Source organism: Armigeres subalbatus, unplaced genomic scaffold (genome assembly GCF_024139115.2).
Source record: "Armigeres subalbatus isolate Guangzhou_Male unplaced genomic scaffold, GZ_Asu_2 Contig316, whole genome shotgun sequence".
NCBI lineage: Eukaryota > Metazoa > Arthropoda > Insecta > Diptera > Culicidae > Armigeres > Armigeres subalbatus.
The window spans coordinates 185,934-251,185 of record NW_026943060.1 but is presented as its reverse complement, the minus strand read 5'-3'; the positions used below and the strand labels follow the sequence as shown (position 1 = coordinate 251,185).

Below are 65,252 nucleotides of genomic sequence, written 5' to 3'. Positions count from 1 at the left end.
CACTTTCAAACTTGGATTCCATCAGGAGTGACCTTAAAATATCTCTCTCTGCCATTAATATTTAAAATTGTTTTAGGGAGGTGTTGGCACATAAGGCTGTGCATAAACTTCTATCCCATCGAGTTAAGCATATATAGTAGATTATGCTCAATTGTTTGCACCGGAAAATCCAAGTGAATATATCGACCATTTCAATTACGGTCAAAAGTAACATAATTTATACCGTCAATAGTGATTTTATGACACATTGACCCTTAATAACGTACTTGTCGTTCCATTTCGTTGGAAAAGGTAATGAACGTTTCCCTGCGTACAATAATTGGCACTAAAAAAAAATTGAAATATGATTATTTTAACTTGTTTTGGATCAGCTGATCGCATGTAAATGGGTCTGAGTTTTACGTTTTCTTTTATTTTTTGCTTAAAGATTCCTACGATATATCCCGTGAACTGATGCAAGATCTCAAGGCCGTTCACAACCAAGAAAAAAAAATTACGAATGTTTTGCAACTAAGGAAAAAATCAAACCATTGTAATTAGGTGCTAAGGTGGTATTACTATATTGATTAAATGCCGGTTGACACTAATTACATGACCACGAAGCGCACAATTTCAGTGTCCCTGTCGCATAACATGTTTGTAACTTAATGTATCTACTTGAAAGGCTCGTTACAAATCATCGGTTGTTTCGATATAAAACTGACCCCAGGTTTGGTCAGTGAATAAAACACGTAGTTAAAGTTCAAAAACTCTAACCCTGACTTTTTTTTAAAGGTAAATAAAAACCAGGAAAATTTTACAAAATTTATCGGGAAAAGCGGGAAAAACCGGGAATTTGAAAATCGAATTTCAGTTCGGTACTTTGGACTGAACTGCAGAACTCGTAATCCTCTATCTCTCCTAAGTCACCTAAGAATCACTTGTATCAATTAACGTCTGAATAGAACTTCTAAAGGTTTGGAAGCCCGATCGTCCGAGCAACTGAATTTCAATTTTAAGGTAAATCGTAAATGTGAGTTTATAAACGTATTTTGCGTATAAACATTTATTTTAAACATAGACTTTGAATCCACAGACGGATCTAGCTAATAGGAAACAAACATACGGAGTTCCTTGCTGCATGCAAACTAATCAGTGGAGGATAAGTGTCTGAAAAATGGATGACACTTTCGTACGCGTTACTTGTTTCAAAAAAGTGTATTTTGGTCAACATTTCTGAGCCCGTAGTCCGATCTGACCAATTTTCAATAGGAAACAATGGGACAGGACTCCGCATCGAATGCAATCTGTTGCAAGCCAATCAGTCGAGGTCAAGTGCCAAAAATCTTGTTTTGGTAAAATATCACATATGCAGTTTCTCAAACAAACGGTTCATTTAAGCTGCGAACTTCTAAATCTTGATTCTCATTTTGCTGCAAACTTAATGAATCTGTTTGGCCCATACTCTAGGAATAAGTTTCCTACTTCATACCATACCATGGGCCAGCAAAACACCAACTCAATAACTCAATTTGCTTCTTCGAAACAGTTTCATGGTTTTTGCGGTTTTCACGTTTGCTTCACTTTCTGCTGACCGTCGTGAAAATTTGCAGCACAACTATAAAGCAATACAGCTTGCACCTTGGGTGAGAAGAAAATGCGGCGGAAAAAAACTGTCTACAGCATAGACCGAACTTCGGCATCTGACACCAGACTTTGACCGCTTGGTTTGTGTAGCTACCAAACGTAAAAAAAATGAAAACACGCAATCCGTCTCGAATAGACGAAGCAAAATGTTCACCTTGTTTGACGCCCCTTTTTCCGTCTTCTGTTTTTCTTGCAGGTCCATTGCCAGTCTCAACAAGACCTCCCGAGCGGTTCGGGCGTGGTCCGACTGCACCGGCGAACGGGATCACCTCATATTCTACGACGGAAGCACAACCAACGACCCGGTTCTGGCCAAGTACTGCGGAGGTGATTGGCTACCGAAGGTCGTGTCCAGGTGAGTACGATCCGGCACTGTGATGGACGCGGGGCTTAACTCGGTGAACGATTAGTTAATACACACATGTGCTTTTTTTTTATCACGGCGAAATTTTGCATCAACTGACGCTTGACAATCTTTCCCCGGACTAGTCGGGTTGATTGAAGAGGATGCTGGGTGCTAGAAAAAAAAACTTTTCCAATTTGGTCTGTAATGAGATAACTTTATCACATTCATCCATGGAGGGAACATACTCAAACTGAACCGTGTGTTCAAGTTTTCTGGGCTTGTTATCACAACAACAACGGGAGCTTGAGACTTCTTTCTAGTTAGAAACTTTCGTAGAGTGCTGTAATTGCAGGATGCTAACAAGGCGGGATTATTGGGTTAGCGTAGACCCGAATTTACAACGGCGTCCAATGACAAGGGAAGGCATTCTACCAAAAAGCCAGACTTTCAAACAAAAAAAAAGCATATTGAAATAACTACTCAACATAATTCAGCTAATAGTTATTTGGTCTTCCTCGCATTTAATGGAGACACCCATCTTGAATGGTTTGATATCAGGTTGAGTCATTACTATGATTTTCATGCATACCATAAAATAGCATCCTAACAAAAAAATGTGTTATAATAATAAAATTTGTTATTTATATGTTATTGTAAGGAAGAGCAAAACAACAAATGAATAACAGATTATGCAATCATAACAAAAATTGTTATAATAACTAATTTTAATATGTATTTCCTTTTCTGCAAAAAAATTGCTACTGGTTTGCTCTTATAATGGCAAAATAAATTATTTTGAGCTATTCGCTCGAACTAACATCAGATTTTGCTATTCTGTTATTCATAATTTATGGTAAAATTTATTATTCTTTTACTATTTTCTTCTACCTGGCAGGCAGACACTTGCTCAGTTCGTTGAGCTAAGTGGAATGTTATATGAAACACTTTGGGCCTATCAGTCATCTATAAAAGTTCGTTTTGGAGTAAAATGATAGTCTTCCGGTACAACTTTGATAAAGGCTAAAATACAAAGCTTTATAAACAGAAGTCAGAAATCTCGGATACTTTTTTTAATTTTTATTTTTATTTTTACTCAATAACGAGATATATACAGTGAGTTAAAAAATCAAAAAATCGTAGCACGCCATCGAATCAATGATGCTTTAAATGAGTCAAAGGGCCACACATTTAATAACTCAACTTCCCAGCGTACCCTCAAATAATTTATTTCATATTCGAACATTCTTCCCCAGACCACATCCGCCAATCGGAGGGTGGGAGGCGCTTGGTTAAAAGAAGGGGCGACCAACGACACAAGTTGTTATCACATAATTTTCCGCGTTCCATCCCGCCCGGTTCCGGTCTTTGCTGCGTCTAGCTTCGGAAAAACTTCCCGACAATAGCATTTCCAGCCGGCTGGCTTCGCTAGACAGTAGTTACCATCAAGCTGCACATTATGAAATTTCTTCACCGCAGTATTTCTCCGCCTCCCTCCGCCGCGGCACGGTTCGTTCCATTCTGGATTGTTGCCGGTGGTGTGAAAATCATAATTAATTTAATTTGTATTCCATTGCTATGGAATTTGCGGGAACGCAGAGTGCGGCCAAACTTTTTACTGTTCTATTGTTTGACAGAGTATGGAAGCAAGCGGGATGGCATTCTGAACCGATGAAACGGGGCAAGTTTTGCTGAAGTTCCAGTCGTTCCGGATTATGGTTCCTTGGCTCGGGAGAGAAATGGAAGTTTGTAAAATATTTTCTATGCAATGTTAATTTGAACACATATCCCAAAAAGGTTACTATCAGAAGAAAAGTTAAACCAAAACTTTGATCCAATAAACTGAAAGAAAATTTAGTACTGAAGAAAACCCAGGCCAGAAAACTAAAAGAGTTTCTGCGTCCGCATCCGCAAAATCAAATTATTTTATCCAAAGTTATGCTAATTTAAGAAATTCGACAAAATGTTGCCTATCTCAACCATTTTGTCTGAATTTGTAACAAAAGGTCGAAAAGTCAAAAGGTCGTAAGACAAAAGGTCGAAAGAACAAAAGGACAAAAGGTCGAAAGATCAGAAGGTTGAAATGGACAATACGTCCAAAAGGATAAAAGTGAAAGTCAAAGAAGAAGAAAGAAGGAAGCAGGAAGATTAAATATGGAAGAAGAAAAAAGGAAGATGGAAGAAAGAATTAGAACTGGTTATTGGGTCAGGCATTGGTGTGTCCGAAAAGGAGAAATGGCCGAACTGGTCAATTGACCGAAATGGTCGTATTTTCGACCTCGTACTTGGTTACTAGAGAAGTGAGACCGGACCTTGAAGAAATCGTTCAATGACCTATAGTTTATAAGAAGCATTGTTGGCGAGAACCCTCGTCTTTTTCGAACATGAGAAGTGAGTCCCGAGTACGCCCTTTATCGAAACCATCTATCATACTTTGACGGCTACGAACCGTCATCTGAATAAGTAGATGTCAACTGATTTAACACATGCAGTGAGGAAAGAGCAGAAGTTATTATCATCCCTATAATTAAATAAAGTTCTAAAATCTACTTAAATTAATAGTCTTAAAAGGTAATATTATATTCTATGCTTAAAATATGTTTATATTGGCTTATTATCTATATTATTATACCGTGTTAAATCTAGGAAAGGGAGAGTAAAAAACGAAAGCATAGCTTAACCTAAACGGACAAAACACAAAGAACACCAAATGTAAGTGCTAACAGTTATTAAAAAAGGATTTAATAATGAACTAAATAAACTAAATTTCAGCTTTGAAGCTGTGTCGAAAAGACCTGCTTGCAAGAGGTGTTTGCTCTTCGTCCGGAACGAAATTCCTCCCAACAAAATCTTCAAAGATTTGTTACAATCGATGTCCGCGTGGTTGATCATCGCACAATGAATACAACATGTAGCCATTGTCTACTGTGCGAACGATCGGACAAAGCCGATAATCTGGTTCAATGCGACCAATGTGATGGGTACGTGCACTATTCATGTGCCGGTGTGGATGATTCGATTGCCGATCCCGAACGGAGTTTCACCTGTAAGAGGTGCGTCGAGAGAGATGATATCCTGAGTGTCTCTTCCCACCACACAAGTCATCGTTCCCAATCATTGTCACAAACCAGCCGTAGCTCTGCTCTAGCAGCATTGCGTCTCCAACAGTTGGAAAAAGAAAAACAAAACCTCCTCAAAGAGTTGCGGAGAAGTTTTAGCGCTTAAGACGTCAGGTCGAAATCGAATTTAAAAGACAGCAGTTGGCCATTCTAGAAGAGCAGCTAGAAGAAGAGAATCGCAGCATCAGGAGCAGAATAAGCGCCACACAAGCTCGCGATAACACTAGGAAATGGGTCGATGCGTCGGGTCGGACAGACGGAGCAAACAACTCAGTAGCTACCACGTCGGCTCACATCGTTCCCACAACGTCTACTAGTTCCCAACAGCATCCAACAACCGCTTCAGAGGAGTATATCGAGGCTGCAACGGTCACCTCCGAGTGTGATGTAGCGACACCGTTCGAACCCGTCGAAAACCAGACTACACCAGTGGCGATCGTAACAGGGGCTGGGACCACAGCTGCTCCAGAAATCCTACCGACCTGCCGGCCTGTTGAGGCCGATTTCAACGCGTCGTCGACGGCAGTCCGAGTGCTAGGCGTGGACAATGAGAGACGATTTACCTCTACCACTTCAGGAGTACGACTTGATGCGACCGTATCCAAAACCGAACGAATTGGTCCAGGACAGGGACCACCAACCGGAATTGTTCCTTTAGTACACCAGCAGACGGTGGTACCAGTTTCTATTGAATCGCAGCGAGACCATCAGACACGGAATGATAAGGGAACCGCCCCGAACGACAATCATTTTGCCATGACGTCACGCGCAGGAGGGCAAGGTAAAACCTCCATCAATACAGGTCAACAGCGAATCAGGTGAGAACTAATGTAAGCACATTACACGTTAGATTACAGCCTATAGCCGAGGCTTCTCAGACTAGTACACCTGTAGTAGGAGCAACAAAACGGTCAACAGCGAATCAGGTGAGAACTAATGTAAGCACATTACACGTTAGATTACAGCCTATAGCCGAGGCTGCTCAGACTAGTACACCTGTAGTAGGAGCAACAAAAAAAGCGTAGCTAATCAGATAAGGTCACAAGAAAACCAAAAAAAATCAGGAAGCTTGCTAGGAATAGTTCAGGGTTAATTAGCACACAATTTCTCTGTGGGCACTACCAAGCCATCCGGTGAACCTCCCCGGGGCTGAATGTAGCTGATCAAAGGCATAGGGTCAGTGTAACGAGAAATTTTCTATCTTTGCCACCGTCTGCGCAGTTCAGTGTTTCAAATCCCCAAGGAATTCAAACAACTTCTGAACGTGAGCAGTTTACAGTGTCAAGTGTTCGAAATCAAGCAGTGAGTCAGCCTCCGCCAGGGTACGAGCAGTTTAGGAAAACCAACAGCAGCATCTGTGGCAAATGGTGCCCAACTGCGGCCGGCAGATCTACAGCACACATCAACAACGCGCTTCCAGTCATCACAACGCCAACCGGATTTTTTGCTGAATTCTACCGAGCTTCTGCCGCAAACGGGACTACAGCGATGTAATATCCCAAGCTCCACTATGCTTGGGGATCAACAAGGATATCAAACGTTCCAGGCTTCGGGACGGACGGCGGATGGGATACCGTTGGAACAAAATCACCAGTATAATCCATCAGAGCAATCAGTTCCGGTGCAGTCACGAATCTTGAACCACGCAATTTCTCGCCGTGGACCCACATCCGAACAAATGGCCGCCCGCCAAGTTATTCCGAAGGAGTTGCCCGTGTTTGCTGGAGATCCTCAAGACTGGCCACTTTTCCTGAGCTCCTTCACCAACTCTACCGATGCATGTGGCTACAACGACGCCGAAAACTTGGCGAGACTTCAGCGATGCTTACGCGGACATGCTCTGGAGAGCGTGAGAAGTCGTTTGCTGATTCCAGAATCAGTTCCCTACGTTATGGCAACATTGGAGCGACTGTACGGAAGGCCAGAAGTGATCATCCATGCCCTGTTAGCGGATGCGTGAAATTCCATCTCCACGAGGGGAGATCTGAAAACCCTGATCAAATTTGGAATGGGCGTAGGGAACTTAGTGGAGCACATGATAATCGCACAACAACACCAGCATATTAGCAACCCTATGCTCTTGCAGGAGCTAGTGGATAGACTTCCGCCACATCTCAAACTTCAATGGGCCTCTTTTAAGCGTCATTACTACACTGTCAACCTGGCGACTTTCAACGAGTTCATGAAGGATCTAGTTACGATGGCCAGTGACGTGACTCTATTAAATGATGTGGGGCAACCGGTCGTGTGTAAACATGAAAGGGTAAGAAGGGAGAAACCGGTGAAGGAAAAACTATTCGTCCATCAAGCAACTTCGACTGTATCTGGGACATCTGCAATTGAGTCCAAAAGTATAACACCTAAACCCTGCATATACTGTGAAAAAAACGACCATCGCATCGCTGAGTGCCCACCCTTCAAGCGACTTACGGTGGATGAGAGATGGAAAGTTTTACGACAAAAAGGATTGTGCAGATTATGCCTAGTCCCTCATCGCTCCTGGCCTTGTCGGTCAAAACAAGAATGCGGAGTTGGAGACTGCCGAATGCGCCATAATTCGTTGCTACACCTTAAAAACATAGAATCAAGCGTACCCACATCATCATTACCAGCGGAAAAACGTGTCGAACACCAGAATTATCATTCGACAACTTCCTGTGCATTGCTCCGATATCTTCCGGTAACACTGCACTGCAACGGCAAAAGTGTAGACGTATACGCGTTCCTAGATGACGGGTCTTCGTCAACAATGGTAGAGGCAGACGTTGCTAAACAGCTGGGCGCAAAGGGAATTAGTGATCCATTGCACCTAGGCTGGACTGGAAACATTATGAGGACCGAGAGAGAATCCCAGCACATCAAAATCGCTATATCCGGTTACGGTTTGGAAAGTGAATTTCCACTGCACGCTAGAACGGTCAGCCAGTTGAAACTACCTTGCCAAACGGTAGATTACGAAAGACTCTGCGTGGACTACCCCTACTTAAGAAAGCTGCCGCTGTCGAGTTACACTAATGCTTCACCTCTTGTTATAATCGGAGTTGACCGGAGTCACGAAAGCAAGTCCGGAGAACTGGTTGCAGTTAAAACTCGACTAGGATGGTGTCTATTCGGAAAACGCATGGCAGATAGTTGTACAATAGAGCACATGAACAACCACGTGAAGCTACGCGAGGGAGAAACGGAATTACACGATATGTTCAGGCAGTTTATGGCGGTGGATGAAGCAATTGTCAGTCACAGTCCACAATCTGAGGAGGATAAAAGGGCAATAGAGATCTTACAGAAATATACCCGAAGAGTCGATGGCAGGTTGGAAACTGGGCTATTGTGGCGAACTGATCAGCCTTCTCTGCCAAACAGCTACAACATGGCTTTTCGTCGGATGGAAGCGTTAGAGCGAAAGTTAATGAAAGATGCACACCTACGAGGAAAAGTTAGTGAGTTAATGCAGGAGTACCTTGCCAAAGGATATGCTCACCGGATCACGGCCGAAGAGTTAGAGTCGGCAGAATCCGGACGGGTGTGGTACCTACCACTTGGGGTGGTGAGGAACCCACGAAAACCTGAGAAGGTTCGTCTAATATGGGACGCAGCAGCACGAGTAGAAGGCGTTTCGTTCAATGACATGATGTTAAAGGGACCCGATATGTTGACGTCGCTCCCAGTAGTTTTGTTGCGCTTCCGTCAGAAGAGCGTGGCGTTTAGTGGAGACATAAAGGAAATGTTTCATCAATTCCGAATCCGTCAAGAAGATAGACAGGCTCAACGATTCCTCTATCGTGAACAGCCGGGGCAGCCGGCACAGATATTCGTGATGGACGTTGCAACATTTGGCGCTTCATGCTCGCCTTGCATCGCGCAATATTTGAAAAATAAAAACGCGAGAGACCACGAGGATCGGTATCCAGAAGCAGCCCGTGTCATCATAGAAAATCACTATGTAGATGATTATCTGGATAGTACAGAGACGGCAGAGGAAGGGGTCAAGCTGATAAAAGACGTGAAGCTCGTTCATGCTATGGCAGGAATGGAAATCCGGAATTTTGCATCAAATTCTCCCGAATTGCTAGACCGCATCGGGGAAGTCGGCAAAACCCAACAAAAGTCGATGAACCTGGAAGCGAATGTAGAGCGAGTGCTTGGCATGGTATGGAAACCATCAGAGGATGTCTTTACGTTCGAGTTGAACTTGAAGGAGGAAATGCAGAACATTGTTGTGAACAAGGTGTACCCACCAAGCGCCAAGACTTGCGTACGATCATGTCTTTGTTCGATCCGTTGGGACTGGTTGCGCACTTCGTAGTCCACGGAAAGTTAATTATGCAACAAATCTGGAGAGCCGGTCTGGATTGGGACGAGGAGATCAATGGAGAAATTCTGGTAGATTGGCGTAGGTGGAGCAGACTGCTGATGAAGATAACGGAAGTGAACGTGCCAAGGTGTTTCTATTCGGGTAGCGAAATCAGATACGAGAGTTCCAGATTCACATTTTGTGGACGCCAGCGAGAACGCATACGCCTGCGTAGCGTACCTATGGAGCATTTGCAACGGGGTCCCGCGATGTTCGCTAATAGCAGCCAAAACGAAAGTAGCGCCACTAAAGCCATTGTCGATCCCACGGCTGGAGTTGCAAGCGGCTCTTCTAGGAGCCGTCTCTTGGACACCATCTGCAAGGCGTTGACTATTACAATCTCAGCACGATATCTCTGGACAGATTCATCAACTGTTTTGGCGTGGCTGAAATCTGAGACGCGAAGGTATCACCAATTCGTTGGCTTCCTAGTGGAGAGATCTTAACCACGACTAACATCAACGATTGGCGAAAAGTTCAGTCCAAGCTGAATGTGGCTGATCAAGCGACGAAATGGAAAGAAGAACCCAGCTTCAACCAAGCGGACTGGTGGTATACGGGTCCCCACTTCCTAGCGGATTCGGAGGCGAACTGGATGAAAGATACGCCTGTAGATTTTTCAACAACGGAAGACATGCGAACATCATTTTTATATCATCGCTGCCTATCTCCAACACACACCCTCCTAGAGGTGGAAAGATTCTCCAAATGGACGAGATTACTTCGAAGTACAGCATACGTTGTAAGAGCAGCCAAACGATTTCTCGGCCTGAAGGTAACGGGTACATTAACGCAGCAGGAGTTGCTGAGCGCGGAAGATTTACTGTGGCGACAAGCACAAATGGAAGCATTTCCGGATGAATACGCTACAATCAAATACAACAACCAACACCCAGAGAAAGAATCACGGCTACTGGAAAAGTCAAGCTTGCTTTTCAAGATGTCACCGATGCTAGACAACAACGGAGTACTCAGAATGAATAGTCGTATAGCTGCGGCGCCAATAATATCTACGGATCTAAAATACCCGGTTCTCCTGCCTAAGGAACATCGAATAACAATGCTGCTCGTTGAAAGCTACCATATCCGCTTTCTACATGGAAACAACGAAACAGTTTTCAACGAGCTAAGACAACGTTTCCAGATCCCACATCTTCGTGCGCTTGTAACGAGGGTAGCCAAGCAGTGTCAACATTGTCGTGTGCTGAAGGCAACTCCCCAGGCGCCAATGATGGCACCACTGCCAACCATACGGCTAACACCATTCATCAGGCCGTTCACACACACACCGGACTTGATTATTTCGGACCTGTTCTAGTGAAGCAAGGACGCGGTACAGTCAAGCGATGGATCGCCCTATTCACGTGCTTGTCCATCAGAGCGGTGCACCTCGAAGTTGTGCACAGCCTATCAACCCAGTCTTGTGTGATGGCCATTCGGCGTTTCATTGCACGTAGAGGCTCACCTGCTACATTCTGTTCAGATAACGGGACCAACTTTGTGGGTGCTAGCAATATGTTGAAGGAACAGCTGCGATCTATAAACGAAAGTTGTGCAACGACATTTACGAATTCGGTTAAAAGGTGGCTCTTCAACCTCACACCTCACATGGGAGGACCGTGGAAGCGCATGGTCGGGTCGGTAAAGATGGCAATGTTGGCGATCGCAGACCATCCACGTCACCCTAACGACGAAGTCTTGGAGACGGTGGTACTGGAAGCGGAATCCGTGGTGAATTCAAGACCACTTACATACGTCGCTCTCGACCAATCGAATCAAGAAGCTCTGACTCCAAACCACTTCCTGCTGTATGGAACCCAGGGCATAAATCAACCAACTCAAGATTTGGAGCCGGAACATAGTTCATTGCGAGACAGTTGGAGATTGGCGAAATACCTAGTTGACACTTTCTGGACTCGCTGGGTGCGCGAGTACCTTCCGACGCTAACGCGGCGTACCAAGTGGTTCCAGCCAGTGAGACCGTTGAAGCCCGGGGACTTAGTTATCGTAATCGACGAGGGAAAACGTAACGGATGGATTCGCGGCAGAATTTCGGAAGTTGTGCCAGGGAAAGACGGACAAGTTCGCCGAGCTGTGGAACAAACAGTGCGTGGACTGATGACCCGACCGGCCACCAAGTTGGCGCTGTTGGAGGTACGAGGCACAACGAAGGAGGAACAAAACCCTACGGAACATGGCGTAACGGAACTACACGGGCGGGAGGATGTTGGCGAGAACCCTCGTCTTTTTGAACATGAGAAGTGAGTCCCGAGTACGCCCTTTATCGAAACCATCTATCATACTTTGACGGCTACGAACCGTCATCTGAATAAGTAGATGTCAACTGATTTAACACATGCAGTGAGGAAAGAGCAGAAGTTATTATCATCCCTAAAATTAAATAAAGTTCTAAAATCTACTTAAATTAATAGTCTTAAAAGGTAATATTATATTCTATGCTTAAAATATGTTTATATTGGCTTATTATCTATATTATTATACCGTGTTAAATCTAGGAAAGGGAGAGTAAAAAACGAAAGCATAGCTTAACCTAAACGGACAAATCACAAAAAACACCAAATGTAAGTGCTTACGATTATTAAAAAATGGATTAAATAATGAACTAAATAAACTAAATTTCAGCTTTGAAGCTGTGTCAAAAAGACCTACTTGCAAGAGGTGTTTGCTCTTCGTCCGGAACGAAATTTCTCCCAACAGCATAAATTAAATGCTTATGGGGAAGAGCCGTTTGGCGGAAGGCAAACAGACCATTAAGCCGAAAGTCATTTGGCGGAATAGGACATTTGGTCGAATAGGACATTTGATCGAATATGATATTTGGCCGAAGAGGACATTTGGCCGAATAGAACATTTGGTTGAACAGGACATTTGGCCGAATAGGATATTTGGCTGAAGAGGACATTTGGCCGAATAGAACATTTGGTCGAACAGGACATTTGGCCGTAAAGGAGATTTGGCCGAATAGGACATTCGGCCGAAGAGGAAATTAGGCCAAATAGGACATTTGCCCGAATAGGAAATTTGGCTGTATAGGACATTTGGCCGAATAGGACATTTGGCCGAATAAGATATTTGGCCGAATAGGACATTTGGCCGAATATGACATTTGGTGGAATAGGACATTTGGCCGAATAGGACACTCAGCCGAATTGGACATTTGGCCGAGTATTACATTTTCCCGAATAGGACATTTGACCGAATAGGACATTTGACAGAATAGGACATTTGGCTGAATAGGAGATTTTGCCAAATAGGACATTTAGCCAAATAGGAGAGCAGAGGTGTGCGACGCCGCGCCATGCCGCCGCCGACAGTTTTGGCATGCCGCCGCCGACATTTTTGCATCGGCGTGCCGCCGTTTCAAATTTTTCAAACAAAATTGAAGAAATCCGGTGTAAATTCCGAAGATTCAGTGGAATTTCCTTATAATTAACTGATAAATCTCTACACGTTGGAACTTTAGATAATTTTTCGTGAAGATACCAATGATTTTCATGAAAATTCCATATAATTTTTTGTTAAAATTTAGAAAAGCTCTCCGTAAAAACTAAGCAAAACTTCGTGTGGAAATTGCGAAGGATTTTTCGTTGGAATCCAAAAAAAAATCTCATCGAAATTGAATTTTTGAACGGAAAAAGGTCGTCCTTTGGCCGAAGACTGAAAGTTGTTTGGCCAAATATGTCGTTTAACCAAAAAGACTAGTAGGAGCGTACCCGCGCAAAGCTGGAGAGCAAATCGATAACTTGTTTTAATGTTGTGATTTTCAATATTTAATATTTAATTTGATATCTTTTAACGGTTAAAGTAACAAAACGTATAGCAGAAAAGTCTTACTGTGACATCACAAACTATGCCTGCTGTCGATGAGAACAAATCGTAAACTAATTTTGATATTGGTTTCCGATAACAAAATAAGTACATAGTTTGATATCAGTTGTATAATTCAATTAAGTAATATACAGCAAAATGAAAAAAGAATATCTAATCAATCATGATGATTCATATTTGAAAACAAATTGATGTCAAAGTCAAAATATGTTTCCTATATGTTCTCATATCAAGTCTGAAAACATGACTTTGCTAGGGTATCTAGCTTAAAGTTATTTTGCCATGAATGTCATTTAGTCGAACAGTTCTTTTGGCTGAAAAAATCGGTAGGAAAAATAGCTCGATAGCCGCATATGCCCTTTGGCCGAAATAGTCGTTTGGTTAAAAGGACATTCGGTCGAAAGTTTCGTTTGGCTGAATTGGACATTTTGAATGTTTTCAAAATATTGGCGGGAGAATTTTTTGAATTTCACCTCGAAAATTTGATTAACTTCCCCAGAAAATTCTTCAAGTTTTTACTGAATATTCATTTGGAAATTATTTTCAGATTTTCCACAGGAACTACTTTCAAGTTTCGAGAACTCTTTGGAATTACCAAGAGTAGCTCTTATAGAGTTACCAAGGAAAATTGTTTGGAATTTACATGACATCTCTTCAGAGTTTTCACGGGAAGTTGTTCCAAATTTCTACAGGAATATATTCAGAATATCTACGGAAAGCTCCTATTGAGTTTCTTTTGAGTATTCTTTGAAATTTACACAGAAAAGTGGGACTGGTAAAAGGGATGGTTTAACGTTGACTTCCTCAATCTTGAACGTGAATGTGAACGGAAAAATGCTCGGAGATTTTAGGGATCTTTTTATATTTCTTCAGAGAATTCTTTCTATTTTCGATAAGAACTTCTTGGGAAATTCCACCGAAAAATTTGACCGAAAGCGACAGGCGGCCGAACTGGTAATTTGGCCGAAAAAGCCGTTTGCCTTAACAGGTTATCTGGCTGAAACGATCGTTGGCCGATAATGCCGTTTAGCCAAAATGGATTTTTTTCGGGCCATTTGGCAAAATGTCAATGTCAATGGTAATATGGTCAAGAATGGCCACTCGTTTGGCTAAATGGCCTTTTTGTCAATTGACCATTGAACAAAATTTCGTAGCCTCTACTTTAAAGTCGATACTGGCCTTCAGACCAAAAGGCATCTAGCCAAGTACCATTAACAAAACTAAACGTTTAACGGAAACTGTTATCAGGTCAAAACTGTTTTGACCGAAAATGTAGTTTGGCCGAAAGTGACGTACAGCCAAAAGAGACATTTGACCGGACTTGTAAAAAGTTGTTTGCCCTAACAGGTAGTTTGCCTGCAAATGCCGTTCGGCCGGATAAGTCGTTTGACCGAATAGATCATCTAACCAAAAATGTCTTTCGGTAAGAATTGTCATTTGGCCGAAAGAGCCATTTGTCTAAAAAAATTATGCCATTATGCCAAAATGACGTTTATCCGAATAGATCATTTGGCAGAAAAATGCCGTTTGGTCGAAAGGGTTGTTTTGCAGAAAGGACATTTCTGGGCCAAATGACTATTCCTACCAAAGGGCACTTTCGGTCAAATGTTCTATTCGGTTAAAGTATTTTTTTGGCCAAATAACCAGTTCAGGTGAATATCCATTTCGGCTGTATGTCGCTTTCGGTCAAACTACATTTTTGGACAAACCATTTTCGACATGATAACAGTTTCGTTCAGTTCGACTTAATGGGATTTTGTTAGATGACCAAGTATCGACTTAAAAAGTAAAGAGGATACGAAATTTCGTTCAACGGACGTTTTACAAAAAGTCCTCTTCGCCGTAAATTTCATTAGGCCAAACGGATGAATATTTTTGACTAAATTATCAGTTCAGTTATTAACATTTGGCCGTATGACCTGTTGGTCCAAACGATATTTTCGGCCAAATGGACCATTCTGTCGAACGACCATTTCGACCAAACGGCATTTTCGAACTGATGACCTATTCGGCCAAACGCTAGGGCTAGGGCAAACTGCGACGCATTCTAGACGTCAAACGATTGCCAGACGACATCAGATGAAATGCACCTGATTGTGCAGTGTAATGCAGCTAGTCCGATAACTGCAAAGCTGATGCAACTATCGAATTGCAGTTAAATGCCTTTCAGTTATCATACGTCTACTGTACAAGGAATTTCCTGTAGAAATCCAATGATTCCGAACAATTTTCCGTTGAAATCCAAAGATTTCTTTTATTGAAATCTACATTTTGAACAACCCTTCCCACAAGTTTCCTTTAAAATTCCGGGGAATTTCTCATGAATATTCGAGAGAAATTTCCTTGAAAAATTCTTGGAGTTTCGCGTGAAACCAAACTAGTCGCCTTAATTATTCTACACTAAGAAAGCCAACGTTAAAACAACCATTCTACCAGCCGCCCTTTCCTACAAATATGAAGAAGTGTCTGTGCGAATCTTGAAATATACTCAACTGGATTTTTCCGTGAACTTCCGAAGATTTTCCTGTAGAAGTTAAGAACAATTTCTCGTGGAAACTCTGCTGTTTCTCATGTAAATTGCTACGATATTTTTGCTGAAATTCTAAACACTTTCATTTGTTAATTCTAAAGAGCCTATCTTAGTAATTCCAAAGATTTCTCGAAACTTCAAATTGATTTCCCGTGGAAAATCTGAAAATAATTTTTAATTTTAGGAAAAACTTATAGAATTTTATGAAGAAGTTTTTTCTTTCGAAAATAACAGTCTTGAAAATATCCCGAAACATTTTTTTTAAAGAAGCGTATTTAAAAAATCGCCACGCCGATTCACGCCGCCAGCTTAAATGACTTTCGGCGTGACACCGAAAACCCGTCGCCGCCGACCAAAATTCTGCCAAACGCCGCCGCCGACGAATATCGGAGCGGCGCACACCTCTATAGGAGATTTGGTCGAATAGGAGATTTGGCCAAGTAGGACATTTTTCCGAATAAGACATTTAGGAAGACGTTTGGAAGTTCCATCAGCAGCAGAAGAAACAAATACGGAAGCCAATAAGGTTTTTTCACCTGAGCCAACAGAAATTTCTAGAGATCCTAGGAAAATATTAGGTACTGATGGTGAGATAGCCTCTATTCTATTTTACGGCAAATGGTCGAAAAACAATGATATCAATGTTATTTTGGTTTTTTTTTCGCGGTTGGAATTCATTAATTTCTCGGTTAACCCGAACTTTCACAGTTTTTTTATTAACACCTGAATTTACTTTGATTTTTTATGAGTTTTTTCATGGCGTTAACTCGTTGTTAACGCCAAAACCAAACCTGGGTGTACTTCATCGTAGTCGGCTTTGGAACATCTCGTGGATTGACATTTAATCTAATGACATTTGGACATTTGGCTTTTGATGAAAAAAGGATAACCAATCGAAGGGAAATTTTGGTCGAATGGAAATGGTTTTCCTATTCTTTTCAATGATACTTTCTGGAAATATTTCTCTTCTGAAAATAGTTATACAATACAGTCGCCTCTCCACATCTCAATATTGAAGAGACCATCAAGATAAGGAGAGATCAAGGAATGGAAGGAAAATTTAGATGGGTACTAGATTCAAAAAAAGCTCGTTGCTATGGAAAACGACAACAAAACAAATGTCGTTTCCTGTTGTTGATGTGTTTGTTATTGTCCAAATATGGTCTAGTAGTCTAAAAATTTGAACATATCAACATAGGGAGAGTGAATCCTGAACAAAATATAATCAGAACACATCGAGATGAAAAGGTATCGAGATAGGGAGGTTATCGAGATGTAGAAAGCTCATATGTGTGTAGATTGAAGGGACTGAGGAAACCATCGACACAGGACACAGAGATTGTTGAGATTGTTGATGTTAACAAGGACGACCAGCAGCCCTGATGGGTTTGCATTTATAGACATATAATATATATACCCACCCACCAACAATATTTGTAAGACTTCGCAAGCAGTATCTTGTTAGGCCACGAATAAACACATAAATCTTAAATTTATGAGACTATTCTGTAAAACACTAATGCTTCGCACACCCCTGCTCGGTGGCACAAGTCTACCGAGGCGAAACCGCGGTACCCCTAAAATCCGAGACTGAATGGAAGGAAGGGAGAAATAGAGACAATCAACGAGCAAGGTGTGAGATCGGGGTCAGTCGATCCGATACCAAGCTACGATCAAGACGGAAGAAAAACTACGACCTTCTTTTGAACGCGTTTATAAAAACCGCGTGTGAAAACGTTTGAGACCGGGACCCGAGCATCGAGAAACCCCCGGACATTACGATTCAAGACGAGAGTCCTCGGATAGGGATCCAAGCCGCGTATCGCCGAGTGTTTTCCAAGGCCTGTCGTGGCGTCTGTAAACTCACGTTCCACGGGATGGCTTCAGTGGTCGTTATTCGCTTGGGCGGCTTTCAGCCGTTATTGGCTAACCGTGCCTGGTGGCCATCCGGCGGTACCCCAATCATTTGGCTTGAGTCGTTCGTCATCCGACAATTTTCGGCGGAAGTGCCCGGAGAAATCCACGTGGTCAACCCTAACCCTACCTGCGGCGTTCGGCGAGGCCACAATACCCGGGAGAAAGCCTCTGTGTCCAACCACAACCTCCAGCACCGGCGGCGTTTTGCCGTATTCGGCAGTGTGCTCAACCTGCCTTCGCCAGCCTCCGTGTCCAACCACAACCTCCGGCACCGGCGGCGTTTTGCCGTATTCGGCAGTGTGCTCAACCTGCCTTCGCCAGTCTCCGCGTCCAACCACAAACACCCACCCCAGCGGCGTTGTGCCGCATTCGGCAGTGTGCTCGGTCTGCCTAAGGTAAGGCCCAGCCGAAGAAAATCTCCGCGTCCAACCGCAACCACCAACACCGGCGGCGTTATGCCCAGGGTGGCCAGACCTACCGATTTCTCGGTAGTCCTACCGATTTTTGACTCACCTACCGATTCACAGACGAAAGATCGAAAACTACAGATTTTTTAAAATTCCTACCGAGAACTACCGATTTTCATTACGCCATCATCATCATAAAGATTTAAATGATTTCAGTCAATTCCCAGGCAATCTAATACACCCGATTCTATTTTTACACGGGGGATGCGTGCCGTGTGAAAAAAATCCGTGTAAAAATAATCCGTGTAAAAAAAGAATCGGGTGTATTGTCAATGCAGATAAAATCAAGAATATGTATGAACTTCCCGCATAGAAAAAAACCATCTCATATAATGTTCTTATTATAAACTCATTTCAATACACACCGTTAACATTTACGTTGCTGTTCATTTATATTAAGACCATAATTGCTTTTCAGCATTGGATTATGAACTACATCATTTGCACACCAACACATATGGTTAAAGTTCAGAGAACAGTTGATGAATAATTGTATATAATCCGATTATCAAAAGATTTTGACACTTTTCATTCCGTGCACCATATGTTTTGTTAAAAAACACAAGTTTAGTTCAAATAACCCGTGTAAGCAGTAGAAAAGTGTGCTGCTAAGATTCCAACCGAATGGAATTAATAATGGTAAGTTTGATTGATTTGCACTTATTATTCTCTTGCTAAGTACTCGTTGCTTGTTTTTTAAGGCTGCCTCGCATTCCGCCTAAATTTCCGGTGGACCATGGTGCACAATTTTGCTTAGAGTCCCTCGCTGACACTCGGACGATGATCAACCCCTAACATAGGGGACAGAAGCTGTAGTGAACCGCTTCTAACATGAAGAACAGACGTTCGATCCAATTTACACCACCGGAGAGGAGCAAACCCACCCATCTTTCCCTGTCAGCGTACGACAGTAGTTCCCACCGGGGTTGGTTACCCGATCTTCCCTAAGGTTGCTCGTACCCCGGCCAGGACGACGGGGGTAGGGATAGGAATTGCTGGGGACCGCGAGATGGGGTCTATTTTGTTCCTTCTGTAGTGTCTCATACTTGACTCGACTCGACTCGACTAGTCGAGTCAAGCACAAGACACTGGGGACTGCCTTACAGTTGAGGTCGAAATACTTATATGTAAAAGTGATACGATGTGGTGGAATTAAATGAAATTGTACTAAACTCGACTTATGAAAGCATCATTCAATGGCCTTATCTTATGAAAACATCATTCAAATTTTGTTAGGTAATTATAATAATTGTTAATATACAGGATTTGAAAATAATATTTAAGTAGAAATAAATTATTATTAAATTGAAAGAAATTGAAAATAAAATTAAAAAGCAATAACTAAACGCAAGGGGTACCGTTGTACAAATTCTTCTGATATGCTACGATTATAAATTCAAAATAAGACTTATTGTTCGAATCTTCTAAAGTGGATGATATCTCAACATTATGTTGTATAATATGTTGAAAATTTTGTTCGAGAAAATGACCGATTTTTTATAGTAACATAACTTAACCGCCCTTTCCACATATTGTAAATTTGTGAAATACCATCTATCGTATTGTTGAAACAATCTGGAGTAGTGTAGACGTATTGTTGCTATAGATGATTCATACTGTTGTACAAGTATTGTTTGGAATAGTTTTGAATTATTTAGGAGACAGTAATGTAATAGTCCAGAACTATGCGGGTTGTCTCAACTACGTCGCTGGTCGTTGGCGACCCTTTTCAGTAAGTGCTCCAGCGACGCAGCCAAATTGAATCAGAATAATTTTGTCTTTAAATCTGTATCTCAATTCACATATCTTCTTCTTCTTCTTCTTCTATATACATAAAAATGAATTTCTGTCTGTCTGACCCTTATGGACTCGGAAACTACTGAACCGATTGGCGTGAAAATTTGTATGCAGGGGTTTTTAGGGCCGGGGAAGGTTCTAATGATGGTTCGAGACCCCTCCCACCTTTGGAAAAGGGGGCTCCCATACAAATGAAACACCAATTTCTTCATAACTCGAGAACTAATCATAGAAAAAATCAATTTTTGGCGAAACGAAGTTCGTTGGGTCTGCTAGTATAGAATAAAAACCGGGTCAGAGTATTGAATAATTATCTTTTGCGTTTTTTGCGATATTACCAGGCTACTGACATCATATAGTTTAGCTCATCGCCAGATCGTAGCTAGGATCTCCCGGGTACTATTTTTTTCATATTGCTTTTCAATGATGACTGAGCACTTGTCATATGCTCGGATATTACTGCATTCTTGATAAAGATGGCTCGAGGATCTTCTGCATTTATTACTTAAAAATATCTCCAGGTTTGTTCAATATTTAACAATAAGAGACGCGACTCACGCAAAAGAATAACAATCATTATCAACAGGCTGTCAAATTGCACTGTCGCGTCGCGTCGCATCGCACGTCTCGTTTAATCTAGCTTGCCCCCTAACTTGAACAGTAATGTTATGGGCATTTCTCTACGAAAATTTCCACTAACTTTCATAAATTAGGATTGTTTGGAGCTAAGGCAGTTTTGCCCGCCAATATTTTGTTTTTGCAGTTTAATTTTTTTTTTTTTTCAAAATTTAGATTTGCCTGAGATTTCTATTAGATTGAAAGCTTTTTCGTTGAAGCGTAGAAACAATTAAGTGTGATGTTTCTCAACCAAATTCAAATGTTTTCAACTATTCTTCCGCTCCGGTCCGCCAATAACTTTGGAAATACTTAGAGTAAAATCAACATTCATTCAGATTGTTCTGCGATATTGATTTTAAAACTGTGAAAAAAACATTCATGTGCATTTTCTCAGAAGACCATTTAGAATCATCATTATGTCAGTGAAATTCAAATACCTGAAGCTATCATACCGCCTCCTAAGTTCTGCGGTTTCTGGGGTTTCGTACGTTCGTACCTCAAATAAATCAAGAAATTCGATTTTTTTGCAAATGCATTGTTATATGGCAATCAGATCATTCCACTTTACAAAAGTTGAACTATTCTGAGCAGCAAACTGATTTCAAACTTAAAAAGAACACTGCTGAACAAACCACGAACTATGTTCTTGTATAGGTTCAGATTCAAATTATAAAGTATAGGTAATTTGATTTTAATCTGATAATCATTACTGATTTTACCTCTAACAGTGAAATACATAACAACACACAATAAAACCTTCCTCTCAAGAATGAACTTCTCAATTGTAATGTAAATCTTTGAAAAACTTTAAATGAAATTTTTCAACATGAGGCTAAATGCGCCTTAATTATGCCATTTCATATAATTTGATACTTTTCCGGCCTATCGATAACTACCGATTTTTCTACAGTCAAGCTACCGATTTATCAAAATATAATCTGGCCACTCTGGTTATGCCGTATTCGGCAGTGTGATTGGCCTGCTTTCGCCAGCCTCCGTGTACAAGCAAAATCACCTGTCAGCGGGAAACGTACGCCATAATTACCACCATCGCCCGGCCTTGGGAGGCGGGCCTTCGATCATCCGAAAACCAGGTAGCATGCAGACACGGTATGTTAAATCGCATGCCAACAATGGGCCTCAACGTCTCCGGTCGGCCACTCCACTACTAATTATATTAACTAACCCTAAACAAAAACTTTTAAATTAAAAAAAAACAATGCGTTAGGATCTGTATTTCATTTTAATTTCCTTCTACCAACGTGTTTGTTGATTCGTCCTGGTAATGTCCGTTTCTGCCTCTTTGGCGTCGTAGGCCCTTTAAGCAGGTTACAAGTCGACCGTGAGAAATTTGGTGAGCTAGTTAGGGACGTCTTGACGTTCACTCCATAGACGTGAGTGCGTCAAGGGAGATTGTTGCAAGATGTAGAACATCGAGATTTAGAAAGTCGACTGTAATATTATGTATTCTTTTAATGAACTCATAATTCTTTGGATAATATGAGAGCAATAATTATGTGACTTTTATAATCAATTATTTTTTCATTGATATTGACTGAAATTCTTTTCTTTCAAATAGCCATTCGACGGAACGTCATTAGACTACATGTACCAAGATTATTAATTCAAAATTCCACTTTCGACCAAATGTCCTTTCGAGCCTTGGAGTCCTTGGAGCAATTCATTATTTCAGTCTTCTAAGTTTTAGAACGTTTTAGATAGCTAGGAATTGGTTTTCCACTATGAAGTACAAGAATTAATCCCCTATGAGTACAAGAAGAATCTGATTCTTGACATTGATTTTTTAATAAGTTCAGATGCGCATTGATGTTCGTTTCCTCTCTGCTATCGTATACCATATCTTAAAGTTGCGGTAAACTTACCAATTGTGTCGTTCTCTCGTTTTCAGGGGTCCCGAGATGTTGATTGCGTTCCATTCAAGTCCGTTTTCGGCACCACTACAGTCCGGTCAGTCCAATCGGGGGTTCGAGCTGGACGTGGACATCCTTTTCGCCGACTCGGACTCGTACGACTTTGCCCAGGGTAATCGGTGCGAGTTCCACATCAATGCGTCCAGCCCAGGTAAGTCAAATAATTATAAACATCTTTTATTGGGTTTGAGTATATCTGATGTGAAAAAACTGACAAATTGACAATTTATTGAGAAAAAAATGTGTAATTAACTTCTCTGGGAACGCTATATGAAAAAATCTTCATAATTGCTATTTTAAACATGAAATTTTAAAGTTTTCAGGCTACATAACATAACAACTGTATTGAAATGTGTAAACCGTATCAGACATCCAGAAGTGTCGATAGTTGCAGAGAAAAATGAATGCCATTATTAATCCTGAATTAATGCAATTATCAAACTTAACGATACATACATACTAGAATTCCGATTAAAAGAATTATGCCATATGAAGAATTTGCGATTTAAGGGGCTAAGCAACATGGCTGCAACATTTTACAACTTGTTTTACCTAAGTTTTAACTTCTAATATATTAAACAACTTCTCGCACTGTTTCCAAGTCAATTGTATTCCACTCAACATATTGCATTCCTATTTCGCTTTCCACCGTCCAGACGAGGTTTTGTTCTCACGACGCGGCCGAATGGGCCATCTATTGAGCCCACGCCACACACTGCCACCCAATACGACGTGCACATATTTCTTCCACGGCATCCCTTCGGATCTGGTATGGATTTCCTTCACGAGCTATCATCTCCAGGTATTGCAGCCGAGCGTGAGCAGCGATAACGTAACTATCGGCAAGGTAAGACCCCAACAACCTCAAGCCCCGTTCAGTCCATTTATCCTTTCCTTCCGACTTTCCTTACAGAGTGAGTCGCCTCTACCGTGGATAACTCGGCTTCGCATCTGGGACAGCGCCGGAACATACGTCCCCATCAAAACCACCTCACCGTCATCCATTACAACGTCGTCGTCGACTGCTGCTCAAACGGCAGCGTCTTCCTCGCTAGCGTACGGTAGCAGTGGTGGTACCACTCCAGTATTCGCCGGAACCAGTACCACTGCCCTCTATCAACAGGCGATGAACCGTTCCGTGGGAACTTACTACGGAACGTTGAATCAGCACGGCAAAAGCCTCACCATCAACATCGACAACGTTTGGAATCCCGTCGATCAGTACATCTACGGACCCACGGTAAACAGCATTTTCAACCAACCCCAAGTTCCTTCACATCCGTCACAGCAGCATCACTCGGGCGCAAGTGCTGCCGGCTTCGGGATGTCCAACGAGAAGGGACTGGTGTACGGCGGTGCACAACACGATAAACCATCCAAGGGAAAGGGAGCCAAGGATGCGTCACGGCACGGAAAAGACAACGAGGTGTTTAAGGAACATGGAGGATCTGGGCGCAAGTCATCGCGCAGCAACCGCCGGATGGTGGCCGAGTTTTACGACAATCAATCGCCGAAGTTGTGCGATCACGTTTCACTGGAAACCAAGGGAAGCCGGATGCGCCCCTGTACGCCGCTGGAGAGTTACGTCAGCACGGGTAGTGACTTGGTAAGTTGGTTCAAACGTTGATTGGAGGGGAAAATTATTGATTGTTTTGTTTCAACCGTGCAGAAAATCGAGTTCCATACGATGACGGGGACTTCGCTGTTTCCGTCTAGCTTCGGAATCAACTACGAGTTCATCGACACGGATCTGGGTGGTGAACCGTATTTGGGTCACAAAGGTGAAGAAGTTCCTTTGCTGTGTTCGAGAGTGTTTCGCAAGAGAAAAGGAGAGTTTCAATCGCCACGGAATGCTTTTCTTCATGGTCGAGGTGGAGCGAAGAACATCTCCTGTTTGTACCGATTCGAAGCTTCCGTAGGAGAAAGGGTGGGTTTTTGGCTAACGTGAAAAGATTTTGGTTGGAATAACATCGTTGTCAAATGTTTCAGGTTCGCATCGAGTTGTACAATGTATCATTCGGTGAGTCTGAATCCTGCATAACTGAATCCGACGGCCACACGGGAAGAGCCCGTTGCGCTCCTTCGGAAACCAATCTGGATGGTCGAGTAGGCGAGCTACGGATTTTCGACGTTCCGTACAAGGACGTCAAGATACCGCTCGGGTGTTTCTGTGACAACACCAGCAGCTCCTACAACTCCCCGCTGACGTTTATCTCCAACTCTCGCACACTGGAATTGACTTTTGTGGTGACAAAGTTGAACATATCCGAAGACTTCGCCGATATCTATTTCCACGCTTCTTATGATTTTATACGAGTTCCCGAGTGTCGGAAGCGGTTGTTCCTGCGGGGATCAGGCGGGGAAGATGAAGTCAGTTATCCGCTGCGAACGCACGAGGCAAGCTGCGACGGGCTTCCTTGGTATATTGAGGCCCAGCAGCAGGATCGGAGTCTGTTTGTGCGAACGTGGGGAAGTTTATTGGCGATTGAACCAGTCCAGGACGAGTTTTCAAAGTGCAACACGCGCAACAGGCTTATGGTGTACAGTGGGAAACCACTGAAACTCGTGCAGGTTATCTGTCCATCTGCTCCGTCCAGTAGAGCAAGTCAGTTGCACATCTTTTCCGAAGACTGGTTAAGCAGTCAACCATTCCTCAGTTCAGATAGGTAGGTGAAGTTCGAGGGAAAGTTTTACCAAATATTGATTTGCAATCGCATGTCTTATTCTACTCAAGCAGGCCTGTCAACTTGGTTCTGGAGCCGATTCACAAGGAAAGTGGCAGCATTGCATTTTCCTGGATGGAGATTCAGCATACGAAGGCATCGCTGATACAGCAGTTGGAGCAACAGACCAACACAACAGGCAACGATACCCTGCTGGAGTTTGGCCTTTTTCCGCGGGAGTCCGAGTGCGAACACCAGTGCCCGGAAATCAACGCCTGCATCAGCAGTGATTTGTGGTGCAATGGTAAGCTACTCTTTTTTATGAAATTCAACTCAGCATTATTGAATCTGAAATTTTGTTAACGCAGGTCAGCCAAACTGTCCATCAGGATTCGACGAAAGCGGACAGGGGATGTGGCAGCCGACTGATGGAGCTTCCGGAGGCATCTTTGCCGCCTTCGGTTGCCTCGCCGCAGCCCCTGTGCGCCTGTTTCATTTTCTGCGTCCTTGCCATGGTCAAGAAGCGCCGGAAATCCAACGAGAAGTTGAAGACGGCACCCAGCTCCCTGAATGGAACCCTCTCCAAGAAGGACTACAAGAAGGAACCGCTGTTCTTCGATCCGGACTCCTGACACGCACTTCACCCGGTCGAATACATCCACGTGGACCGGGAAACGACCGTGTGACATGTTGTCTACGTCGACATGGACGACCTGGCGTACTGTTGAACGCCCTTCACACCCCCCTCGCCGACGCCGCACCGCCACAGGTGGGTCCTAATGCGAAAGTGATTTCTATAGGCTAAACCAATATGAGACAAACTGATTGATGACAGAGATGAAGTGGATGAGTTGTATAGAAAAGGAGACGCGTGAAACTGTCTCGCACACCGTGCAGATTGAGAAACTATTATGAAACCAAGTATTACCATAGGGAGATCTTTTTAAGCGTTTGTGAGATTTTTATTCTACAAAAATCTTGTGATTCAATCTCTTAGTTTTCTATTACATGACTATTTTTAAGTAGACTTCAAAGGGTAATTCAGGGCTGTTTGTTCGCATCGCGACGAGCGTAAGGCAGCGAGAGAATGGAAGCTGAAATGGGAAAGCAACTAGCCAAATATTTTTTTAAAACTACTGTGCAAACATGTTACTGTTCGAAAGGAACAATACTCTAAATGAAAAAAATATTAGCAGCAATGATGATAAATGAACGGAAAAGAAACATAAACTCGTCTATCGGTAGATAACTCACAAGAAGAATACACAAATCGAATAAATATACAAACAAACACAGTCACTCACAAGTAAATACACAGACACTGATTAGATAAGCTGTGTAAAGTGCACTCGTTCTGGACTTTTAGTTAAAAGAAATCGGTTCCAATGTTACCTGTAGTTGCAGCGGAAGAATGATGGTGATGATTTGGCGTGGCTGCATTGTGGTGAATTAAATCGAATTAAATTGAAATTGAGTGAAAGATTATGATTTTGATATCCAATGTTTTGTATTTTACCAAGGATCGTGCGACCGAACATGATCGTGAAAGGATGAGAGTGCCATTGAATTTCAAACTACATACATCACCCTATCGACTGTTGCTTTGAATAATTTGTGTGTAAGGAAATCCGAATCAGGTTTTTTTTCAAAAAGGGGTCTTTTGAATTCGCCTTTTATGTCCATGCAAACAAACACCATCACACCATTTGTTAATGGTTGTTTATACACAAAGAACGATTGTGCGTTTTATTTATATAATTATAATTTTTTTCAGGGCGCTGATGGAGGAGTACCATGATGGCAATCAGTAGTCGCTAGAGTATTCGCTGTTGGTTTGAGCGAGACAAAGTAAACGTCAAAAAAAAATCCAACCAGCAATCTGAGTGAAAGAGCGAATAAATATTTGTTTACCGGCAACCACGTGCTTTTTGGCATTTGCATTTTTTGTGGACAAAAGAATGAGCACGTGTCCCAGTAGGTGAGGGGTAGTTAGATGTTTATGATATTTATTACCTGATCGTGAGATATAAAATGTTTAATACTTGTCCCAAAAAATCGCGAAAAAAATAACTACATTATTTCATAAAGTTCTGCGACTGTAATATTGAAGAATTGATTTCATTTGACTAAATATTTGTAATCATTAACATTGCCGTTCCCTCGATTTTTGCTGAGTAGCCGTAAAAGTAATCGGTAAAATCTTGATAGCGAGTAAATCCACAATACACTCGTCTTATACGGTTGAGCATTCGAATGCTACGAACAGCAAGTTCAATATTCAAATTACTAGGGCAACTGGGGATAGGACGCCCACGGTAAGGCATTAAGGCAATAAATCGAATGTTTCAGAAGTTTCGGTCATACGAAATAAGCATGGGCGTACTGTCCCACACCGACCTCAGAAGTTTGAGGTCCCATATAATCGTATCAAGACCAATTTTGACGACAAGTTCGTGTGGAACATAAAGAATACGAGTAAGCAGCATGACTCATGGCTTAATTTTTAATGTATCATTGTATAACAGTGATAGAAAGACTAAATGCCACCGAGCCAAAACTGCATCACAACATGAAAAAAACCTAATTCGTCTATATGGGTTTATATTGGGAGGGTGAGGCCGTTACAAATATAAAATGAAAGTTATGTCCTACTGGTCTTCGAAAGATCAAAACGAAAAAAAAAATTCAAAAAATCCTTAACTTAATTCTAACTACCTAAAGAACGCACAGATGAAAAAATGATTTGAATGATTTTGAATCTGGTTTTTTTTTAACCCTCGAGGTCTCGCACCGTTGTAAAAAGTACAACACTACCAAAAAAGCTCGCTTATCGTACTCAACGGAGGCGAGACTGCATGAGTGATTCAGGACTAAGCGAGTCCCGGAAGGTTAAGGAAATTCCATAAGCCTTTTCATCATAAATTCTAATGAAAATCCCTTCAGGGATTCATCTGGAAGTTTCAGAAGGAATTCTTCTAGAAACTCTATCGAAAATTCGTTTAGCAATTTTCTCAAAGATTCTTTAAGCAATACTTTTCGAAAATCCTCTCGGGTTTTTCTTAGGAAAATCCTGTAAAAATTCATTTGTACAATGCTCCAAAAATACTTTCGGGAGCTATTCTTCCAGGAATACCTCCAGAAAAGCCTTTGTGAATTTCTTCAGAAGTTTCTTCGAAAGTTTTTACGGGGAATCCTCTGAAAATTCTAAGAAATCCCAAGAATTTTCCAAGATTTTTCTGGATTTATCATTGGAGTAATTTCGTGAGGATTGTTGAATGAATGTCCTACGCCTTTGCTCGCAAAGGTAAACACCCCGAAACAATCATTCAATGCAACAAAAAACTACTTCATATGGGTACCTATTGCGACTCAGTGATAACAAGTGCAAAATGATGTATTTCTTATGAAATCTCGAGTGATCGTGCTTAGGAATTTAATCTGACTGCAAACAAGTGGGAGCCTCTTGAGACACCTTGAAGGTTCACTACATGTGGCTGATGACACACTTCCCGATTGCTTTGATTGGTAATAATGTGTCTATCAGTTTCCCGCATTAGGCCTACTTCGATAGGTTTGAAGCTATTAAATATGTTTGCTTTATATAGTAAAGAGCAAGTCAATATAACATTTTCAAACGATAAATCGTGCGATAAGTCGAAACGATGCTTTTTCAAACGTCGATTCAAACATATTTCAAACGTCGATTTGACAATTATGGTAGCACCCCCACGCAAGTCAACAGCAACAACATGTAGGTGAATTGTTAAAATAGCAATTTGGCATGCAAAAGAAGGATCGAGACTCTTACGCCTGCAGGCTTGGAGATACCCAGCCATTTCGTTTGCGAAGCGGTCGGTGAATAGAACGAATCGATAGTCGTGTCACAGTTTTTAAGAATGTGATGAGAAATGATGACAAAGTTTAGTATTTTTTAAATAGTTTTTGCTTTTCTCGTACACCAAGGTACAGGGTTTGCTGAATTCGCTCTCAATAGATAACAAACAACGATAAAAAAGAGGCAAAAACTGTTCCGAATTAACAAGCCAAGATAACAAATTTATCAAACTTGTGTACAAGTGCGAAAAACAAAATCGGATAGGCAGCCCCCACAGAAAAATGGTGATTATCGCTTTGTTTTCGCTCATTTCGTGTTGGATACTGCACAGCTGTGTAAAACAAGTTGAAATGCAACCTCAGAGCCAGTGCTCCCCGCATTTGGAGCTTTCTAAAAGAAATTTATCATGGGGTAGAGCCTTCCGAATCAGTTCTCTATCTTGACAGCTTGCGAAAAAAGTATCTTGCGGTATGCTAAATATCGTATATGTATACAGAGATGGTAAGTGAGAGACTTGTTCATTCTCTTTAGGATTAAATCCCTGCCAAGGTGTAACGAAAAGGCTATATATTAACTTCCAAGACGATTTTGTGATAGAAGGTTCGGAGACCCATAGTGTTATATACCAATCGACTCAGCTCGACGAATTGAGATGATGTCTGTCTGTGTGTATGTGTGTTCGTGTGTGTATGTATGTGCGCAAAATAAAACTCACTGATTTTTTAGGCACTTATCTTGATCCGATTTATTTGCAATAAGTTCCATTCGACGGAGAATCCTGTCCCATTCTTCCCTATTGAAAATTGGCCAGATCGAATTATGGGATCGAATGTTATGGCCAAAATACGATTTACATACAAAAAAACACGCTAAGGAATTCTCACTCAATTTTTTAAACATATCTAATGTACGAGAAATGCACAAACACCGCTAGGTGGATCAATCAGGTTTTTTTATATTTGTTATACTCTCTCAAATTTCTTAAACCATTGACTGGTTGTGCAAATGGAAGTGCAAATTCGCCACATTAGAATATTTGGTCGTTCTGTCTGAAAAAAAAAAGTGGAATGTTTTGAGATTTTTTAAAAGAAATCGAATCGTGGCAGTTAAAACGCATTTCTTTTACAAATTTTTATGAACAGCAAGCTTGTTCAACAAGCGGTGAGTCTGGGACCAGGTCAGACGTGTAACCGCCCAAGTAATCATTAAGCCGTTAAAAATTTCTTTAATTCGGTTCTATAGCCGTATTTAGAACATGGCCAACAGTGCTATTAAACCCTAAACTACGCTGTAGTGCTGCTCAAAAGCCACTTTTAACGAATTATTTGGCTGATATAAGGCTTGCTGACGCAAATCATCTTTCTCTTGCACGCGCACGGAGGAGATAGGATTTGTTATCATTGGGAACGCTTTGGAATGATCCACCTAGCGGTGTTTGTGTCTTTCTCGTACCTTAGACATATTTAAAAAAAATTGAGTGAGAATTTCTTAGCAGGTTTTTTGTCTGTAAATCGTATTTTTGCCATAACATTCGATCTCATAGTCCGATCTGGTAAAGTTTCAATAGGGAAGAATGGGACAGGATTCTCCGTAGAATGCAACTTATTGCAAACAAAACTGATCAAGATAAGTGCCTGAAAGATGAGTGAATTTATTTTGCGCACATACATACACACACGCACACACAGACAGACATTATCTCAATTCGTCGAGCTGAATCGATTGGTATATAACACTATGGGTCTCCGGACTTTCTATCACAAAATCGTCTTGGAATTGAATGTATTTATTATGTAGATATAGCCTTTTCGTTACACCTTGGTGTACGAGAAAAGCAAAAACTATTTAAAAATACAAAACTTTGTCACCATTTCTCATCACTTTCTTAAAAACTGTGGCACTATTATCGATTCGTTCTATTCACCGACCGCTTCTGCAAACGAAACGGCTGTGTATCTCCAAGCCTGCAGGGGTCAGAGTCTCGATCCTTCTTTTGCATGCCAAATGGCTATTTTAACAATTCACCTACATGTTGATGCTGTTGGCTTGCGTGGGGTGCTATCAGAATTGTCAAATCGACGTTTTAATCTTTGTTCACAAAAGCAGATAAGTCGTTTGAAAATGTTATATTGACTTGCTCTTTAGGAGAAGAGGCCCCAACGCCCCCCTTAGGTAAAACGCCTTCTGTGGTTTCCCTCATAATTACCGTCATTAAAAGCCAGTTCGCGAGAAGCGCGACCCCCTTTCCAAGGAAGGTTGCAACGATGTTATCCAATTTGGATGAAATTTTGAGGGTTTGTTCATATATGTAAGAGAAGACATTTTGCAAATTTTCATTTTTTTTCATTGAGGGGAAGTGGGGTAAAACGGCCCTTCAAAAATTATTGTTCAAAAATCGCCAAAACCATAAAAATGCAATAACTTTGGCAATGACTGACCGATTTTGTTTAAATTTTGCACGCTATAAAGTTATAAAGTTGTTTACTTTAGGAGAAAATGGACTTTTTCGTTAAAAAATTTCCGTTTTTCCAAAGGGAATATTTTTCACCAACAGATCTAGGATAACAATATAAACCCGCAAGGCAATTAAGGAACTAAAGAGCTTTCATCTCATATAAAATTCAGAAGCGCCAACTCAAGAATTTCTAAGAAAATCGCAATTTTCTGCAACACTGTTTATTTGAACGAAAGTTCGCACAATTTTCGATCCTACTTATGTTGATGCTTTCCGATCTGGTGAAAACTGATCAAACTTTGTTGTCCAAGTAGAAATTAAAAATCAGGATTTTCCATTAGGGGAGTGTAGGGTAAAATAGTCCTTTAAAAATAAATGTCTAAAAATACATTTTTTTATGTGAGCTCAAGCAGAATATACATTAGTATAAAAATATGACGTATTTCCTTTCTAACTTGGAAACTTATTGAAACTTATTTCAGTGCGCCGACTTAAGAACAATCAATCAAATCAAAGTTTCTGCACACTGCACTGTTTGTTTGCAAGCCAGTTTGTGAGAATCGCAACTCTATTTTTATCGATGTTTCAGCATCTGGATGAAACTTACAAGGTTTATTTCTATATGTAGATGAAACTATTTGGCAAAATATTAGGATGGGGAGAGAGAGGGGTAAAATAGATCTCCAAATATAAATAATGTTACGAAACCAGATGATCGTAATCCAGTCAACACAAAATCGCATATGCTAGCGAATAAGTGTACATGGTGGAGACGATATAGGCGCATTCTTCCATTTGACTGCATGCAAAATGTGCGTATATGGCCTCCACTTTGTATACTTATTCGATACGATCTTGTGTTTGCTGGGAACCACACTTCTTAGATTTGATTATTCCGACCCAACTGGCAACTGATCTAGCGATTTTGCTTTGAAATTCTTCCAAGCGTAGTATTTTTTATGATTTTTTATCTGTCAACCTCAACAATTAAATACTTCACAATATCTCAATCTCAAAAAAAAAAAATAACGTGAACTGGTCATCTAGTCATGTCATTTATATAATATTCCGGGGGAGGTATTGTAAACTTAGCGCCGTCTTAAACTCCCGTTCAAAAATATTGTCCCACCAAAATATATCCCACCAGTTCCTCCATATATGGGTGACGCCCTAACTTCAAAACGATGGTTCAAGAACGACGTAAAGCACAATCCAATGCTTCAGCTAGTTTCCATCCACTCGGAAGTGTGAACATTTGTTTTGGTACTTCAACACGGTAGTCTATTCCTCGATGAAAAAAGCAATAGATAGATTTCTCAAAAAGTATTGCAAGCTGTTACTACCCAAGTACTACTTCTTAGCAATGGTGGTTGGTTGGAAATATGTTCATATAAGGTTAGAAAAGATTTTAAGGAAGAAGGCTGGTATTCAAAGCATCCTTTTTACACATCAACTACACAGTCTTGTTAAGGTACTCAAACACTTTTAGGTGGTGTAAATAGGCCGAGAATAAAACAGTTTCGCTTGGTAATCATTTAATTAATTGATTTATATACTTTATATATGAGTGTAGAAACGTGTATCCTAAAATTTGAAGTATTTTCATGAGGAGTGTGCTCGTCAGACAATAGTATACTCTATCCTATTCAATAGTATACACATTACCTAGTTACGATGAATTACATCCCCGCAACTTCGATGTCGTAGCGCTGCAGGAAATCTGCTGGACAGGACAGAAAGTGTGGAAAAGCGGGCATCGAGCGGCTACCTTCTACCAAAGCTGTGGCACCACCAACGAGCTGGGAACCGGCTTCATAGTGCTGGGAAAGATGCGCCAACGCGTGATTGGGTGGCAGCCAATCAACGCAAGGATGTGCAAGCTGAGGATAAAAGGCCGTTTCTTCAACTATAGCATCATCAACGTGCACTGCCCACACGAAGGGAGATCCGACGACAAGAAAGAAGCGTTCTATGCGCAGCTGGAGCAGACATACGATGGATGCCCACTGCGGGACGTCAAAATCGTCATCGGTGACATGAACGCTCAGGTATGGAGGAAATGTATAGACCGGTCATCGGACCGGATAGTCTGCATACCGTATCGAACGACAACGGCCAACGATGCATAAACTTTGCAGCCTCCCGCGGAATGGTAGTCCGAAGCACTTTCTTCCCCCGTAAGAATATCCACAAGGCCACATGGAAATCACCTAATCAAGTAACGGAAAATCAAATCGACCACGTTCTAATTGACGGTAAATTCTTCTCCGACATGAACGTACGCACTTACCGCAGTGCGAATATTGAATCCGACCACTACCTCGTCGCAGTATGTCTGCGCTCAAAACTCTCGACGGTGATCAACACGCGTCGGAGTCGTCCGCCGCGGCTTAACATTGGGCGGCTACAAGACGGTAAACTAGCCCAAGACTACGCGCAGCAGCTGGAAGTGGCACTCCCAACGGAAGAGCAGCTAAGCGCAGCATCTCTCGAAGATGGCTGGAGAGATATTCGCTGCACTAGGCACGGTGGCTCCGGATCAGAGAAACGACTGGTATGACGGCGAATGTGAGCAGTTAGTTGAGGAGAAGAATGCAGCATGGGCGAGATTGCTGCAACACCGCACGAGGGCGAACGAGGCACGATACAATCGGGCGCGGAACAGACAAAACTCGATTTTCCGGAGGAAAAAGCGCCAGCAGGAAGATCGAGACCGTGAAGAGACGGAGGAACTGTACCGCGCTAATAACGCACGAAAGTTCTATGAGAAGTTGAACCGTTCACGTAAAGGCCACGTGCCACAGTCCGATATGCGTAAGGACATAAACGGGAACCTTCTTACGAACGAGCGTGAGATGATCCAAAGGTGGCGGTAGCACTACGAAGAGCACCTGAATGGCGATATGGCAGACAACGGTGGCGGTATGGTAATGAACCTAGGAGCACGCGCGGAGGACATGCGACTTCCGGCTCCGAATCTCCAGGAAATCCAGAAATCCGGCCGGCTGAAAAACAACAAAGTCCCTGGAGTTGACCAACTACCAGGAGAGCTGTTTAAACACGGTGGTGAAGCACTGGCTAGAGCGCTGCACTGGGTGATTACCAAGGTTTGGGAGGATGAGGTTGTCCCATCTACAAAAAGGGCGATAAGCTGGATTGTAGCAACTACCGCGCAATCACATTGCTGAACGCCGCCTACAAGGTACTCTCCCAAATTTTATGCCGTCGACTAGCACCAACTGCAAGGGAGTTCGTGGGGCAGTACCAGGCGGGTTTTATGGGCGAACGCTCCACCACGGACCAGGTGTTCGCCATTCGCCAAGTACTGCAGAAATGCCGCGAATACAACGTGCCCACACATCATCTATTCATCGACTTCAAAGCCGCATATGATACAATCGATCGGGACCAGCTATGGCAGCTAATGCACGAAAACGGACTTCCGGATAAACTGATACGGTTGATCAAGGCGACGATGGATCGGGTGATGTGCGTAGTTCGAGTTTCAGGGGCATTCTCGAGTCCCTTTGAAACCCGCAGAGGGTTACGGCAAGGTGATGGTCTTTCGTGTCTGCTATTCAACATCGCTTTGGAGATAGTAATACGAAGGGCAGGGATTGACACGAGTGGTACGATATTCACGAAGTCCGTCCAGTTATTTGGTTTCGCTGACGACATTGATATCATGACACGTAACTTTGAGAGGATGGAGGAAGCCTACATCAGACTGAAAAGCGAAGCTAAACGGATTGGACTAGTCATCGACACGTCGAAGACGAAGTACATGATAGGAAGAGGCTGAAGAGAGGTCAATGTGAGCCACCCACCACGAGTTTCTTTCGGTGGTGACGAAATCGAGGTGGTTGAAGAATTCGTGTACTTGGGGTCACTGATGACTTCCGATAACGATACCGGCAGAGAAATTCGGAGACGCATAGTGGCTGGAAATCGTACGTACTTACTCCGCAAGACGCTCCGATCGAATAGAGTTCGTCGCCGTACCAAACTGACTATCTACAAAACGCTTATAAGACCGGTAGTTCTCTACGGACACGAGACCTGGACGATGCTCGTGGAGGACCAACGCGCACTGGGAGTTTTTGAAAGGAAAGTGTTGCGTACCATCTATGGTGGGTTGCAGATGGCGGACGGTACGTGGAGGAGGCGAATGAACCACGAGTTGCATCAGCTGTTGGGAGAACCATCCATCGTTCACACCGCGAAAATCGGAAGACTGCGGTGGGCCGGGCACGTAGCCAGAATGTCGGACAGTAATCCGGTGAAAATGGTTCTCGACAACGATCCGACGGGAACAAGAAGGCGAGGTGCACAGCGGGCAAGGTGGATCGATCAGGTGGAGGACGACTTGCGGACCCTTCGCAGACTGCGTGGTTGGCGAAGTGCAGCCATGAACCGAGCTGAATGGAGAAGTCTTTTATGTGCAGCACAGGCCACTCCGGCCTTAGTCTGATGATAAATAAAAATTACCTAGGTACGCTCTCCGTGTAAAAAAACAGCTCGTTGAATAAAAAAAAGTTTTTTCCCGTATCGTACAAAATGAATGCAACTGTGTTAACAGTGTTTTTGCAGTGTTTTTCACACAGTTGTTTAAACATAGAATCGAGGGTATTCCATTACCTATGAGATAAAATTGGCCAACCTTTGAAAATATATTCACCCGATTAGAACTGGTATAGTACAATTCAGTCAAACATTTTGTATAGATTGTATCTCTGTAATATCTGCTAGCAGTTTGAAGGTTGGTAATCCAAAATATATGAATGGTACACGGTTTGACGTTTTCAAGTACAAAAAAAATCTTAGAAGCAGCTCCACCAACAAGCTATGATTAAACTCTACGAAATTGCTCATTTGCCGTTAAGAATAATTGTTTTTTTTTTCACATAGCTGTAAAAGCAACATCAGTATCGGTACGCACAGTAATTGTAGCTAATTAAAAAAAAATATCAACAAGCACTTTCGCCGAATCCGTTCATTTTTGTTTCAGTTTGCGAAAGACGTGCTAATGTTTACGGCACTTATTTTTGTCCTATTTTATTTCTGTTGAAAATTGTTCTGCAAAGAGTTTGCTATCTAATATAGATTGACATTTATTTTTAAAGGACTATTTTACCCTACACTCCCCTAATGTAAAATCCTGATTTTTAATTTCTACTTAGACAAAAAAGTTTGATCAGTTTTCACCAGATCGGAAAACATCAACCTAAGTAGGGTCGAAAATTGTGAACTTAATTGAACTTAATTAACTTGAATAATCAATGTTGAAGAAAATTGCGATTTTCTTAGAAATTCTTGAGTTGGCGCTTCTGAATTATATATGAGATGAAAGCTCTCTAGTTCCTTAATTGCCTTGCGGGTTTAGTTTTTTTCCCTAGATCTGTTGGTGAAAAATATCCCTTTTGGAAAAACGACCATTTTTTCTCGAAAAAATCCATTTTCTCCTGAAGTAAACAACTTTATAACCATATTAATCTCTTGGTATAAAGTACTAATTGAGTAGAAAAAGCGTGCAAAATTTAAACAAAATCGGTCAGTGATTGCCAAAGTTATTGCATTTTTATGGTTTTGGCGATTTTTTAACAATAATTTTTGAAGGGCAGTTTTACCCCACTTCCCCTCGATGAAAAAATCTGAAAATTTGCGAAATGTCTTCTCTTACAAATATGAACAAACCCTGAAAATTTCATCGAAATCGGAGAATATCGATACAAGAGGGGGCGCGCTTCTCGCGAACTGGCTCTTAAGATGGCCGTAACAAAACTAGATCTTAAATTATGTAGGTTAGGCGAAAAAAGTTTCAAAATAGTGTGTGGGAAGGTCGGAAAAACCTAAAATTTCCACATTTTGAAGAAACATCTAACATTTTGGCAAGGAAAAACGCCCTAGTGGCACTAACATACAATGCACCTTCGTCTCCACCAACTATCCATACCAGAATGTTGATTCACCGACGTGTGGTGCTTTGTTCCTTTAGAGCTGCAAGCTAAAAGGCGATTTGCCTCATGAGTTTTCCGGCAACAGAATATCACCACTTTTTGAAATGTGAATAAGGTACCCTGGGGCTAGTGGGACCTAAAAAACGTTAGTTTAGCTAAATTTAGCTAAATAACGCATACTTAGAAAACAGGGTATTTCAGGACATTAACCACGGATACATCATTATATGCTTCCGTTGTTGAAGTGTAGACGTGTTGTAAGCCATTTATTCAGTTACAAAAAATATTGGTAGTGACAGAAATAAATTCAGCTGTGGGACCCACTTACCCCTTAAAACGGGGCAAGTGGGACCTATTCTGCTTTATATTGCCGAACAAAACTAATTTGAAGAATGTAGATATAATGTTCATGTCATTTCTGAGTCGGAGTATTGCAGATCAAGGATGGAGGTTTATTGCTTGTTAGACTTTTGTTTTTGCAACAAGAAAGGGATTACAAATAGCAGATATAAAAACAAGACAACAGCCGGTTTACTGTTTAATTGCGGCTGTTGCCTGGCTTTCTATTAGCTTCCTTTCTTACCAAATGTGCTAGATAGGAAGGATAAGCAAATCTTTGTTCACTTTCCGAATGAATGTTTCTCTCTTCTCTGTATAGAACACAAATTATTAAATAAATTAGAACTTCAAAAGGAAAGTTTTTATTCAGGCGATGCGCAGTGAGAAAGAGGAGATAAGTTTCAGAAAATAAAATTCGCATTTGGTAAATCAACTGTATATTACTTCTTAACATCGAAATCAACGATATCAACTGCATTTGATTCAGTACAAATGATATATGAGTGTCGATGTTATTTTTCACTAGATAACAATCTAAAAACAGGTAAAATGGCTCTATCGAAAATGTTGTTCAAATATGTCCCACTTGCCCCATGTATGTTAAAACTTAAAGGCAAGTGATAATTGCAGATTTTGGCTTAAATCAAAACTTTTAAATAATTTACAATGTCACACAATTATTTAATTGCTCAAAATATTCACTTTCTACATCAATGATGAATTTAGAAACAAATAGTTTGTTGGAAATCAATTGAATTAAAATAAAGGTGATAGCTTTTGGCGGTAGTTTAAAATCATGATTAAGCAATACCATTAGTATGGTGCCGCAAATGGTTTTGATTCCAAATATTTTTGTGTCAGGTGAATTCGTTGATAGTTCTGCTACATCTTTCTAGAACATTGTTACCATTAAAAACGTTCACCGATTAATCGGCAGCCATAGTACCCACTTACCCCGTATTTTCACTTGCCCCGGGGTACCTTATTATCAATTTGATTTAGATTTTTGACAATTTTAGAATGGCATCAACTAGCTATCTTGCTTAACTGAAGCATAATGTAAAAATACCAATGAATAGCGTTACAAATACGACAATAAAACAGTGTTTGCTTAGCTAGGGCATATTGCCTCCCCTTCCCTATTACCAATCAAAGCAGTCGGGAAGTGTGTCATCAGCCACATGTAGCTCTCCGAAGCGTTCCCAATGATAACAAATCCTTCTTTGTTTTATGAAATTCTTTGCGTTATCGTTATTGATTGCACTCAAACGTCATAGATTGTAGCTCTAAATTAGGAAAGATAGTTCCTTTATTCGGCCTGAATTAACAGGGCATGGCATCGAAGCGTTATATACCGATATACGGCTTCTTTTACTGCTTAAAGTTTAAACTGCCAATAAGCACTTGAAAACCAATTATATAGCTTATAGGCACTGAAAAGCTATTATATGGTTTATATAAGGCTTATTTAAGTGCTTAATGGTTACCTGGGCGGTGCTCAAAGACCAAAAGGTCCGCAGTTAAATGCGAAAAGCCTGAAACCGTAACGAAACAGAGGCCGGAGGCCGCATGAGCCGCCAATCGTGTCGACCTGGGGCACGGTTACAAATTGTATTACCAAGAAATTTTAACTTAAAACGGCTACGCAGTCTTTAAGGATCAAAACAAGATTTATATTTGTCCAACGTTTCGACACATTACCAAGAAAGATTAGTTGAATTTAACAGATAACACTGAATATTTAATTTGACGTCGCAATACATGATTCGAGGCCATATCTCTCAATCCTCGGTTGTGTCGCACGCTCGCCAAATCGATTTGTACCTAGGGGAACGGTTCGCCACTTCATCTCAATGCTCCTATTTCCATCCCATCAAAAACAAAGAAATGGAAAGGAATTTGGTTTGTTTATTATTTTTGTGATTTTTTTCAGCAGTGAGCACGCATGTTGACAAAAAGAAGCGACGAATTTGGTGCCGTATTTCTTTGTTTAGCGATGAGATGGATATATGTACAGTGAGATGGAGATCGGAACATTTCCTACTTGGTCCGGGTTTCACATAGCTTACTGCGATCCGCGCAGCTTTTTGTACCTGCCGGGTAGGCATTATTCAAAATATTTTTAGAAAATAGAAGAATTTTGAAATTTTATTTTAATCTCTTAAAGATGCAGAATTTTATTACTGACCAATATCAAAAACTATTCCAATCATGAACAATTGAAAATAACAAAAAAATAGTGACCTGCCTAAAGCCGGCATTCTTCTTCTTCTTATTGGCATTACATCCCACACTGGGACAGAGCCGCCTCGCAGCTTAGTGTTCATTAAGCACTTCCACAGTTATTAACTGCGAGGTTTCTTAGCCAGGTTACCATTTTTGCATTCGTATATCATGAGGCTAACACGATGATACTTTTATGCCCAGGGAAGTCGAGACAATTTCCAATCCGAAAATTGCCTAGACCGGCACCGGGAATCGAACCCAGCCACCCTCAGCATGGTCTTGCTTTGTAGCCGCGCGTCTTACTGCACGGCTAAGGAGGGCCCTAGACCGGCCATTAAGAAAGGCATTAAGAAAAAAATGTTAAAAGACAAATTCGAAAAGAGCAATAGGGTGGGATTATTCATTTCCCATGCTAAAGCCCTTTTTAATCATATAGGTATCTATTCCATTATTAATAACATGCTCCTATATCAATAACATTCGCAAAACAGGCAATTTAGGCTTAATTTATGTCGTGTTTTGTTGTTTCCGGCGTGCTCACTGTTGAAAAAAATCCACAAAAATGAGAAATAAAACAATTAGCCCACCAATTCTTTGTTTTCGAATGGTATTGATTTGGGTACATGGTATGAATTCAAGGAGCAGTTCTTTATATTGTTACCATAACAGAAAGTCGAGCACATCTGTATATGGGCCTCCATATACAGATGTGCTCGACTTGCGGTTAGCAGCAGTATAGGTAATTGAGGAAAAATCTGCCGATAGGAATAACAAGATTCTCAACAAGGAAAGAACATTAGGAATAATGTTTAATATTTCCATAAATGGTTGTCGTGAATAAATGTCAAATCTAATTGAATCACAGTCTTTCTTGATCGGTATTGATTTAAATGACGCTAAAACTGGCCTCACACCTCAGGAATCTTGTCCAATGCTTCCAAAAATACAATAATACAAACCCTGGCTAATTTGTAGGCTGGTTTACAGCTCGGACTCTCGGAGTTTTCCGCCGGATTGTATTTTAAATCGGGGCGAAATTCTAAATATCTATAACGGAATCTCATAGATCCCCCGCACACATATGGGAGCGACATTTTCAGACTGGCCTTCATTTTCACTGGCCTTCGTCCATCTTCTGCGGACTAATCTTCCTGCCGCTTCCTTACTTCAAAATTTTATTTTTTTGGCAAAAAAATCCGAGGGGGGGGCTGAAATATTTGTATCGGCCTAACATAACATCTAAAACTTTTTTGACGGGTTTCATCAACTTTATTTGTATTTGGTTTTAGATTCCTGCCTAAAATATTGAATTTGTTTGAATAATATTTTGGAGCTCTTTGGAGGAATCAATGAAAAACGGGACAAATCGAGGATTTTTCAGATTACGACGGGGCAGACCAATAAGGTCTATAAAACGGGACTGTCCCGTTAAATACGGTACGTATGGTCAGCCTATCTAGATATTATCGATGTTTCTGTTTCAGTTTGATTCGAATTTCCATTTTACGTTGTGTACTTTAGAATTAATCCACTCTACGTGCCAAAGGATGTTTGAACAGTTTTGACGTAGGACTTACGTCTCTCTTTACTATACCGGGTGTCATTCCAAAATATTCAAATCGACCGCGTTACGCTGTGTTGAAAGATTTTAAACGTTAATAGTGTTCGTCTCAGTGGACGAATTTCTGCCGTAAGCCCCTCAATCGACAGATTTCAAGTATGCCTTCCATGTCCATGCTTGATAAGACCCGAAAAACTTGTTTCAATAGGCATGAAACTGTTTTCAATGAAAAACATTGAGATCAAGGGAACCTATAAATATGGGTACCGCATAATTCTTGCATCATTCCATTACCACGTTCTCATTGGTGCAGACACCAGCGAATGAGCAGCTGCTGGGTCTGCCGAGAAGCCATAAAATAGCGCAACGCGATTTTTTCCTTTCATTCTGACCGGGACAAGCGAAGCAACCGCATCATCGATTGAACAGAACTCAACCTTTCGGCTGGACACCATCGAAGCCACCATCATCAGCCGAAACCTAGCCAGTACATCAGCAGTCCTCCCTACGGACCCGACAAAGCAGCAATGCTGAGCAGATACCGGCAGCAGCAGCAGAGTCGAGTCGAGACCGGCCGGCATCGGTGATGAGCCGAGACAGGCTGAAGAAAAGCCACATGATGCAGCATGTATGTCCAAAAAACAAACGGTTCTTCAGAGAGCCAATAATTGAGATCAATATCAAAGCTTTCAATACCCTTCGATAGAAATTGTACTTGGGTGCCAAATCCAATATTCTAGTGATAAACTTTTATGCGTGATTTTCATAAATAGCGTCAAAACTAACAGTGGATAATTTTTCTGATTTAACCGCGAAGTGGACGAAGGACTTCGCATGACCATGCCTAAAAACATAAGATGTCCAAATCTCTCACATAATATTTGAATATTTGGATTAAAAAAAACACCGATAACAGCTCAAACATTAATAAACTCTCAATCGATTTTTCATCAAATGTTGTGTTTTGGCATTGATTAAGAAATATCTAGATAAACATTGTTTGATACTGACCGCACACAAAGCGAACGTGACTGAATGATCGTCCCATGTTACCAATTCTAAATCTTATCACCCGAAATCCCATGTCCGGGTGTTTCCCTTCATCTATTACTAACAATGTTGTCTCAGAAAAGAACACGTACTTCTCACCTGAACTGCAATTCTAAGCTCGCTTGCCCGGCTTATTGGCCTGTATCAAGCGAAAAGTCCCGTTAGGAAATAGACGCCAGCAGCGAACAACAAGCGTAAAAAAGAAGAAGCCCTTCTCGAACGCTTTGATGATGATGACGCTTTGGCTGACAAAGAAGCGGGATACAAGACACTGGCTGATTGGCCCACCAATTGGGAAGCAGAGAAGATTCAAAATAAGGTATAAAAGAAAAGTGCATTCGCTCGCAGAGCATTCAGTCTTTTTTATACCACCACTAGAAATTCGCGGTTATTTGAAAAGATCGTTTTCTTACTTTTTGGACTTAGCTGAAGCAAACAGCCTTTTTCAAGGCTCTAAGAGTTAAAAATAATGTTCTCCTTCAGTCGCTATCGCACGGATTAGGAGGCCCTACATCCCCTGCTGGGCCAACTTGTGGCTTATTTCAGGCAGTCCTTCAGTGGGAAGGTTGCCACTGTCGAGGCTAATATTCCGTGACCGGACAGATACTTCCTGAATTGTTTTTGATGATTCTTGTTCGAGGTATATTTGATTTCTGTGTCGGTTTGATGAGAAGATTTTGCCAAGGAATGGTATGCAACGCCGATTATTTATCCAAAATAGTTGATGTGAGAAATTTGGACATATTATGTATCTTAAAGGCATGGTCAAGTCAAGTCCTACGTCCACTTAGCGGTTATGTCACAGACATTACCCACTGTTCGTTTTAATTTTAATTATTGTTTATAAAGATTACAAAGAATGCGCCATAATGCAGTGGTTCAATGATTCACCACTAAGCCCTATTTTGTAAATAATGAATACCTAATTGTAGATCACTTGTAAATACTAGCCAAAGAATAAAATGAAATTAAATTATAGTCAAACTCAATCTAGCAATCAAAACAAATTGTCGAAACTGTCCATGGATGACCGTGACGATTACCTTGGCATGGAAACTGATGGGCAACAGATCAAAGATATAGTTCACTAGCCTTTTCACAAAACTAACACACTTGAAAATAGCCACAAACACACATACAAACGCTCACATGTCGTGAATTGAGGAATTTGAAACCTTAACCTAAAGAAGAAAATGCCACACAAGAAAACGATTGACCGTTAAGAATGGTAGAAGCAAATTGCTCACGTTTGAAATAATGTAAATTCAGAAGAACAGAGTACCATTGACATATTTTTCTACTACCAACTAAGCGCGTCGACGAAACCATTGTTGCATAGACCAAACCGAAGCCGATTCCTCCTAGAAACTTAAAACTGAAAACGCCAAAGTTACAGAATGGGGGGAAAAGTAGAATAACGTTTTGATTCGAATCGTTATTGAGGATTGAGAAATAAAATGTCAACAAGACGAATAGTTATAAGAAAAACAAATCGTAAATTGTAACAAAACTATTGCACAGAATCTTTTCAGGCACAAAACAGAAGAAACAGATAAATGGAAGTAACGTTCGCAGCAAAAAAATAATAATGATGAAACCAAAACAAAAGACATAAAGCAGTAATTAACACATTAAACTAATTGATATTGAAATTATAAAATCCAAATAGACAAACTTTATAAGAGAAGATGCAATTAAACCGTTCTGAACAGACATCCAAGCCGGTGAAAACGGTGCTTCGAAAGCATTCAAAATACAACACGTCGGAACGCGACTGCGATGTTGGATTCCTTAAACACCTCTTTCGACACTCGAATTGAATGTCTGTTCCTCTGTGATTGAAACCGACAAAATGATAGGATCCGGCTCTTACAGGAATGCCAGTGCGATCGGTATTCGTTTCATTTTTTTTTCGAACAAGCCGTTTATAATCGATTTCTTTTGACAAAAAAAAAAACGTAAGAACATCATTGCTTAGGAAGATAAATTATCGATTGGAATGACATTCATATGATAAGCAAACTGCCATTTATTGTAATGTTCAAAACAAAAATTAAACTCGGTGATGTTTTGTTTGATAGGTTTTCCTGTTCTTACTAATATACGGAAAATGCAGAGGGGAGAGGCATCTAAATAATGAGTGTTGAGCCACAGGAATGTGTCGCAAAGTGAGGAAATAAAGAATTATTTGATAGTAAAAATGAAACACGGTATATGGTACGAGTTGATATTTTAAGGAATGATGACAGCCTTTTAACGTCGAATGTGTGGGATACAGAAAGTGTCTGACGATATAGAGTAATTTCGGTTCAAGTTTGTTCTATTAGTTTTGAGTGAACATTCTGTAAATGCTACTGGGAGCACTGCAAGTACCACTTGACATACTACAAGCGCGTCGATGTCAGCCTCTTTCATATACGGCAGTTCGCGTAGCAAGGTTGTGTGGCAGAGGAGCGGTTCTTCGCAGCTAAATAATAAGTTGCACAAATGGCGATCCTGCCAGCCTTTTTCTTGAAAACAATTCAAGGGAAAATTGAATTACCCGGCTAGTTTTCATAGTGGAAGAACCGCTCCACGTACAACATAAAACGCTGCGGTGTGTTTTTGTGCCATCGGTTTGCTGTTCTTTAATGGAGTATATAGAGTAGAGGTGAGTTAAACAAAACTGGCAGTTCTGGAAATGTTTTCCAATCCAGGAGCATGGCGATCAAGCGGAATGAAAGCAGAACTTCTTCGTAAGACCATGGACATTTTTTCTATCAAGTTAATTTAACGTTTGCCTTTGCGATGTTGTTGTTTTGCAGTCGAGCCGCTTTAGATCGTTGTGCAAATGGCACATCACGAACAGGGATGCCAGATGATATTTTCATATGTCTTCACAGTCATTTAAAAATGTCTTCAAATGTCTTCAATATTAAAATTATGATTATCAGCGAGAAATTTCAAAATCCAATAGATTTGTAAATGCAATAATCTTCTTGTTTTACTGATGTGGAATAATGTCAATTTCACATACAAATTGTTAGAATTCAAGAGAATATTCTTTAAACATTTTTTGTTTTTTAACGAGTTTCCCCTGGATTTTGTACTGAGTCGGATTTTTAAACTGCATTTTCACGTGGAATTCTTCCAAATTTCTTTTTATAGAATACCCTATTGGGATTCAAAATTTACTATGAAATACTTGAAGAAACATCCGGATAAATTCCTGATGGAGCTTCTTATAACTTTATATAACTTATAACTTATTTCTTCTGGAAGCGGGCTTGGTAGTCATATGGCTACTGCTTCTGCCTCATACGCAGGAGGTCGTGGGATCAATCCCAGGTCCGTTCCATTCTCCTACTTTGTATCTTTCTCTTTATTTCTCATGTTCTAGCAATCGCTAGAACTGGAAATGGACTTCCATACCGTTTCCATTACTATTCCTATACCTTCAACTTGAGTATTCTAACAATCCAATTGCTAGAATTGGAAATGAACTATAGAGCTCGTTTCCTACATCCAATTAGAAATTCCATCAGTTACCTTCTACTATCTATCACATTGGCAGCTCGTTAACCAAGACGGACCTCTGCCTCTCCAACCTAACCCAGAAATTCCAACAAATTCCGCATGAACTCATGGCAAGACCAGAGGTATATTCGGCTTTCATCGGGCGATTGATTGCATCATCATTTCCTCCCTTCCCTACATTGACTTGCATTCTGACGTGGCAGGCGCCAGTATGACCTAACAAATGAGATCACCAGTACTTGTACATTGAAGATGTGTGCTAGTCCCAAGCAAATATCTGTTGGTTCCCTGTGCAAGAACAGCTGATCTGGTCATAATGGAGTAGCAACTACGAGCAGTCAATCAAGCTCAAGCTTATAACTTATTTCTTCTGGATGGAGCTTCTAATTACTTCTGGAAGTCTCCTGAAGAAACTTCCCGACGAGTTCCTGATGGAACATCCCAAGGGTTCACTGAAGAAACTTCCGGAAGAATTCATGGAGGAATTCCTGTAGAAACTTCAGAATGAACTACGGAGGTTGTTTCTGGGAGAATACCTGAAGGATTTTCCTGATGAATGTCTAAAGGATATTCCTGAGGAATTACTGAAGCAATTTCCGGTGGAATTCCTGAAGAAACTTCTGGAGAAATTCTTGGAGGTAGTTCTGATGAATTCTTGGGGAGTTTCTTTAGGTATTGCTGCAGAAATTTGCGAAAGAAATCTTGGAGGAAATACCAGATAAATTTCATAGTATACTTCCGGAGGCATTCTTGAAGAGTCATTAGGCAACGTTCTTAAAGGATCTTCCAGAGGAAGAACTTACGGAGGAATCCCGCACTTCCCGTTGGAGCTTCTGCCGCAATCCCAGGGAAAACTTTCAAAAAAATCCTGGAGGAATTACTGGAGGAATTCGTACAGGAATTACCGAAGGCGTTCCGGAGGATCTTCCCAATGAATTCCTGGAGGATTTTTCGAAAAAATCCCTGAAATTCACGGCAATTTCCTGGAGAGATCTCAGAAAAAATACCAGGATGATTTTTTGAAGAAATGCATAGAGGAATTCGCAGAGAAAACACTGGAAGAATGTCCAAAGATATTTCTAGAAGAAAATTCAAAGGAATCCAAAGAAGAATTTGAAAGTGTCTAGCAAGTTTCCTCTGAATTTCTTTTAGGGAGATTTTCCTGCAGAAATTTACCTTGAAAATTATGAGAAATATCCATTTATCACCAGCACAATTTCAATTTCTTATCGACATTCGTAAGAATTTTCTATGAAAATTAATTGAGACAGTTGTGAAAATCAAGATAAATTTTCCGTTTAAATTTTGCCTAATAACTTTTTCATGGAAATTATTAAATATAAATTTTATGCTGAATTTACAATTTTAATTCTCTGGAATAAAGACATAAAAAATTCCTTATAATTTTTATCGGAAATTCTCCTTATTTTACACGAACAATTCTTTGAAATTTTCACAAAAAAATCTTTTAAAATTCACGGAAAATTCAAAGAGTTTTCCGTCGGATATTTAGAGGAAAGTCACATGGAAATACCGAAACAATCAAATGAATTCAGAAGGAATTTAGAAAAAGTTCAGTTTCTTGCTCATCGGAATAGATTAAATCAAAACATAGAAGAGTTCAATCTATTTTTGCCGTAAATTAGATCGGTCATTGCGTTCCGATGTAATGATCGAAATACCTATTTACATACACGGCATCAGGAATTTTTAATCAGCGCTCAACTAAAAGTTAAGTGCGTATGAGATCTAAAATGCGTTGCATTTATCAGCCAGCTAGTGTGAATATATTTTGCTGGGTGATGCGAATAGAATCGATTTGGTTGTCAAACTGAAGCCAAACTTTTCTATTGTGCCGGAGCCAAACATGAAGCTTGTGGTTATGTTCGATTCAGATCCTATATTGAGAAGTATTGTTGTTATTTGGGAAAAAAAATCAACTTAGCTTGAGTTTTGTATTCTTTGTAACAAATATTTTCACATTATATTTTGAGCGAAAAATTAGTAGGAATGCAATTAAAAAGCACTCGTTACGATATTTCACGAGATTCAACAGCTGATTGAGACAGTAATGTATGCAAACCATCGTAAAGTAATGTAGAGGAAAGAGAAATTCGAAGAGCGGGAAATGTTTGACAGGCAAGTACCTAACTGATAAGAAAATTATTTTGAGCTTTTTAGTGGAATGTCTTCACTTGTCATAAGACGAGTTTGTACAATCCCATTGAATTCCACCACTTAATTGTATCTTGAAAGATACGTATTTCGACCTCAACAGTAAGGCCGTCTTGGTCGAGTCAAGTACGAGACACTGAAGACGGCCTTACTGCTGAGGTCGAAATACGAATCTGTCAAGATACAATTAAGTGGTGAAATTCAATGGGATTGTACAAACTCGTCTTATGACAAGTGAGGCAAGTAACTGCAAAATAATTTTGCTCATGGGATTGATTTCAAAATATCCCTCTACTTGCTTGAGAGCAGAAAAGCGGCTCTATCCGCACCACCCAGGTTTTTTTATGTTTGAGATTTTAAGCCCGAGACTATTATATCTTGTATTTTTTTTGTATAATTTACATATAGAAGTCGCAGAATTATAAGTAAGAAATAAAATAATATTTTCTATCGATGGCTTATTGATTGTCTTCAAGTATCTTCAAATAAGTAGATAAGTCTTCAAATATTTTCAAAAGTCTTCAAAATGTCTTCAATGAAATAAATGTCTTCACGGAGATTCAAATGTCTTCAAATTGAAGACATGTCTTCAAATCTGGCATCTCTGATCACGAAAAAGGGAATCAGCGTTGGTTGTTTTGTTAAAGCAAATGTCTCACTGGCGGCTTCTCTGTTCAATGTTGTTGTTTTGCAGAAGAGCCGCTTTAGGTCGTTGTGCAAATGTTACATCGCGAAAGAAAACGAAACAGTGTTGGCTGTGTTGCTAAGGCAAATGTTGCACTGACGGCTTCCCTGTTCGATGTTGTTGTTTTGCATTCGAGCCTGTGAGTATGCGCCCCTTCGTTGAAGTAGCTCAGTAAGACGATAACCGTCACTATTCGAAATGAGCTACTAAGCACATCTGGTTACTCGCGATCGCAGCAACCTGTCCACGAGCTTTGACAGATCGTCCTCTTTCAACGGCTTACTATCCTCGAGGTAAGACGTGTTTGCACAAGGACCAGATAGCACATGCTGAGTGATTCCTGCTTACAGTCTAGTGCTCACAGAGACGGTTCAGGTTGTTGTGGAAATGTCGCATCGCGAAGCAAAGGGAAACAGTGCTGTTTGTTTCGCTAAGGCAAATGTTTTACTGGCAGCTTCCTTGTTCGATATTGTTTTTATGCAGACGAGCCGCTTTAGGTCGTTGTGCAAATGTCACATCACAAAGGAAAGGGAAACAGTGCTAGTGTTTTTTTTTGCTAAGACAACTGTCGCACAGGCTTCCCTGTTCGATGTTTTGTTTTGCAGACGAGCATTAGCATTGTTACGATGTAATTCGTAGATTGGACACTAGTGATACTCATGTTTTACTTTTAAGATCCTTATCTAGAATGCTATCAGAAATCAAGAAGGGGAGTGGTCCTTGATTCCAGTCTTAAACAAAAATAACAAAAGCATGAGGATTACTACTCCTGACCACGCCCATCTTCACCGTAACTAGGGAGAGGAACTGTTGATGTAGTACTTACTTAACGAGAGGCCACCGACTTAGCGACACCCTCATAAGTACCACGGAGTTGGATAATGAGGAAGGTATCCGATGGGTCAGGATTTGCCTGTAGCTGGCAATGTAACCGTGGTAGATCTTACCCCGTAACACACCACGTAAAGGTGTCTACCCAGCATTACGGGTAGATGTTGTTTTGCAGACGAGACGAGCTTTAAGTCGGTTTGCAAATGTCACATCGCGAAGGAAAGGGAGACAGTGCTGATCGTGTATATCAAGGCAAATGTCGCAATAGCGACTTCCCAGGGATTTTTTTTTGTTTGTTTCTGATTGTCATTAAGGCTAGTACGAAGCTGAAAAGCTGAGAGAGAGAAGCCAGCTCACTGACAGATCGTTTATTTACTATGTCTTCTTCTTTATTTGTGTGGAAAGCATGGAAACTCAACAAATCAAAGTAATATTTCAAAACGTCGCAAGCGACATTTTCCACTCCAATAAAAACTTGTTCGAAGTAGCTGTTTTAATAGTTAAGAACTTCCCAATGTGGAACAAAACCGATTTCTTATAATACGGGATCATTCACATGAATAATTACGGGTTCAATTCACTGTAGCAGATATAAGAAAAGTTGCGAACATAAATTGTAATTTTAGTTACGACCATTTGAAGTTGCATCGCAGTGTTTACTTTTTCGGTTCGCAATGACTGGTTCGCGGTGACATTAGGATAAACGTAAATAAAGCGAGCTGTCTTCTCTCTGTCAGCTGAAAAGTACTGCGCAAAGTAAACGCAATAATGCAGCGTACACACCAGTCAAGCAGTTTGACGAACTGCTTTGCTTGAACGTGTGTGAAGTTGAACAACCATTTGACAGTTGGCGGCTCGGTTGGAAAAAATTAAAACGGTTTGATTTTGGTTTGAGTTGTCGGGGGCGGAGTCAAGGTTCGCCGAACATGTTTGAGCATTTGTAGTAAAGTTGCACAAACCCCCATATATTTTTTGATGGTTGGTGCTTCGTTGGCTCTTCTGTCGTTCGTGTGTGATATTATTGGTCGAATTAATTCGTGCTGTTCGTGCCGCTGTTGGTAAAACTTGATGGATGTTTGAATAAACGAGAGGTGGAGTCAATGTTGGTCAAACTGCTTGACCGTGTGTACTTTCCATAATGGAACGTACACACGGTCAAACAGTTTGACCAACATAGACTATTTGATGAACTGTCGACTGTCAAACGTCACCGGTACGGAATACAGTAACCAAATTGAGAGCCGAAAATAAATAGTTACCGATACGGAAACGAGTGACGAAACTAAAATGAAAGCGCTGCGCGGGTGATTAAAATGCTCGCGACCGATAAAGATGTTCTAAGTTTAAAGAAAATAAAGTTTGCGGAGAATCTGGTGGGATTTAAAATGTTAGCAACGAATGATTCGACATTGTTTCCATGATATTTATGCATTTCATTACTTAGTGCGGGCGGGATACGTGGATTGTGTGAATTGTGTGAATCAAAGGCGAGAATTTCTCAAACTTTTCACAACTGAGTATCGAATGAGAAAATTTCTTGGAGGACACAAATGGGATGTTTTTGGCGGCGGACTTTTGGTGGCGGTGATACAAGCAGCATAATGGAACAACTACTTCATTTCCAATCACATAGAACATACATTGATTAAAGTTATTTGATGATAGATTTTTGGTAAACAAGAGTAAACTTAATTTTAATCATTCGTTGATCAGATTATAAACCAGCAAAAAGCACCACTTTTTCGAAAAATGTCTCAGATTTATGTTAGCAGCGGCTGCAGTAACTCTAGTGCAAATCTGATGAATCCTCAAAACGACAAATACAAAAACAATTAGCTTAACAAAATTAAATTTATGGTTTTCTAAAGAATTGTTTTCCTAAATGTGCTCATCAAGACTTTGAAATATGTTTGGATGATCTTCAAATGCCAAGTTCACTATTGCTGTTTGAATTTTCGCTAGACTTTTCATTCTACCGTTTTCTATATCTGACATATATTGGCGCAAAATTTGTTCGCTTATTTTACATACAAAGAACACATCCTTCTGAGGTTCAATTAATCCTAATCCCTCGCGATTTTTTTTTGTTTTATGAGCTTGGAAGAACAAATTTATTCTGAATTCAAAACATACAAGCAAGATTCACATTTCACTATTCTCATGACTTTCCTCTCGACATAGCCAGCGATATACATAACTATATTTTCTTCGATAACATTTAGTTCCGGTAACTCCGTGGATTCTATTTCAAAAGGCTCTTTGGTTTGAGTGTCGTTAATCCCTTGGGTCAGCACTTTTCGAGCACTTGTGACATGCAAGACGGGCAAGCATGTTGAATCTTGTGGCAGTGTGTTACCATCCTTAAAAAAAAGTAATACATTATAAATATTCTATGTTTTTATAATAAGACTGGATCACAAAATCAGGAAAAAAATCTAAGATTCATGATGCTCATGTGATGTACAGTAAAACACTGTGATTATGCGAATGCTTACATTTTATCCGGAAAAATGTCATGCACCGCACAAACCGAAACAGTTTTCAAAAAAAAAGTACGCCTCATTGTGACATTTTTTGAAGATGAGGTAAACTGTTTGTTTGCTGCTGCGTGAGAGTCGAGCCGTCGGTGTGGTCAGCATTTGCATGAGATTTCTTGTTTCGGTTCGTGCGCAGCGCAAACAGAACAGAATCGAGTCAAATTGCCTGTGGCGCAAAGCCTAGAAGGAATGCTAACCGTTGGTACTAATTCGTCAGTTCTAGCCTCTAAAATGATCAGGGAGTAATAAAATAATCATTTACCACCAAAAACGGTCATACGTCGTGAAATGAGCGTACAGAAACATTAATTGTGGGGAGAGAAAATAATAAAATCATGTGCTGACTGTCGTCTGCTTGGTCGTGGCTGCCGTGGTTTTAATTTTCTTTGACTGCGTGACAGAACGAATGATAAAAAGAAATGTCAACCATTCCCGTCCCTGCCATGTGTCGCATTTGTAGTTCACGAAACCAGACATTTGGTAATGAAAAACTGGTGGATGGAGCCAGTTGATTGATTAAGAAAACTCCGAGATTATTTAGGCACACAGTATGCAGAGGGAGGTTCGAAGTTGAAGTTATTTGGTTCTCAGAAGAATATGACCCTCGCAGGGCGGGGTAGATAGCGTTATCAAAAATAGTTATCATCATAGAAACATACGAGCACATGGAGAAGCATGGTGCATTTCTGTAGAATAAGACGTTATAATATGCCCCTACTTAAGGAAATATTTAAATAACTTATAACTTTTTTATGTAATCTTTGTGTTATTTGGTAGTGTGCTAGTCCAAAGCAAACATCTGTTGGTTCTCTGTGCAAGAATCTGGTCATAATGGAGTAGCAACTACGGGCAGTCAATCAAGCTCGAGCTCAATCTTTGTGTTATTTGGTAGTCCAAGAAGCCGTACATGCATTGCCTGTGAGTTGTCATAAGAAAATATTACAGAGAACATGTAATGAAGCTTTTAAAAAGTCATGAAAAATTGGATTTCAAAAGTTACTGGGCAAAACGCTCCACCTCAATGTTTACCAATACAACGAGGTGCATTAGTATTTTATCTGCCTCATAACAAAAGATTACACGTTCTTATTTGTGCTTGACATAAAAAACAGTCCATTTGAAAAAGTTTGAATCACAATTCGATAGTTTCCATATCATTCGGAAGCAATTGCTATTGGGTACGCAGCGCTTGTTTACAGTAGGTAAGGGCATATCGTCTTGCCTACCCTGGGGCGGTTTGACCAGTAAAACATATTTTCAAAAAAACGCAACGTTTTTGATGATGGAAGCAATTTTATATTATTTTTACCACTGAGGAAAGTTATTTTGTTGCCCAACTGAGTGCTACTTTACAAGTTTTATGGCAAGTAAACCAGCGTCGCTCCATAATGTTGAGCAAACAAACATTGAAAGTTACATCTGTAACTTTTTGCATTTTGCTCTTATTCAATACAAAAATACTTCCATATTCACATAGTATGATGACCTTACTAATATTTAAAGGTGCCAACTGAGTTTTAACCTTATTTAATTGAGAAAAGTATTTTGAGCTTTTTAGTGGAATGTCTTCACTTGTCATAAGACAAATGGTACAAACTGGTCGGATGGTACAAACTCATCGTCTTATGACTAAGTTAGTTATAGTTTTCTAGAAATCAAGGTGGGGCGTTTTGGCTAGGTGTGGCGCATTATACCGTCTTAGCCTATTAGTGCATCAATTTCATAGGACCAAATTAAATGCCATTTGATCTGGTAATTAAATTGTTGTACAAGTATGATAGCAGTTGTAAGTTAAAAAACCATTTTTAGATCGTAAACAGTAAATGCGGTATTTGAACACCACGAATACTATTGGGCTCGATGCCTACGTAGCGTCTTTTTAACGCTGCGTGCAAGCGGCGTTAAAAGGACGCAAGCGTGCATTGGGAAAAAGCGGTAACGCAGCGTCATCGCGTCCAAACACTACTGAGTTATTTTCACGCTGCATTCACGTGACGCTGAAAAAACGCTGCGTGGGTATCGACCCTTACACTGTCAACCAGTATAATGAATACTTACCCGTGTTAACCGAAGTTGATTGTGAAACAGTTACCTTTTGAAAGCTGCCGAGAAATCAATCGTTGAAGGATTATCGCTGAATCCGCCTCGAGATCGAATAATGGGTCTTTTGACGTAGGACTTACGTCTTTCTTTACTATACTGGGTGTCATTTAGATTTTTGGAAATCGAGAGCGTTACGCTGCAAGGGGAAGATTTCGAACGTTACTAGCGCCTTTATCTTTCGATGGATTTTTAGGATTTATACATCAATCGGCTCCGACACTCTCCAGCAATTTTCCAACTTCATTGAAACACAAGATTGTTAACGATAAGCTATTGAAAATTTCAATTTTTGTCAAGGCCAATAAAAATTTCATATATAATCAATCTCGTGCATTCCTAACACGGACATCAGAATGCACTGCCACGTGCCATCGGATCCACCGCAAGATTTTATTTGTGCATAAAAGAAGCAGTGCCTTCCGTGTGCGAGTCATTACAGTTTGTGACAGCAGCGCGTACTGACGTGCTTTATGCTCGCGCATTTTTTCTCGCACCTACACAGCATGCAGTCGCCAGTAGGAGAGCTCCCGGTGGGTCTGCGAGTGTGCGTGAAAGAAGAGGGCGCATTTTTTGCCATTCTATGCATGATGATGGTCGGATGCAGTGGTGTCGGTTACGATCGATGCAATCGCCCATCGCATCGCTCGGAGCTCACGGCTAGACACCGATGATGGCTGACGCTGCGAGGGCAGCGGTGGTGGATGAAGAATAATAAAAATAACCCTGGGAAAGTGATTGGGTTAATACAGTAATATCCCGATTTTATCACCCTCCCTGGGGAATTTTGGGGTGATAAAACAGGGTATGTGACAAAATTGGAAAAAAATATTTTCATTTTTTTAAATTAATTCCACAAAGATGAATCATTTTATGCCTTGGAAAGGCCAAATGCGTGAACGGTACCCGGATAAAACATATCATTAAAATATCATAAATTTTATTGTTACAACACCATTTAAAACATAGTTTTTACCATTGAATATAATGGAATTTTGACAATAAAATCACATGAGAAATAATGGTTTTCCACGATAAAACGAATGGTAAATGGGACTTTTACAATAAAAAAGGGGGGTTGTTATGTATCTTTACAATAAAAAAATCGAAAATTTTCCATACAAAATTTTGAGCAAAACAATTGATTTTACGGTTCTTCAATGGGATGATTCCGAGCGATAAAATAATAGAAAACATTGTGTTTTAAATGTTTTCAATTACTGTTTCTATTGTTTTATAATAGAAATACAACAGGATTTAGAATACATTATACTCCAACATTACAATAAAAATACAATACAATTATTTGTTTCACAAATTATTTTATTTTCAATTTAATTTTAAATCATTTTAAACTTCATTTTCACTCATTTTACCTCGCTTTGTTGTCGGGACTTCCGAACCGAACTTTTTTTCCAAAGTTTTATTTGTCAAACTTATTGATGCGTTGCTTAGCGCATCTTTAGGCAAATCCAGCGCACTATTTCCGAAGTTGGGTAAGTTGCCTGTATCTGTAAAAAAAATCCAGCTTCGGTATAAAAAGCGCACTAACTTTGTTCCGGATGGACAATACTCGCTTAACTTTTCAAAGGACCTAAGTAACATTTTTCATGATTTAATTTGAATAGTGCAATCAATAGCATTCGTGTTGTTCTGTTGATTGCGCTATTCAAATTAAATCATGAAAAAAATGTTACTTAGGTCCTTTTGAAAAGTTAATGAGAATACATGTAGTTATAAACCTGTGAAAATGTAAATTATAAAAGAATTTTAGTTTTATTAGAAAAGTACGTCGAGAAAAAAGAAAAAATACCTGCATCATTTCTTATTATATCCCGTTGGTGAGATTGGCCAAGCATCAGTATTTCATCATAAGCTTCATTTCTGTAAAGGAACAAGGATACATGTTACTAGGTATGTCATCAAGTATTATGACGAAATTTTTTTTATTTAATTTTTGTTCGGGATGAACCACTGCGTCCATTATGTACATTGAACTTTTGTAGTATAAGATTACGATTACCGGTGGTGAGTATAAGCCGTTTGCCAGCCCAGTATCATTACTTAACACTTTACCGGTCGCTATTAAACGTGCTAGGTGACCAAATTTGGCAGCGCGATAACACCGCTGCTATTTGATGAACTATCAAATGTCAAACGTCACCGGTATGGAATGCAGCCACCAAAGTGATAACCGAAAATAGTAACCGATGCGAAAAAGTTTGACTAATCTAAAATGACAGCACGGCGAGTGTGATCAAAATACTCGCGCTCAGGCCCAGTAATGATGCTCTAACGCGCTCCAACACTTTAGATACTTACCACGGTACAGAAGCCATAGTGATCTACCGTTGCCCAGCACCAGAAACTGTAATGAAAAAGACTGCTTTCTGCACCATACAGTTTCATTATTTTCATCTCTTCACTAATTATAAACAAAACTGTACACGCTAAAATGAATCCAGCCATTCTCCGAGTAAAATGATAATCAAAAGTTTGTGCCCGCATAGAAATAAATCGTAGGCTGAAAGGTTAAAATTATACGTTTTCTATTCCATGTTCCATCATCATTAACTGTATGATACATGTGAAATCATATGATTAATACATTTACCGACGATCATACAAAATTATTGTCGGATTGTCGGATTATACATGTTGCAATAATGATTACTAGAATGAGAAATGAAAAATAATCTGTAGTAAAAGTATCATTAATGATATGATCTGGGTTGTTTTTTACACACGACTGCAGGGTTGAGGTTTGTTTTATTTTTAGTGCAATAGATACATTTCTGTCAGCGGCAGTTGCTCGACTTGAGCCAATACTGGTAATATTTTTTTTCCTTAAAGTCGGCGGTAATACAAAGAGTGAAAGTGAAACAACGAAAGAAAATAAAAATCGGATAATTTGAAAAGATTAATATGCATGTAAGTAAAACTTCATTATATCAAATCGGGAAGTAAATCTATTTTTAATTATTTCTAGAAACATTCGCTGGTTGGTGGTTGGTTGGTGGTAAAATGGTTTTATGGCACTGCGCTAGCGGATCTTGCAGCGGATTCAGCTGAACTGCGAGGATATGCCTGTGAAGGTAAGAATTTTCTCGGACCTTCTTTAATGTATGTGGTGTGCGAAGAGTAAAGTATTAAGACCTAACGTTGACCCAATAGCTGAACGGTATCACAACAGACCGTGTCAGGATGCCGGAACTCTGGTAGATATACTAAGCCTTCAGCACAATGTATCCGATGATCCCGTATTGCGTCACGACCAATTGTAATAAACTTTCAACCAGCGTTCAACTATTGGGTTGCTGTTATTTGCCATTTATGTTTTATCCGAAATTCCAGCGCTATTCCAAATATATCAAATCCCTATCTTGTGTCTTACGGATTATAGCGCACCCTGACACTTATAAATCGCAGTTCGTAAGAAAGGAACCATCACCACTAAATAAATTAATCTTTTTTGTATAATTCGCAGGCAAAACTGTTGAATGAACATCGCTACATAACATGATCTTAAATCGAATCTTTACCTTCGATTTTTTTTGTTTTCATTTATTTGTGTCGATGTCGAATAAGAACAGCAAAAAACAAATGAAGCTAACAATAGAGAACATTCTTCCAATCGTTCTTGGAAAATAAGAAGAAGAAAATGCTAAAAGGCAATATAAAATATATAATACTAACTTTCTTGTGTTGGCTTATTTTATGAAATGAAAACCCGAATGAGAACATTACCTGTATGGTATTATGGGAAATCATATTATACATATTATAATGCAATAATCATACAATTGAACGATTATCGTACAGCGTTTAATTCAAATCAAATGCAGAATCTTTAGGAAAAATCAAACAATTTAAAGTTTTTGTTGAATATAATCATAACCCGAATAATCACTAGAAACAAAAAATGAAGATAAGCTAATGATTCATGGTAAAATGTCTTCGCAAAAATATATGAAAAAAGTTGATGTTTTGAATGGTAACGATACTCAACAACCCATTCAATGTATCATCCAAAATCAGAATATCATAAAGCCTATCGTAAATATCATACATTGTATGATTAACGTACGGTATTTCGAATGATTCCATAAACAATTCTTCTTTAATTTTCAATACTCAAAAAATGATAGCTAGAAAAATAGTCGTATAATACCATTCTATTCGGGTGTTCCTTAATTTTTTTGAATTCCAATTTTTATTGCATAACATTGCCAGACCTGCAATATGAAAATATATTACTTGAGATTCGGTATAACATTTTTATTCATTTAATAAGCAAAGCTATTGTAATTTTATTGTTTTCAATTGTTATGCCAGCAATATAATAAATCCATAAAATATTCCAAAATTATATTAATTCAATTAGATTAGACGAATTTCCAGATCATCCAAACCGAATACTTTCATAATTTGTATAGTTTTTGGTTGTGCAATACCAAACATAAGCGAACAATAAAAATATAATAGAATGTATTGGTAACATTTAAATATATTGTTATGTTAATGTAAGTACAATAAAGATCTTTTACAACCGAGAACATTTTACAATAAGCGTACAATTGTTTGTATTGTTTACCACACAATCTATTGTATTTCAATGGGTTATGTCATTCAAGTTATTGTAAATTTTTATCCGGGTAACCATTATTTATTGTCGAAATTGCTTACAGAATATTTCCCAGGTACTTAGAAGTCGTTCGTATACGAATAAACTACAGGCGAAAGTTATTTCATGAAAATCAATGTTGTTTGTGGTATTATTAACGAAAATAAAAAGAATGACACATTTTTTTGGGGTGACAAAATCGGGTCGAAAACGTGATAAAATCTGGACGTGATAAAATCGGGACGTGATAAAATCCGGTCGAAAATGTGATTAAATCGAGGGTAGACAAAATCGGGGAGTGACAAAATCGGATCAACACTGTAATCCACATCATTCCGGGATGGGAATGAGTCATGGCATATGACTGATCATATGTTAAGTTGTGGTTGGTACTAAACGACAAGTACATTAAAACAGGGTTATACCATAACAGTTCTGATTCCTTAGCAAAACAAAAAAAATCTACTACAATACTGATCAACTGAATACAGAAATTTGATTAAAAATAATTATTTTCATTCATTCGCAGAAGGCATTGACAATTAAATGGTACACATTCAGCAATGATGTTGGTATCCAATTTAATTAGGAAAATTTGCCGTATAACATGTAAATGTTTTAAATTAGTCTGCAAAAAATAATTTCCAGAGAATATTTTAATAAACATTGTTCTACACTTTGGTTCTCATTTTCTGAGAAGTTATATTATTAAACTGGACTCAGAGTTTGGAACCAAAACATTAATTGTAGTTTGTACAGCTAGTTGCATAAAGATGATTTTTTTAGCACGAGTTGTACGTTTATCCAACGAGGCTTGCCTTGCATAGCTTAACAAGACTTGAAGCGATAGATGAACTTTAATTTGGAAAATTCAAACTATTTAATTTATTACGCGACGCTATTGGAACTATTTGAACACTTACCTAAGTTCTAAGCTAATTTAATAAAATGTAGTCATGTAGTCATGTAGTCACGCGCGGCTACAAAGCAAGACCATGCTGATGGTGACTGAGTTCGATTCCCGGTGCCGGTCTAGGTAATTTTCGGATTGGAAATTGTCTCGACTTCCCAGGGCATATAAGTATCATTGTGTTAGCCTCATGATATACGAATGCAAAAATGGTAACTTGGCTTTAGAAAGAAACCTCGCAGTTAATAACTATGGAAGTGCATAATGAACACCAAGCTGCGAGGCGGCTCTGTCTCAGTGTGGGGATGTAATGGCAATAAGAAGAAGAAGAAGAAGTCATGTACTACTGCTCTGATGTTGATTTTTCATTATAGCACCCAAATGAGTGCTAAAATGGATTTTATGCAACTCATGTGAGTTGCACAATTGTCACTAAAGCACCCATTTCGTTGATATGGAAAAGTAGGCTGTTTTATCACTGGAAAACGAGCTGTAAACCAGGTATTATGATCGGAAATTGCATAAATAATTTTTTGCAATTCCTGATCATAATAATTGGTTTACAGTTGTCATTTGAGTGATAAAACGGCCTACTTTTCCATACCAACAGAATGGGTGCTTTAATGACTATTATGCAACTCAAATGGGTTGCATAATATTCATCATAGCACTCATTTGAGTGGTATGAAGAAAACCTACATTGGGACAGTAGTTACATGACTACATTTAGCTGAATTAGTTTGGGTGAGTGTTTTAATAGCGTAATCTCAGCGTAGCGTAATAAGTGAAATGGTCTGTTAGACATAACATCACAATTTCTCAAAGGCAATTGCATCCATCGCTTCATAGCTTTTCAAGCTATGCAGTTTGGCAGATAAGATGGAATCTTATTGTTCTCTGCCGCAACATAATTTATTCGCATGAATGATCATGTGGAGTAAATTCGATTGTACAATTTTGGTATAGATTTATCATATTAAAGCCCATTTTTCGTCATTGCAACTCGTTGCAAAACTCGATTTTTTCAGCACTCGTAGTATTTATCCAACTCGGCAAGCCCCGTTGGATAAACGTACAACTCGTGCTGAAAAAATCATCTTTTTGCAACTTGTTGCACAAACTACTATCTAGAATCTATAAATTCCTCACATTTGCTTGAGTGCATAAGAGTTTAATAGTTAGGAATAAAGCGATTCTAATTATGTATTCAAATGTTGGTTTTATTTCTAGAAGTTTTTAAAAAAACAAATCGCTAATTATTCTACATAGTATGAATGTTGTCGTTTCCAATACCTATACCAATCATACCTCATTAATTCAAAAGTTAAATGTAAATACGATACGATTATTCAAGTCCTACGTCTATTCGCGGTTTTGTTTAAAACATAACCCATTACTTTTTTCGAATTGCCATTTCATCCATCACCAGATTAAGCAACAATTGCTTCTGCGTGACAGTTTGATTGTTTTGATTGCTTCAGGACAAACTCCGGGCTTAGTGTCTAAACCGTGATACCAAGCTCGTAACGTTGATTCGCCGGGCAATTCGGGGAATAACTCCTTCCTTGCAAATTCGTATCCTGCTGGAGAGTGGTAATAATGTAACCCCAAGCAAAATTGCTTTGCTTCTTCGGAAAATTTACAGCCTTTTTTGCATTAGTTACCAGCTTCTGAAGTAACTTTGGCTTATTTTTAATCATGACCTGTTCAATTAAAGAAATATATACATATATTTGAATTTCTCGAACATCAACAATACGGAAGCATATAAGAAAGGTTTATAATACTAGGATAAGTTCTTTTTGTATGAAGGAAAGAATGGGCAAGACGAGTTATGTAAGATGAATTCTCAATACCTTAAATTCAAAACATTATGACGTTACTTTCTAGAATGGATCTCAATCCCCTGTCCATTATCTCTATGTAATAGGGATGAATAATAGAGATTGAGACTTCAGTTGGCCTTGCGAGCAAAGCCATATATAGTATTACTTATAGATAGTGGAATATATAGATGAGCGAAGATAAATCCTCTGTCTTCAAACGAACTGTCAAACGTGTCTACAAAATTTCAATCGAAATGTTAAGGTCTGTGACGTCATATGCGCGTGTGCAAGATAAAAAAAACGACTCAGCCATGCTTTCGCTTATCTAAGCATATTTCGGAAAATTTCGTTTCAGGTGGTTCGAAACGAAATTCCGCGGAATTTCGCGAAATTTGAGCATGGCGAAATCTGATTTCTTCATTTCGTTTCGTTTCGTAAAATTACAAAAATTTCGCTAGAAAAACCAGCTTTTCACGAAAATTAACGGAATTTCGCGGAATTTCGAAACAAATTTAAACTTAAACCATACTTTATATTAAGGTAGCCCGGGGCAAGTGAAAATACGGGGTAAGTGGGTACTATATTGCCGATTAATCCATGAACGTTTTTAATGGTAACTATGTTCTAGAAAGATGAAGCAGAACTATCAACGAATTCACCTGACACAAAAATATTTGGAATCAAAACCATTAGCGGCACCATACTAATGGTATTGTTTAATCATGACTTTAAACTACCGGCAAAATCTATTACTTTTATTTTAATTCAATGGATTTCCAACAAAATAATCATTTCTAAATTCATCATTGATGTGGAAAGTGAATATTTTGAGCAATTAAATAATTGTGTGATGTCGAAGACGATTTAAAAGTTTTGATCAAAGCCAGAATCTGCAATTTTTACTTGCCCTTGAGTTTTAACATAGATGGGGCAAGTGGGACATATTTGAACAACATTCTCGATAGAGCCATTTTACCTGTTTTTAGATTGTTTTCAGCGAAAATAACTTCGACAATCATATATCATGTGGATCTGAATCAAATGCAGTGGATATATTTATTTCCGTTGTTAAGAAGTAGTGTACAGTTGATTTACCAAATGTGTATTTTACTTTCTGAAAATTATCTCCTTCATGGAAGAAAGCAATGCTTATAACTATGCGAAATTTTCCATTTACAGTGCAAACAATCTATTTATTTTACAATAGATCAATAGGTTTTGTCTTGTGTTTGTTATTAAACTTCGCATCAGATTTTTAGATAAATAAAGTGCTTAGGCACATAACATATGTGTAACTCAGGTAGCAAAAGTTGTACCCTTATAACACTTTTATTTGTTATACGGAACATCGAAACGTCAAAGATAGTATAACAGTATTTGATCTAACAAGGGGTCACGCGACTTTTGTATATATGAATACGATTCGCGTTGGAATTATACAAAAGATTGGCCCTAGTGGCGTTAGGTGTTCAGGAGCTGCAATTGTTTTTTTTTTATAATTAATTGGAGATTGGGGAAAACAATATTAAAGTAGAAAAGAAAGGAGTTAAATACATACATTAAATACAATACTGATTTAATATTGCATTGATATTTATTCGACAAACTCGAACAAAATCCATTCTTACGCCGCGCTCGGGCTGTTAACTAGTAAACGATGAATTTGTTTGGTGTTTGGTTGACATTTAGCGCACACATAATCATTCTCCACGCGAACTACTAATAAAATATGTCCAAATAAACTTTATGTGTGGTCTCGAATTAGCAATTATTTACTTTATGTGTGGTTCTATATCGATTATATTAGGTTGGAGCTATTGCAAAAAATTATAACGGTGACACATATATCTTATATAGATATTTTTGGCAGTGTGGCATCGCACCCGAATTTGACTTTTTTCTAACATGTATGTAACTGACTTTTTGTCTTTCAAAAGTCTTCTACACTATGTTTCCTTAAACTATCAATAACAACAAGTAAAGTTTCATCGGATTATTTTGAAGAAATATCGATTTTAAAAAGGTGATGCCTCACCTAGATTTACCCTCAGTTAAATGTTCAATGCACAGTTTTGGTGTTTTCTGTTTCCTTTTTACATGTCGTTGAAGTTGCTCTACTTTTGGTAAAAAGTAATCATCTATCAACCCAAAAGCAATGTTCTAATAATGAAAAGAATGCCATGAAAAGAGATAACATTAATATCGTACATCGTAATAATCTACTAAGATTACGTGCTTCATGGCATGATAAAGATTATCTTGATTTCAAAGTTGAATCATCACATTTTCATTTAAAATGATATCCAAATTGGAAACACCTCACAGTTGCGATGCCCTTCTGCATTATGATAAGCGAGCTTGCTTTCGTACGATTGATAATTTATAATGTTGCTTCTAATCTATCTATTTTGTGATTGTTGCGCATCGTAGACAAACATTGAGTATCCTCGTCATCCTTACGAAAAAACCTAAGACTGCATATATAAAGATTCGTTCCCAATATAGAACAGTTCTAAGGAATATACTTTTCTATACATGATGAATAAAATCTACATTTTTACCATGCTGACTCAAAATATTAAAATCTCAAAAATATTTCAGAGGAATTTTATTTTCTTATGATAAATAAGTTAAAATGAATAAAAGACGAACATTTCATCAAAAGCGCCTGAAAATAGAAGTTTACTCTACAAATAAATCAAATTAGATTTCATCAAATATAAATTGGTTATTAACAGCATATAGGAGAGACCTTCTTTGGATGCAATCCGTCATTTTTAAAAACAATGCAAAAATTAATGATAGAAAATAAATATCATTATACTTCGGCTACAGATCTTGCTCTTTGTAGTGCTGGGAAAAAGTGATATAATTTTCTGATCATATGGTATTTGTTTACACTTGAAAATGACAGAACGATGTTCCTGTTCCCAATTATAACAGTTTTGGCTCATCAAAAGGGGTCAACTTTTGATTGGATTTTTATTCGAAGATCCACTTATGTTATGTGGCTTAGGACATAAATTGACCATTTTGTTCTATTACAAATTTACAACACTGCGCATCGCCTGAATAAAAACGTTTCTTTCGAGGCACTAATTTATGTAATAATTTTTGTTCTAAACAGATAAACATTCATTCGAAAGGTGAACAAAGATTTGCTTATCTTTTTCATCTAACACATTTGGTAAGAAAGTAAGCTAATAGCTAATGGAAAGCCAGTCAATAGCCAATTAAACAGTGAATCGACTTTTTTTTTACATCTGCTAACATTGTAAACCCTTTCTTTTTGCAAAAACAAAAGTCTGACAAGCAATAAACCTCCATCCATGATCTGATATACTACGACTCAGAAACTACATGAACATTTTATCTACATTCTTCATATTAGTTTCGTTCGACAGTATAAAG

At 39.6% G+C, this 65,252-nt stretch overlaps 1 protein-coding gene and 1 long non-coding RNA gene across 2 annotated transcripts; both read left to right on the top strand.

Annotated features, from left to right (window-relative positions):
* Window positions 1–5,318: 5,318 nt before the first annotated feature.
* On the top strand, window positions 5,319–25,846 carry LOC134203990 (uncharacterized). Its single transcript, XM_062678823.1, has 9 exons — window positions 5,319–5,335; window positions 5,406–5,906; window positions 22,530–22,702; window positions 23,208–23,398; window positions 23,465–24,157; window positions 24,221–24,478; window positions 24,541–25,217; window positions 25,289–25,510; window positions 25,552–25,846. Exons 1-9 carry the CDS (start codon window positions 5,319–5,321, stop codon window positions 25,844–25,846), a joined length of 3,027 nt encoding a protein of 1,008 aa, XP_062534807.1.
* A 31,437-nt stretch (window positions 25,847–57,283) lies between these two features.
* On the top strand, window positions 57,284–58,176 carry LOC134203991 (uncharacterized). Its single transcript, XR_009977746.1, has 3 exons — window positions 57,284–57,412; window positions 57,471–57,576; window positions 57,969–58,176. It is a non-coding gene; the product is annotated as an uncharacterized LOC134203991 (long non-coding RNA).
* The last annotated feature ends 7,076 nt before the right edge of the window (window positions 58,177–65,252 follow it).

What these genes read in the sequence shown, in the direction of transcription:
- LOC134203990 (XM_062678823.1), top strand. An exon ending in CATCAATGCGTCCAGCCCAG is followed by an intron (nt 22,703 to 23,207) that starts GTAAGTCAAATA and finishes TCCACCGTCCAG; the next exon opens with ACGAGGTTTTGTTCTCACGA. An exon ending in ATAACGTAACTATCGGCAAG is followed by an intron (nt 23,399 to 23,464) that starts GTAAGACCCCAA and finishes CTTTCCTTACAG; the next exon opens with AGTGAGTCGCCTCTACCGTG.